Source organism: Myodes glareolus, chromosome 2 (assembly GCF_982192425.1).
Source record: "Myodes glareolus chromosome 2, mMyoGla1.1, whole genome shotgun sequence".
Taxonomy (NCBI): Eukaryota; Metazoa; Chordata; class Mammalia; order Rodentia; family Cricetidae; genus Myodes; species Myodes glareolus.
Genome location: NC_142027.1, coordinates 81,066,944 through 81,139,032, shown reverse-complemented (window position 1 = coordinate 81,139,032; position 72,089 = coordinate 81,066,944). Strand labels below are relative to the sequence as shown.

Below are 72,089 nucleotides of genomic sequence, written 5' to 3'. Positions count from 1 at the left end.
ACAGACAGAGTGAAGAGAGGGGGAAAATGCGTGCAGCCACTTCCCTTTCAGATCAACATGTTAAGAATCTCTTGAGTCTTTTATTGTGTCTGACTTCTCTAAGCCCAAGAAAATCGACTTTCTCTAGCCATGATATATTGTTAATTATTTTATACATATAAATCAGTCTCAAAAATACTAACCCATGCCATTGTGAAAAGCCAACTAAACAGAGATTAATATTGACCTATTGATAATTTTGTATTTGGCTTCTATAATAAAACTATATTGTACAGAGGAGAGGGTGCCTGAATCGGCCGTGGCCCATGACCATACTGATGTATATTTTGCTTATCACCATAGATCCTTCGTCTGGCGAAGGACGGCTATGCAGTCGGAGGCCCACATTGGAGCAACGGATTGAGCCCCCCGAGGTCCGGAGGGGGAGCGGAAGGAGGAGGAACATGAAAGACGAAATCAGTACTGCAAGGGATGCTATCACCCACTGATACAAGGGAACGGATCTGATGAGAATTTACCAGGGCCAGTCGGACTGGGACTGAACGAGGACGTGATCTAGCCAGATTCTCGGAATTTGGCCGGATTCTCTGACTGTGGCTGGCCCGGGGTCTTTCTGAAAAGCCATTGACTATGACACTGGGACCTGTTTCCTCTGCATATGCTGGATTTTGGGGATCCAGTCTGTTTGGACGCTCGCCTTCCTGGACCTGGAGGGAGGGGGAGGGAGCTGGAGCTTCCCACAGGGCAGGAAACCCTGACTGCACTGGGGGACGGAGGGGAAAGAGGGGGGGAGTGGGGGGAGTGGGAGGGTGTTGGGAGGGGGGGCGGAAATGGAAACTTTTATAATTTAATAAAATTTACTAAAAAAAAAACTATATTGTAAAAGTTGTATCATTTTACAGCTAAATAGGCTACAAATTTTCTATAATACCAAATTAACATATGAATATATAAGAAGACATGTAGAATAAAACATAAAATGCTTAGTACCCCTAAATAGACAACAGTTACTAAAATGGGATCACACATTTATGGGGACAGAACTGTATCTTGTAAGAAATCATTCTAGCTTATAGTATGAATAATTAGAATGAGATAAAATTAGATTTGGCCTGACATGGTAGTGTCTGTTTCCAACTGCCAGGGAGAATGAAGCAAGAGATTATTTTGAGCCTAGAAGTTCAAAGCCATCCTCAGCAACCTATTTGGGAGGAAAAATTTATATATACATTGTAGTACTTTCAAAGTTCAAATAAATCAAGAATCTAAAGATAAGGCAATAAGCCATACAAGAAAAGGGCTCCAGCAGTGGTTCTCAACCTGTGGGTCACAACCTTTGACAAATTTCTATCTACAAAAATATTTATATTATGATTCATAACAATAACAAATTACAGTTGTGAAGTAGCAACAAAAATAATTTTATGATTGGGGATCACCACAACATGAGGAGCTGTATTAAAGGGTCGCAGCATTAAGAAGGCTGAGAACCACTGCTCTAAAGACTCAAAATCCACAGGCCATAAAAGAAAAAAGTTAATAAAGTTGACTATCCCAAACTGCATGATAAAAACACCAATAATAATGTTGATAGGCAAACAACAAGCCAGACATGGTGGCGCACTCCTTTAATGCCAGCACTCGGGAAGCAGAAGCAGGTGGATCTTTGTGAGTTTGAGGCCAGCCTGATCTACAGAGGGAGTTCCAGGACAGCCAGGACTGTTACACAGAGAAACCCTGTCTGGGGACGGGAAGTGAGGCAACCAACAAACTGGGCTGGGAGAAAATATTTGGAACATGTGTCCAAGTAAAGGGATATCTTTGATACTTAAATTTGAATTCTAAAACATTTTTAGATCTATTTTCTATATTTGCATCAGCAATGCCCAAATAGTTTTACTTTTGCTTCAGAAATTTGTCAAAAATACTAATTTCTACTTCCTGCAAAGAGAAATACAATGTATCTTATGGCCCCGGAAGTCAGCCCTGAGGCACAGAGATTAATGTGCAAGTGATTTATTGGTGTGGTGATAAAAACATCTTTCACATTCTAAGAGATAATGAAACTATGTCTCACATTTTAAAAGACTGGAACTTTTTCTGGACTTCACAACCAGAGTTAATAATACACCTTGAGATGTGTTAACCTAAGACCGCGGTCCTATTGTGTCCTCTGTGTGTTTATATAACCTGCTTTCTCCAGAACAATGTAAGAACCAACCTTCCTTGCCTTGGGTTTCCCATGTAATCAACCTTTACAACCTAAGCTAATGCATAGCTGTAATCTTAAGTTATATATTTTACCATACCCATGATCCAAGAGTGTCTGTATGTGTGTGGTGATGATCATTTTCTGGAAACATTGGCTGAAAACAGCCTTATGAAATGAAAATCCACCATAAGTGTTGAACAGGACATATGGATATTGCCTGATAAACCTTTACAATACCATTTGTTATCTGGGTTAGTTGGAGTCAGTGACTCAATCCTTTCTAAAACTCTGTTAAAAGATTTCTGTAAAGAATCCTTCATTCCTTCTCTCAGGTGTAACACGAATAATAAAAACTCAGAGACAGATATTGGGGTTCAACCTAAAGATCAGAAAAGCAAAACAGTCAGCCACTGGCTTCTACCTCTACCTCAGACCAAAATGGGCAGTCCTGCCTCCAGGGATCCTCAGAATGAGACTGAACTGAGACCTGCCTCCTCCCATTTTATATTCCTCTCCAGTGCTGGGTTTAAAGGTGTGAACCGCTGCCGCCAGCTTCTGTGGTGAACTAGTGTGGCTCCTGGTATTAAAGCTGTGGGCCACCACCACTTTGTCTGTGTAGCTGACCAGTGTGGCTGTTGTACTCTCTGATCTTCAGGCAAGCTTTATTTATTAAAATACAAATGAAATATCACTGCACCACATGACACTTTCTGTGCTCTTCAATAGAAGAGAGAACAAAGCCCTATCTGAGGAACACACACAGCGAGACACACAGACAAGTATAAATTCAAAGGGCAGCATTTAGCCAGGCACAGATTCGGACTCATACAACAGACAGGAAAGACAGAAGACACACAGAGAGAAGTGACAGATTCCTATCTGGGCTCACTACTAAATTCCCATCAAAGGGAAGTGCTTCTTAATTTACTTTCCTTAAAGCAACACTAAAGAATTCTTGGAAGCTCTGAGTTTATCATTAGTGAGTTCAAACTAATGCAATCAGGAAGGCTGCGTAAAAGGTCTGGTGGTGGCTAGGAATTTGTCTCAGTGGCAGAACGTGTGCTTAACTTGTGCAAGGCCTTCAGTTCGATTCTCAGCATGGCCAAAGAGAGCAAGAGGGCGAGAGAGAGGAAAAGAGAAAAGAAGAAGGAGGAACTAAAGAAAATAAAAGAACACTTCCTGAAAGAAAAGAAATAGAGGAGTCATGGTGAAATGACATAGGAAGGAAGGGAGCATAGCCTGTACGCAAGCTGCCTCTTCCACTCTGTCTCCCCGGAAGTACCCTGGAATTCTGAAGTCAACGTGCTCAGTTCTTGGAGTTGTCTTCGCCAGAGGGTCAGCAGGCTTCTTTATTTTGTGTCCAATCCAGGGAAGCCTGGATTCCCAGCTAACTGACGTCTCATAAAGATTAAAATTGGAGAATCTGACACCCCCTTCCAGCATTCACAGACATTGAACACGTGTCGTACACAGACATCCATGCAAGGGAAACATTCATACATATAAAAGAAAAATAAATAAAATTACAAAAAATTACAGATGAAGAGTGGCATAGGCCTTAATCGATTCAGAATCTTTTAAATTATTGTCTCTACACCCCATGGAGGTTTTGTTTCAAATGAAATGAGAACTAGGTTTGCAGGCATGGCATATAGGTCTGACTCTCAATAGCTGAGACACAGAAGCTTTATTTCTTTCAGGGTACCTGAAGAACAGTGAGCTTGTGTTGACTGCTGTAGAACTGGAATGCTCTGTGCAGCCAAGGCAGTGCTGTGGTGTGGGATTAGCTTCAGGGTGTTTGTGCGACATGATGCTGCACCTTCACTGGTATAAACTCATTGTGACACTGCAGTGGCTTGAAAGAAAATGGCCCCCACAGGCTCACACAAGTGGACTATTAAAAGTTGTGGCCTTGTTGGAGTAATGGTGCAGGGCATGACACAAGGCATAGATTGAGTCCTGAGGTGGAGAACACTACTTGATAAGGTTCTAGTGAAACATGATCAAGAGATTCAGTCTCAGGAGTGTTGGCTTCTGTTTGCACTTTAAGGAGCAGTTGTTTGCATAATGGGGAGTTTTCTGCTTATGCAGTCCCCGGGGAGATATATTCATGTTCCTGACGGAAACGGAAGACAGAGCAACTTCACCTGAGAGGAAAGTCACAGAAGAAAGAGTCTTCCTTATGCCCCAAGGATTGTGATACCAATGGGGTAGATTCTGAGAAATTTCTTGCTCAGCTCTGACTACAAGATGCCACAAGTATATCCATTACCCTATACTGTAGCCCATATTAGTATGAGTTGATGGAAAGAGAATGAGATACCAGAATCTTCCTTTTTGGGAGTATATGATAAGAGCAGAACTCTACTATAAAACTGAGGAATACAAAAAGGGTATAATTGACCAGTTAAATGAGCATTATGAGATAATTTGTAAAGTTTGCATTTTAGAAACATTAAAGAATTCAGCACATAACTTGGTTAAGGTAAAAATAATTTCATTCTGACTAACATATTGTAACCACATGAGCAGCCAGCCAAGACACAGGCTGTAAAAATAGAAGGTCCTGTGTTTTGCATACCCGGAGAAACTTGTAACTTTCTGATTTGAAAGAAGTTGGTCTGTCAGAAGTTAGTCTTCTTATAAGACCAGTTTTTTTGTATTTTGCTTTTAACCCTGGACATTTAATGGGGAAGTGAAGAAGAGATCGGGGGCTTTGATGCTTGCCAAATGACTTATGTAGTCAATATGCTATGTAAATAAAGAGTCTCTCTGTTTGAAAAAGAGAGACTGTTGAACCCTCAGATGTGCGTTCTTCCCCCGCTGATTCCACATCTCCTCTTTGGGACTTGAACCCCACTGAAGCTGAACTTCAGCAGAGTAGGCATGACTTTGTTGGAGAAAGTTTGTCACTAGAGGGAAGGCTTTGAAGTCTCTGATGTTCAAGCCAGGTCTAGTATGGCATTCACTTTCTGCTGCCTGCCAATCCGGATGTAAATCTCTCAGCTCCTCCTCCAGTGTCATGTCTGCCTGCTTGACACCAAGAAACTGTAAGCCAGCACCAAGTAAATGTTTTCCTTTATAAGAGTTACCATGGCTATGGTGCCTTTTAATAGCAATAGAAACCCTAATTAAGAAGAAGTTGGTATCAGGGTCTGAGGTATTATTGTGATAGGCCTGATTGTGCTTTCGTTTGGAAGAATTGGGACTTTGGGACTTTGAATTAGAAAAGCAGTTGAACTCTTTAATGGGTCATCCTAGTAGGACCATGGAAAACCATGGTGATGGTGATTTGAACTGTGGGGGCCTGACTCAAGACATTTCAGAGAAGAATAATTTTAGTATATGGCCTAAAGGCTGGTCTCATTATATTTTGTTCAAGAACGTCGTTCCTTTTTGCCCTTGTTTGAAAAGTCAGCCTGAGGCTGAAGTGAAGAGTTTTGGATTAATTGTGTTGACAGCAAAAAACCTCAAAACAGCATGATATGGACTCTGTTATGTGGTTATTAGTGTTCACTCTTATGCAGATTTACAATGAAAAGGCACAAACTAAGGAAGGAAAAATACAAAATGTACACTTTGAGGAGAAAGGGGTACCAAGAAATGGAATGAAGCTAAGTCCTGTGTTTAAGGAGACAAGCGGAATGAAGAAAAGCCTGATGCTAAGTACAATAAAGAGAGTGGTAACCCAAGCAACTAAACAAGACCCCATACAACTAAGCTTCCAGCTGTGAAAAGGAATTACAGAAACATGAAAAAGAGTTAAAGAAAACCTGAAGGCCAGGCATGGTGGTGCATACATTTGATCCTATCACTTAGAGTTAAAGGCTGGTGGATCTTTAAGTTTGAGGACAGCCTGGTCTACAAAGCAAGTTCTAGGACAGCCAAGCTTAGGCAGTGAAAGAAACCATTGAAAGCAAAAAGCTGGTGAAGATGTAATTGAATGAGGAGGCCATGTTCCAGCCACAGAAAGCAACAGAACTTGGCAGCTTAGCACACATGGTTCTGGCTTTAAAGTCAAGGACAGAAGAAAGGGGCTATGGAATCTTCCTCCACACCGAAGGAAAATCACTGAAGTCAGGCATATGTCGGGGGCATTCCTGAATGGATGCCCAGATAGGCCATTGTGTGGAGCTGTAAAGGTGAACCCTGGATTGCCATAGAGACCCCAAACTCTTGGAGTTGGCAGAGCTGTGCAATACCTGCTAAGAAAGCTGCTAACATAGAGTGGAGCCAACCAAGAGAAAGAAGTGTGCTGCAGTCAACAAAGGTGAAAGGAGTTGGAGAGCTGAAGAGCATTTTGACATCAAATATGGAGATGTAGACTTTGCAGTTTGCCCAGCTGGCTTTTGGTTTTGCTTTGGTGCAGTATTTCCTCACTATGCTCCCTTTTGAAATGGTAATGTATATCCTGTGCCACTGTTTGTTTGAAGTCTGTGATCTGTTTTTTTTATTTTGATTTTATAAAAGATTTATAGAGTTAAGAGATTGCCATGAGTCTCAGAAGAGACTGGACTTGTACAGACTACGGGTCCTTTTAAAGTTGGACTTATTGCATTTCTGCCTTATTATATGTCAACAAACTTATGGGGGCCAGGGAGTGGAATGTGGCTTGAAAAAAAGTGGCCTCTATAGACTTACAGGGAGTGGCACTAATAGGAAGTATGACTTTACTAAAGGAGGTGTAGCCTTTTTGGAGGAAGTGTGTCACTGGGGGTGGACTTTGAGGTCTCAGATGCTTAAGCCAGACAGTGGATCATCAGTCTCTTTTCACTGCCTGCAGAACCAGATGTAGAACACTCAGATACCTCTGCAGCACTGTGTCTGCCTGCCATAATGATAATGGACTAAACTTCTCAGCTGTAAGCCAGTCCCAACTAAATGTTTTCCTTTATAAGAGTTGCTTTGGTCATGGTGTCTCATCACAGCAATAGAAATAGAAACCCTAAGACTCCTATGAATCTGGTAGGTTTTAGACTCTTTCTGAGACTTCTGAACTGTTTAATTCCTGTGTCTTAAAAATATTCCCTTTAGGGAACACTCATCTACTGCTGGTAAGAGTGCAAACTTATACAACCACTTTGGAAATCAGTATGGCAGTTTCTCAGAAAATTGGGTATCCATCTATCTCAAGACCCAGCAATACCACTCTTAGGCATATAACCAAAGGATGTTCAATCATACCACAAGAACACTTTCTCAACTATGTTCATAGCAGCATTATTCATAATAGCCATAACCTGGAAATAATCTAGATGTCCCTCAACCAAAGAATGGATTTAAAAAAATGTGGTGCAATTACACAATGGAGTACTACTCAGTAGTTAAAAATAAAAAACAATGATGTCATGAAATTTGCAGGCAAATGGATGGAGCTAGAAAAAAATAATCCTGAACAATGTAACCCAGACCCAGAAAGAAAACCATGGTATGCACTCACTCATAATTGAATATTAGATGTAAAGCAAAGAATAACCAAGCTATAACCCACAGTCCCAAAGAAGCTGGGTAACAAGGATGACCCTAAGAGGGACACACAGGGATCGCCCTAAAAAGGAACAATAAGTAAGATCTCCAGGGCAAACTGCGGGTGGGGAGAGGGTGGAGAGTGGAGGGAAAAGAGGATGAGAACATGAGGGAACAGAATGGTTGAGGGTGGGGGACAGAGAGAGAGAGAGAGCAATGAAAGAGGTATTTTGATAGAGGGACCCATTATGGAGTTAGGGAGAAACTTGGGGCTAGGGAAACACCCAGAAATCCATAAAGATGACCCCAGATAAGACTCCTGCCTATAGTGGATGGGGTGCCTGAACTGGCCTTCTGTAAAATCAGACTGGTGACTACCCTAATTGTCATCATTGAACCTTTATCCAATAACAGATGGAAGCATATACAGAGGTTCACTGCCAAAAACTGGGCCAAGTTCCTGGAGTCCAGTTGAAGAGAGGGAGGAGGGATTATATGAGGAAAGTGGAGAGGTCAAGATCATGATGGGGAAATGAACAGAGATAGCTGATTCAAGCTAGTGAGAGCTCATGGACCTTGGACTGACAGCTGGGGAACCTGCATGGAACCAAACTAGGTCCTCTAAATGTAAATGACAGTTGTGTGGCTTGGTCTTTTTGTGGAGTACCTGGCAATGGGAACAGGATTTATCGTTGGTGCATGAACTGACTTTTTGCAGCCCATTCCCTATAGTGGCATACCATACTCAGCCTTGATATAGTGGGGAAGGTCTTGGCCTGCCTCAACTTGATATGTCAGGCTTTGTTGACTCCCCATGGGAGGCCTTACCCTCTCTGAGGACTGAATGGGGGATAGAGAGGAGATGGGGGAGGGGGGAAAGAGAAGGGAAGGGGAACTGTGGTTTGTACGTAAAATTAATTTTAAAAAATGAAAAGACAAAAAACACTCCCTTTAGAATTTCCTTGCCACAGTGTGCACGTAGGAGGCAGGGGACAATGCTCTAAGAGTTGGCTCTCTCCTTATACCTTGTTTTGAGGTAGGTTCTCTCTACATTTTTCTGCTGCATTACATAAGCTAACTTCTGACCAATTATCCTGTCTCTGCCTCCTATCTCACCATAAAGATTCTGGGATCACAGATCAAAACCTCTGAATCTTGATTTTTGTTGTTGTTGTTGTTGTTGTTTCTTGAGATTAAACTCAGGTCATCAGACTTGTGGCTTACGTGACAAGGACTTTCACCCACTGAGCCACCTCTCTGGCTTGCAGTTCCCATCTTTCAACTAATGGTGCTAACAGCTGTACCATAACTTTTGTAATTCCCAATATCCAAATTACTCCTCAGAAACAACATTTCCTTGTATCCCTTCTAAGAATCCTTCAACCTAAGAGAGCTGTTCACCAGCTGATGCTCCTCTTAGGAAGACTAGGCATGAATGAGTACTTGAATAAATGGACCCAGATTAGCTTTTTATTCTTAGCATACATACTGCCTGGTTTTGTGGCAACTTGACATAAACTAGAGTCATCAAAGAAGAAGGAGACCCAGCTGTAAGTAATTTCTTCAATTAGTGACCAGTGGGGGTGGATCCCACCCATTGTAGGTGGTGCTATCCCTAGGCTGGTGGCCCTGGGTTCTAAGCAGACTGAGAAAGCCAATAAGGAGCACTCACTCCTCCATGACTTCTACATCATCTCCTGCCTCCAGGATCCAGCATTGCTTGATTTCCTGTCCTGGCTCTCTTCGATAATAAAAAGCAATATTGAAGTGTAAACCAAGTAAATGCTTTCCTCCCCAACTTACTTTTCGGCCATGGTGTTTTGTCACAGCAATAGAAACCCTAAGACACCATATGTGTTAACCAAATTGACTCTGAGAAAAAGACCACATCTCAACCCAAGGGGACAGCTGCCTGGTCATGGAAGAAGAATGTTGTTTCTATGCCAGTCTACTGAAGATAGTATGAAATGCAGCAAAAAGACTAAAAGAACCAGCATCTTCTTTAAAGGAGATGGTATTGGGGAATGGCTCCATAGAAGGATATGTGGGGCTGTATTTCCTGGTCAATATACTTGGGCTCTCTGCTATAATTCTCCTTTCTTAAAACCTTTGCTTGCTTACTCTTCTGGAATGACGGGTATCTTCCAGAATACAGATCATTAAGCTCCAAATGGTTTCATCTCAAGGATATTAACCATTACAATCAATACCTGTACTTGTCTTCCTTTGGTGCTTAAGCATCCTTCAATCTGCAAGTAATGTCTCTGGCCTTCAACTTATACAGTAATTACTTCATACACTCTGAAAATATCAACCAAATACTTATGCTTTACAGTCCTAGTACCCTAAGAGAGATCAGCAATCTAGTCAGGACCCCTCAAGACCCACACTCAGTTCTGAAAAGATAAATAAACAAAGTCCCTTGTTAGTGGTTTGACCTTGCTGATATGTCAGGGAAGACATGCAGAGACAAAAGGAAAAGCAAAAATTCCTCTACTTTAACAATCAGAACCTGACTACAGACTTCTAGCCTGGCCCATGACTTGTGATGTTTTATGTAAATATTTAAAACCTAACTCCTGGTACCACAGTGGCTTGTCCAAAACAGTCAGTCTCAAGGAAGAATGCTAATGTTGTAAAATTTACTATCTAACAAGACAGGGAGATGTCTAATTATCTATTTAGAATTGGATTCCACACAACTGGCATGTGATCCAAAAATCAAATAATATCCTATAACTATTATTTTTTTTAAAAAAACAAAAAACTAACTTTGCCCTTCAGGTGGGCAATTAGCCCACTGCATCCCTGTCTCTTCTGCAGAGTATCTTATTGAATCTTTTTGTTTCTGCACTGGTCTGGTAAATACTTTTTGCTCTTCTGTTTTTGGCTTATCACCTTCACTCCCTGCACAACAGTTTTTAGAAGGAAGTGCAATCTAGGTCACAGGGCCATTTCCCACTCTTTTGACTGGTACCAAACAAGAGCTGAAAAAAAAAAAAAAGCTCCTGCCTTGAGCTGTTGGGAGAACTCACTGTCAGGTTGGGAAAAAAAAAAAACCAAAAAACAAAAAAAAACCTTCTGACTCTGGTTACTGTAATCATGGGTTCCCACATTATCTGCTTTCATTTCTGAACCAGACTAGCTTTTTTACTGATATATGTGTTATTCCTTTGCGGTGCCTTTAAGGACTAACCACGCCCACTCCCACCCACTTCTGACCTCCTGGTCGCCATCTTAGCCTCTCTCTGTCCCCCGTCTCTTGGTGTGTACACATGTGTCTCTGTCTCTCCCTATGTTTTTTTATGTCTCTCTGTTTTTTTCTTTTTTAAATAATAAATATCTCCCTCTTCTCTAAGTAATAAATGTTTAGCTTTATGTATAGCCTTATGTCCATTTACTCTGCCGTCCACCGCATCCAGCCACCTGACTCTGCTGCTTGCCCGGGGACCCTGCAGTGCTCTGGCGGCAGCCTCTGCCTGGCTTGCAGGCCGCTCGGGGCATCCCCCATCATATCTTTTTAAAGAACAATAATATGTATCCAGATTTCTCTTGTTTCTTTGCTCAAGAAGCATAATTCCTGCCAGATTAGCTCTCATTGCCAGGGCTGAAATCTTAAACATCTGGAAGAGGCCTCTTTCTGAGTCATTAGCCTATATGGTTCAGAGTGTCTCTGGGGTCCCCCAACCTGTTTCCTCTTAGGGTGGTAACCTGTGCCTAGCACTGTGATTTTCATTTAGTAACCCATGTTTTCTGGGAGCAGAATCATTCACCTATGTGGGATACCGCTGCTCAAACTCCTGCAATTTATTTAAAATAAATTATTTTTTAAATAATATATTCTGATCATGGTTTCCCTTCCCTCAACTCCTCCCAGATCCTTCTCACCTCCCCACCTACTCAACTTCTTCTTATCTCTCTTTAGGAAACATATAGGCAAAAAAAAAAGATTTTTTTATTTTTTAATACAAGAAGGAAGAAAGGAGGGAAAAGCACAAGAAATACACACAGAGAGATACACATACCATAAATAAATAAATCTACAAAATCAGAAACCATGATATAAAAACAAAAGACTAACAAACAAGGGTTGGAGAGATGGCTCAGAGGTTAAAAGCACTGACTGCCCTTTCAGAGGTCCTTAGTTTAATTCCTAGCAACCACATGGTGGCTCACAACCATCTATAATGAGATCTGGCTCTCTCTTCTGGCTTGTAGGCACATATACAAATAGAACACTGCATACAGGAGTTTCTTATTCTTCTAGCCTAGCCCCTTTCCAAACTCCCTATCCTATTGGTTCTGGATGCAAAGACTTGTACAATGAATACTCTGGGCTTTTGAGGTTGTCCCCTTTTCTAATTGTGAGCTCAGTCATGCTACACACTGTTGGAAACTCCCCAGCTCTCACAATTCCGAGGCAAGTAGTACTCAGCCATCAGCTAAGCCTAGGCTGAGTACCTCTTTACTGTCTGAGACTCTGTGAACCTCACACCAGAAACGGACCAGAAAGATTTATCTCCTACACTGAGTAATATTCCATGGCTTTATGTATGAAAGAGGATAAAAAATTTTATAGCAAAAAGTGGGTGTGGCTAACTTGTGTGTTGTGTCATTCTTCCTTCCTCAGAATTGCCCAAAATAAATAGACGACTTAAAATTGATGGCATCATTGATTCAACCACCTCACCAGACAGTGGGACCCCAGTAACAGAAGGGTCCACTCTGAAAGAAGAGACCTAGCCCCAGAAACACAGCAGTTTTCTAGGACTACCTATTCAGGCAAGAAAGTTATTCCACAGAGATAAGGGGGAGAAATCCATCAAACAGGTCACAGTCCTTCTCTCCATCCATTACTAGAACCCTAGTTGAGGAGCTGTGAACTTTGTTGACCCTCTGGTGGACATGTTTAAAAGTGCAACTTACATTTTGTATGAAAATCTTGAGGCTGAAAGAGTGATTTGAAGTCAACTCCAGCCCTTGTTTTTCACAGAGATGGGCAAAAAAGGAATCCTTGGGCCTGCGAGCCTCTGGTCAGATAAGGACTGTTCTAGCACCTGTGTTTGGAGCATTTACAACATTAGGCAATGAACTAAACGTTTCTTGAGTATGATCTCATCTAACCCTCATTCAAACCATACAACATACATTCTATTACTCAGATTTTCTTTGGTTGTTTTGTTTTCTTGCATATTGTGAGACAAAGTCTCACGTAGCCCAGGCTGCCACCAGCTCACTCTCTGTAATCGAGTTCCGTGCACCTCCACATCCGCCAAGTGCTGGAGATGTAGGTGTCCACCCTCATGATCGCACACTGGCTTCTTAAGCTGTGGGATATGACCCTACATGTAACTGATGATTGTGAGAACTGTGAAAAATTGGCAATAGTAAAAGGTTTCTGGACACAAGCTGACCAAGATTTATGAATATAAAACACATGACAGATCCGAGCTGTTCTGGCACTACTGATCGCGCAGCCTTGCTGCATTCTTGCGTCTAAACACAAAGTGTCTGTCCACTTTGCGACACTTATGTCACATACAGACACGCCACACCGCACCAGAGAATGCTGCCTGGGGCTGCACATTCCCGACTGCGCTGTTTTCACTTTCCGATCGCTGCAAATGTGGTGGCTAAACGATGGGAAACAAATACGTTTAGTGGTTTCTCCCCCATCATCCCCTAGCATGTCAGCTTCAGATTGCGTCCTGCATTGCACTGCATTAGAATGCTGCATTTTTAAAATTGCCGTTTGAGTTGTTGACTTAAATTCCATTTAAAAAAAAAACTCTAGAAGAGACAGGCTCATAATCCCAGCACATGGGAGGCAAAGGCAGACTGATCTCTGTGAGTTCAAGGCCATTATGGTCTATATGTTGAGTTCTAGGTCAGCCATGGTTACAGTGAGACCCTATCTCAAATTAAATAAATAACTCTCTAAATGAATTTTGATTTGGAATTAGAAAAGAATTACCAATTACTTCTGAAATGGCCCTAAACATACTTCTGTCATTTTTGTTTTGCATACTTATGTGTAGAGCATCAAAATTGACAACCACAAAATAATAAAAATGCTGGCCATCTCTAAAGATGTCAAAGATGTTCTGTGCCCAGCTGTACCAAATATTCTGCCAAGGTTTAATTCTTTATGTAAAAATAAGTAAGCACACCCACCTTCTCAGTATGGGAATTTGCTTTTATTTTTAATAGATACTAAACTATGTATCCTAAATAATTGTTTTAAAATAAACTTTGTTTTCCATTGGTAAATGTTTGATCTCTATACATATCTTATATACTTATATGTCCACAGTCATAAAAAGAGTTCCCAGACAAACGGGGTCATAAGTGGAAAAGCTGAAGAAGCCCTCATGTTACCCTGTTTTCAAGATGTGACCACTGAAGTTGGGAACTGTGTGCCACAGCAGTGGCCTTTTGGGGTAGCACTTCCGGAGCACACGCCTCCATCTATGGCTCTCACTGAGGATTGAGACCCACCTTCAGGAAGATACATTTTCTAAAATCACGTTTCTAAAATAGCACTTTTACCAATTAAAATCTACTCTGTATCAGAGCTGCCATGTTGTATCCAAGTTTTTTTTTTTTAATGGATTGGTGCTTAACACCTGAAGGTATTTATTACTGTTGTCCTTCAGTGCCTGGGGTGGTTGGATCAGACTACCATAGGGCCATAATACAGGGACGCTCAAGTCCTTTATACATAATGATGTGGATTTTGCCTTTGAGCTATGTGTATCTCAAATATTTTTTATTTGTCCTAAATTACTTATAATACCTGACAAGTTGCAAATGCTATGGTTGCTACACTATGTTGTTTAGGGAATAATGATAAAAATGTCAACATGCTCATCAGAGATACGGTTTGTTTTCAAATATTTTTCATCAACAATTGACTACATGTGTTGCAATCCACAGGAATCATGCAGTGAGATTTCAGTTGATAGAGCAGAAGGCTGAACCACCAAAATGAATAGTTCTGATGGAGATATATCCTGATTCACAAGGGGCTGGGCCTACCACCTTTTGTATATCAGCTGTTCCTAGCTTTGTTCCTACAGTAGATTTCTTGTGAAGCCATAAACACTCTCCCTTAGTGCAAAATTTAGCAGAGTGTGGATTACTGGGCACAATTCTTTCTGTATTTGGTGTGGGACAATTATCTGTATTCTGTCAACTATATTTTAAATAAAACACTGATTGGTCAGTAGCCAGGCAGGAAGTATAGGCTTCCAGACAGGAAGTAGAAGCATGTCAATGAGAACAGGAGAATTCTGGGAAGAGAACACAGTTGTGACCCTGCCACAGAAGAAGCAAGATGTGACTTGCTGAAAAAGGTACCGAGCCATGTGGCTAACACAGATAAGAATAATGGGCTAATATAAGTTAGAGAGTTAATAAAAAGCCTGAGCTAATGGGCCAATCAGTTTATATCTAATGTAGACCTTCATGTGATTTCTTTGGGACTTAATGATTACAGAAACCGGGCAGGACAGAAAACTCAGACAATATATATTGGTATGCTTGTACCTCCAGTGGGAAATTTAGTCACATAGCCAAAATCCTTTGTTCCCACAGCCATATCTCCATTCTGTTCCCTGAGATACATTAGAAGCCACCTCCCTGCAACTATCTTCCATTTGGCAGGACATGCAGTCAGGAAAGGAGTCTTTCATATAGATCACATTTGGGACCTTCAAAGATAAAGGGGCATCCAAGCTCAGAGTATTGCCTGTTTTGTGTGTGTATATAAACTGGAAACTTTACAGAACAGGGAGAACAGCAGACAAATAAAGAAACTGATGTAGAAAAACACATAGTGGAGAATTTATTTTTGCCCTCAGACCCTTTTAAGTCCAGCACGAGCTGTGAGCCTTCTTCTGAACCCTGAGGGGACACTGAGGCTGGCACTCAGAGGTTCTCCATGTACATGGATGTAGACGCATGGATTGAAGTGAGCCAACCACAGATTGGATTTCAATGTGCTGGACCTAGGCTTCCTGGTTGATTATTGAAGTATGGGGCTTTGGTTCCTATTCCCAGGAGGACTCCGAAGGAATGTAAGCTTGTGGTCCAAGTGCTGCTGTGCCCATTTCTTCTGGCAGTGAGCAGCAAGTCTCTGTCATCTGAGTTTACCCAAGACACCTAGGACAGGTTAACAAGCATTCTGCAAAGCCATCCACAGCCCAACTGAATGTGGGCGCATAGAGCAGGATCAGTCAGGCCAACAATATAGGCATTCAAAGTGGTTGTGTTCACAGAACTTTGGGGTTGTCATGGCAATATCGTGCAACCACCTATGAATCTAGCCAGTATTTACAAACTGAAGGACTTCCTCTTCTCTCAAGTCTCTCAAGTGACAAGTCAACCTTCCCCTGCTCAGCAGCTAGCATTTGTCATTGCTTAGCATTGTATTAAACACTTATTCCGGTATCCCAGACTAAAGAGCAAGGACTTTTTTGTTCACAGATGGAACCTGAAAGGACTCAGATGTGAGTTCAAAGGGGACACTCAGACACACTGTTGGAGTAAAGGGTTTATTATAAAAGGTTAAAGCATGGAGACACATAGCTTTAATCCCAGTAGTCAGGAGGCAGAGGCAGGCGGATCTCTGTGAGTTCAGGCCAGTTTGGTCTGCAGAATAAGTTCCAGGACAGCAAGGGCTACACAGAGAACCCTGTATCCAGTCAGAAAAAGAAGAGGAGGAGGAGGAGGAGGAGAAAGAATTATTAATGCTATAGACAGACAGACTAGACAACAGCATGGCGGGAGCTCTGAGGAAAGTTCAGGATTCAACACCAGAGTCAGACAGCATGGCATAGCTCTGCAGAGAAGAAATCATGGCCCTTGAGGAGAAGTGAGAGTCTCATAGTTTTCTGAGGGTGGGGTGGTTTTGCAGCATAAGACTTTGGCCAGGCTTTCTGATTCCCAGTCATGGAAGGGAATGGGGAACAGAACTTATGGTCACCCCCTTGGATCCTAGAAGCCTGCTAACTAGGGATGCATATGGTATCTCTGGAGGGTGCCTGAGAGAGAGGGAAGGCTGCTTCAGATATGTGCTATATCCTAGCCGCCTCTGGGTTCTGTCACCACATTCTTATGGAAACCTAGTGCTTAAGTTTGTCTCTGGCTCACACTAGGTACTCAATAACTCTGTACTACTTCACTAAGACCCAGTTTGTTCCTACTCCACCGTCTGTTTAGGACTTAGGACAAAGTGTAAGGTATTAAATTTCCTGGGGTTTCCACAACAAATCCATCTTTTCAAGAACGCCACTGTGACAGCTAGTTTTATTGTCAGCACAAGCTAGAGTCATCTGAGAGGAAGGAGCCTCAATTAAGAAAATGTCTGCCTAAGATTGGGCTGTAGGCAAGCCTGTAGGCTGTTTTCTAAATTAATGATTTCGGGTGGGGAGCCATTGTGGGTAGTGGCATACCCTGGGCTGGTGGTCCTAGGTTCTATAAGAAAGCAGACTGCAGGGACTGTTTCTAACTCTGTTACCTGCACTTGGGACACTCTCCTCCTACTGGGTCGCCTCATCTAGTCTAGGAGGTGCCTAGTCTTACTGTACCTTGATATGCCATGGCTGACTGATATACATGGGAGGCTTCCCTTGTCTGAAGAGAAAGGAGGAGTAGATGGGGGCTGGAGGGAGGAACTGGGAAGAGATGAGGAATAACTGTGATCTTGCTGGAAATTAGTTAATTCATTAAAATTAATTGAAAGAAAGAAGGAAGGCAGGAAGGAAGAAAGAAAGAAAGAAAGAAAGAAAGAAAGAAAGGAAGGAAGGAAGGAAGGCTGAGCAAGCCTGAGGAGCAAGCTAGTAAGCAGCACTCCTCCATAGCCTCTGCATCTGCTCTTGACTCCAAGTTCCTGCCCTGTTTGAGCTCCTGCCCTGATTTCCTCCAGCAATGAATGTAAGTGTAAGCCAAACAAACCCTTTCCTACTCTAGCTGATTTTGTCATTGCGTTTCCTCACAGAACTAGAAACCCTAACTAGGACCAATATTCTACAACCAGGATGCACTTTGGTAAGCTGAAAGTGCTTAGCAATTTTACCCACTCAAATGTAACTCCTAAATACTTGGACGACATTAAGTAGTCTGCAGACACGTCTCAGGTGGACGACATTAAGTAGTCTGCAGACACGTCTCAGGCCCTCTTGCATTTGTCCCCAGCCTAATCCCCTTTTCTGTTCCTCACTCGGTCTTGTGTTTCTGGGAAATTACTCAACAGATAACGCCTATTACTACATTTTCATTATGAAAGAATAGAATTTCACCCACAGAACTCGTGTCTAAGGTCAGTCTTATGTTTTTCTCTACAGTCGGATGTGTCCCTCTGTTTTTGAGGGGTGCTGCTCTTGGGGTCAAATCACAGCCCCCCCCCACAACAACTCTTTCTTCTCATCATCTTTGCACAGCCAACACCCTCCAGCCTTGTTGTTCACATGGAAGTTGTGCCCCTCGATGGCAGGCAATGAAGTTAATTGGGTGAATGATGAACAACACTTTCATGAACGTCAGAAGCATGCAGTTTATTTTGATATGTGTAGACTGTGGTGGGTTATGAATAGCACATTAAGGAATGGCAGAAACAGGCCCTTTATTTTGATACCTGGTTTTAAAGTCTGTGGGACAGACAGGTCAAAGTTTTCCTACTGGCAACTTCAGCATCAATGCAACTGGTCAGCTCACCTGGCCCTTTGACTTTATTTTCTTCATTAGTCAAGTGCCACTGTGCAATGAGGTGCTCAGCATATCTATCCCATTCAAACTCTTTATCCAAAGATATGGACTACACTTTAGCTTATCTTTCAGTAGTTCAAGGCCAAACCCCAAGAATGACCCAACCCTCTGTCAATTATTGCCTGGAATACGCGGTTGTCAAAGAATTTATAAACCATGTACTCAAGAACGGGATGGATTACAAATCCAGCCTGGAGTACACAGCAAAATCCTGCACATAACGAAACCTACCGCTAGGTGGAGACATGACCTTGTCTACTCCCTTAAGGGTTACTCAAATGGATATCCTCTAGAAACCACTCCCAGGAAGGCAGACTCACAGAAGATAAAGCAGGTATCTTTACAGCAGCTCTAGGAGCTGAGCTACTATGAGGTTCACCTTAACCTTCCTGCTCCCCTAAGGAGGTCTTTTGTCAGTCTGTATCCCAAACATCTCCAGTTCTGTAAGATGGTCATGTCAGGGTTGGGTTTTTCAGGTTTCTGTTGTTTAACATGGAGAACGCAATGTTCCACAGTCAAGCACATGAAGCCTGGAGTTTCTGTATTATTGGAAGATCCTATGTTGGCATAGTCATTTGTGTTATTAAGTTGTTTTTTCTGTTGTTGTTGTTATTTTGTTTTGTTGGTTTTGCTTCGTTTGTTTGTTTGGTCTGTTTGTTTTGGTTTTGGTTTTTCAGTTTTTCAAGACAAGGTTTCTCCGTGTAGCCCTGACTGTCCTGAAACTCTCTCTCATTAGACTAGGCTAAACTTGAACTCAGAGGTCTGACTGTGTCTGGAATTAAGGGCAAGTACCACCACTGACCAGCCTGGTTATTAAGGTGTTTTTTTTTTTTCATTTTGTTTGTTTGTTTGTCTGGTTAGTTGGTTGGCTTTTTGAGGCAGGGTTTGTCTGTAGCTTTGAAGCCTTTCCTGGAACTAATTCTTGTAGATCATGCTAGCCTCAAACTCACAGAGATCTTCCTGTCTCTGTCTCCCAAATGCTGGAATTAAAGGTGTGTGCCATCATCGTCTGGTTGGTTATTAAGTTTTTAAGAAGTCTTTGAGAAGAAAAAAAGAAAAAAAAAACAGTAATGGAACCAAAAAAAAAGTTTTACCCATTTGGGAAGGCAACAGGAATGAGACTGAAACAGGAACCTGTTATGAAATGGGACAGAGAATTGGGGTCTGGGAAGTCCCCATTAGGGGAGAGAGAGAAGGAGAGAAAGAGAGAGAGAGAGAGAGAGAGAGAGAGAGAGAGAGAGAGAGAGAGAGAGAGAGAGAGAGAGAGCCCAAAGCATTAGTTACAGAATTTTAAAGAAGGCTTGAGCTCTAGTTAACATCTGAAAGAAAAAGTCAGAATATATGCAAAGGAAATAATTGTGCCTTTCTGAGTTAGGCCTCAGAATGACAGTAGACGAGAAAACAGAATCAAAATGGACAGGTGGATACTCAGTGTCCTGTGAGGGTTGGGGGAACCCACCAGCATCCTTGGAGCTTCTTACACTATGAGTGCCCATGCTTAGACAGGAGCATGGATGCTAACTCACACCCAAGAAGCCAGAGGTTTCCCTGGAGTGCTGGAGACAGGAGTGAATGGATGCATGAGCTTTGTTGCCAGTATACTCTATAGAATTTGGGTTTCTCCTCTCCTTCTAGAGAACCATGAAAGTCTGTATATAAGGCATTAGATCATATATAATACACCATTTGCCTTGGTTTCTATAAAAACAAGTCCAGATGTTGGATAGTATTAGGGGTTAATATTTTCCTTGCCCAAATTTTTCCAACACACAGCCAGAGAATATTGTAGTAAAACATTAGGCTCCTTTCTTAAGGTTTTTGGGATCTGAGTTATCTTAACCCTTGAGACTGTTATAGTCAGAAGACTAAGCACATGTTGGTGATGATCCTAAGGACAAAGAGACCAGCAGTAGAGCCTTAGCAGTGGACTAGGGCAGCCCTGACGCAGGGTTCTTTAGAGGATACAACCAATAGGAAGAACTCATTAGCTTTAAAACATTAACCACAGACTCAACACCTAGCTCTGAGGCTCAGCAGTCCCACCAAGGCTCTCTGTCACAGGATGGGGCAGGGCGTGTGGGGTAGGAGTGAGGGCGACAACCAATGGTTACTCAGACCACAAGAATGGACCCCAGCAGCCTCACTCTGAGGATGGAGCAGCAGTCCTTAGTCCATGAGAAAAGCTTGGAAACACGGGTCCTGCTCTCTGCGAAGGCATCAAATCCATTTGGTGCCACGGGGAAGGTCGTGTTAGCAAAGGTGAGAAAATCCTGCCGTCATATCTACTGCTACCAGGAGGGGCTGCCACAACTGGAACTTTTCAGGGTGGGATTCCCTGCACCGTTGATTCTAGTTTATGGCCACCTAGCATTAAAATTGTCCATAAGAATCTTTTAATGACAGCTCTGGGCCTGAGACCAGATGGCTAGAATGCTTTTTTCCTGCCTTTTCTTACTCCAGGTGTTCTTGAGGAAAATAAGCACAGCCCAAAACAAAGGAAAACACTGGTTTGGATCTGCATATTCTGGGTCTGGGTCTTTTCTCTCCCCAGCCAGGGTTTATACAGCTGTCTTATATGTGCAAGCACTCATGCATGCTCTGTCTGTCTGTCTGTCTGTCTGTCTGTCTGTCTGTCTCTCTCTCTCTCTCTCTCTCTCTCTCTCTCTCTCTGTGTGTGTGTGTGTGTGTGTGTGTGTGTGTCTGTCTGTCTGTCTGTCTGTCTGTCTCTGTCTCAGGATTAAATCCCAAAACTTTTTATGAAAGGTCCTGCCACAAGCACCTCTGATGGTTTTGTTTGTTGTTTTTGTTTTTCCCTTCTTGGAATCTCTTTTAAAAAGCCTGTGAGAAGAGGAGGTGGGGGAGGGGGGAGAAAACCCAAAAAACAAGCAAAACCTAAGAGGCAACGTCCAAATGACTTTGGTCCTTTTATTTTAAATTGTCATTCAAGTTCAGAGTGGTCATTTGGTGTGTTTGAGTTTCTTTTATTTAATCCCTAAGGATCTGTTTGCTTGGGATTACATTTTTTTTTCTTGTTATGGAGAGTGTGTGGTGTGTGTGGGGGGGTATCTACCAGAGAAGACTGCCCAGACATGGGTTTAAGCCAAAAGAAAGTTTTTTTAGCTGGCTGGGATCCCAGTGTAGCACTGAGCCTTTCTCAGAATGTGTCTTTAAGCACAGAAACCATATTCTGTGACATATTTCAGTTAACAAGAACAGTTAGCGCAAGGAGAACTACAGAAGCCAAAAGTCAGGTTAGTAGATTTAGAGACTTTCCCAGAACTATTTGGACTTTGATGGACTCAGTCTTTGTTTCATTTTGGCAGGTGTTATGGCATAAATGGTACTCTCATCATGGAGTCAACTGTGCTAAGGTCTGAGCATGTTACAGACATTGCATTTGAAAGGTGACTAGAAAGGAATCTAGAGTTAACCTTAGTTGCAGTTTTTGTTTCCAGACTGGCAGAGGGGAAGTCTTACATATTGCCTGGGAATCAGCAGTCTATATTTTGCTTAGTTCTACATTGACTTTGGTCAGTGAAAAGAACTAAGACTCAAAATCTTACTGGGAATTAGGGTAGCATCGTCTCTCTGCAATTCCAGAGTTACTTTAATCAGTGAGACTAAGCCCCCTGACCAACCAGAGTTAAGAACCACAACCAGTCTTTATCAGTAGATGTCAAGATCAATCCCTCTCCCCCATAAAAAACATATCATTGTCTCTCTCAGATTAGTCATTAAGCATTAAGTATTTGCGATGATTGAGAGAGTACTTAAAAAGAAAAGGCTGCCTGTTCTGGCCACAGTGTGTTAGAGGCACAGGGTAACTAACACCATTTCCCTTCAGGACCCAATAACTACATAAAACTTTTTAAACTGAAAAAACCCACCATGCTGGTTTAGTAATGCCTCCTTTGGATATATTGCTCGAAGGATTGCCTTATTATCTGGGGCATTATCTCTGTACTCACAAGTAAAGAGTTGTCTACAGAAATGAACTACTGAGAAGGAAAAAGGTAACCAGAGTGCAGGTGGTTATCTAATGGATTGCCAAATTTGCTCTCTGGTGCAGATGAAAATCTAAATATCTGGGAAAGACAGAGGGCCAAGTCCTGAAGAAAAACAAAGAAGCAACTTTAACACTTCAGGATCGAAGAGGCCTAACTCTAAATCCATTAAATGGATTCTGATGTGGGTGTTTGTTTGTTTGTTTGTGTTTTATATTGTTTTGTTTTTTGAGAAAGGGTTTCTTTTATTTTGTTTTGTTTTTCAAGATAGGGTTTCACTGTGTAGCCTGGCTGTCCTAGAACTCACTCTGTAGACCAAGCTGACCCCAAACTCATAGAGATCCACCTGCCTCCCGAGTGCTGGAATTAAAGGTGTTTTCCACCACCACCAGACCTTTTGTGGGTGTTTTTATAGAGCTCTGGTCCTCTCCTTTATCTATTGGTGCTGTTTAGGTATCCACACACAACCATGTGCTTTCATATCTTCTTGAGACAACAAAAAAACAAAACAAAACAAAAAAAAGACACCACCTAAGGAAGACTGCTTTTACTTTCCTTGTTTATCCATGTCTATCAAGAGCAGTTAGGATAGAATAGACCAGAAAAAAGTAAATCATAAGGTATAATTAATTAGGAGTCTTGAGAAAGGAAAGAACCTGTTGCTTCAGTCTGACCAGAATCCTTTATGCTCAGGAATGAGAGTTTGACCTCTAAGTAGGTAGGATAGCAAGCACTCAGTCTGCCTTTTTGTCCTTTTAGGCTTGTCATTATGACAATTCATTTTTCAATCTGAATCCATTGAGATAAGACCTCAGACTTTAAACTCTTGTTGCCAGTTTGGATTGTTCCTGTGGAGGAGAGCAATGTAAGCTAAGAGTCACCTGGAACGTGTTCATTGCTGCTCTATTCATAGTAGCCAGAAACTGGAAGCAACCTAGATGTCCCTCAACAGCAGAGTGTATAAAGTGTAGTACATTTACTCAATGGAATATTACTTGTATCTTAAAAAAAATAACATTATAAAATGTGCAGGCAAATGAATGGAACTAAAAAAAAAAATCATCATGAGTGAGGTAACCCAGACCCAGAAAGATAAGTATGGTATCTATTTATTTGCTTATATCTGTATATTAACTACTTAATAAATGATAACTGAGCTACAATCTATAGACCCAAAGGTGTTAGATATAAAGGAAGGGACTGGGGAGATGAGAATACATGTATCTCCCTAGGAAGGGAAAATAGAAACAATTTTACCAGAGCAGGGTAGGCAGGACAAGAATAGGAGGATCAGGGGAGAAGGAGGAGGGAAGGTGGGGTTGAAAGATAGAATGGGAGGAAAGACAGCTAGAACTGAAGAGCATTTAAGGAGCATTTGAGCAGTTGGTATGGAACACTAGTGCAGTGGAAAATGAAGGTGATCCCAATGAAGTCTCCAAATAATGAAAGAGACAGAACCCCTACTGATCTTCCACCATAGGGAACTTCAGTGCCAGGATTGAGTTTCATCCAATCGAGTTGCTGGCCAAAGGGGTCCCATGAAAATCTCTTTACAAGCCAAGCTGTTTCCAAGACAATAGATTGCTCTCCACAGACTGACAGCAAAACCCTATTGCTTGAGACAATACCCATACAATTCACTGAACATGGAAAGCTTGATCCGGTGCCTACATAGAACCTTCATTCCCTATATTCTAGTGTCTGTGACACAGAAAGGCACTCTGTAGGCTAGCAAAAGAGAAAAGTAAACACCAACCCAACAACAAAATCTCTGATCTACAATCTGTCCTGCATGCAAAATATGCTAGGGCAATAGTGGCACAAACCTTTGGGAGCAACCAACCAATGTCCAATTTGAGTTATGGACCACTCCATGAGATGGAACCCATACTGGACACTGCTTGGGTGACTAATAACCAGAGTCTAGACAGCCCAGAGATCTAGGGTAAAACCAAATACTACTGGTCTAAACATAACAATAAAATGGCTCCTAATGATATTCTTCTCTAATCAAAAATGGGTGCCTTATTCAGCCATCTCAGAGAGGCTTCCTCCTGAAGTAGATGGAAGCAAATAGACCCACAGTCAGGCATTACTTAGAAAGAAAGAGACCTTGGAACACACAGCTCTAAATGAGATATCCCTATTAAATTCTTCCCCCCACAGCACAGGGAACTCCTCAGAAGAGGAGACAGAAAGAGTGGGGAAGGACTCCAAGAGAACAACGCCCTTTGAAACAACTGAGCTAAGCTCATATGAACTCAGACTGAAGCAGCATGCACAGGGCTGCACAGGGCTGCACCAGGTCCTCTGCAGATTATATATATTATAGTTTTCAGTTTAGTATTTTAGTATTTAGCTTGGAACTCCTAAATGTGTAAAGGTGTGGGTCTCCGATTTTTGTGCCTTCTCTTGAGGATCTGTCATTTTTCTGTTGGTTTATCTTGTCCAACTTTGATATGACAGTTTTTGTTTTAACTCATTATATCTTACCTAGTTATATTTTGTTGTTATCTCCAAGAAGCCTGTTCTCTTCTAATAAGAGATAAGGTATAGGGAGGGTAAACTGTATTTAAATAAATAAATATAATTTATATAAAATGTAATAGTAAAGACTTACATGTAATCTGAAGTAAAAAGGATGAAGGTTCCTTGCAGCCTTAGTTTCTGTGCAATGTCCACGAAGTCCTCAAAGGTGATGATGAACAGTGGGATCAGCCATGAGTTTCTTGTAAGTGTATCAGAAATTAGAAGCCACTAGAACAGCTCATGTCAGGACTTTCCTGTTCAAGTACACGTGGGAGTCTAGTTCTTTTAAAATGAGCAGGTTCAGTATTGTTCAAAAGATGTTTCAAACCTTTTGGAGACAAAATAGACATGAGGAGAGGCAGTTTGGGTAAGGGGCACTATATTGCTGGAGCCAGTCCTTTCTGGGGAGAGGTCCTGAGGATTAGGATTAGATAATGTGCTGCCATGTTTCATGTCAGTTTGACACAAGCTAAAGTCATCTGAGAGGAGGGAGCATCAGTTGAGAACTGCCTCACTAAAATTGGGCTGCCGTTAAGTCTGTATGGCATTTTCTTGATTCATGATTGGTGTGGGAGAGGCCAGCCTATTGTGGGTTGTGACACCTTTAGGCTGCTGGTCCTGGGTTCTATAAGAAAGCTGGCTGAGCATGCCATGATTAACAACTAGTGAGCAGCATCCCTCCATGGCATCTGTATCAGCTCCTGCCTACATGTTCCTGCCCTGCTTCAGTTCCTGCCCTCACTGCTTTTGATGATGAGCTGTTATGTGGAACTGTCAGTGAAATAAACTCTTTCCTTCCCAAGTTGCTTTTGATCATGGTCTTTCATCACAGCAATAGTAAGCCTAACAAGAGGCAGAGAGATCCCCAATCTCTAAGGTGGGAGTGGGCACCAATCAGAGCGAGAAGAGGGCAGGAGCATATTCATTTGTGAAAAGAGCTGAGTCCTTAGGGAGGAAATGATACTGTTATCAAGAGAAGGAGGAATCAGAGAGGAGTGGGGGAACAATCCGGGGGGACCAGAGACCCCCCCCCCATACTTAAGATGAAAGGCGCTTAGATAAAAGGGCTTATAGGGAGAGCCCTAAGCTTTAGATGTGCAAGGTATTGGAGTTTGAGCCAGTCTTGTTTTAATCTAGAACTAGTTTGATGAGCATTTCCTTGAGAGTTCAGTTAGTCATTTCTACTTTCTCTGACAATAGAAGTGATATAGGATATGGAATCTTCAGTAATCTGGAGAGAGGTCACAACTTGTTGGTCATGGATGTAAATTTGAAGCCATTTGTTGTCTGATTGAAGAGAAGAGAAGAGACTGAATCAGGGGATAAGTTCAGAGACTAAGATATGGGCCACAGTAGGGCCACCTTTGTTAGTAGCTGGGAAAGCCTTGCCTATACTGACAATGTGCCTACCATTAATAAAGGGTATTTATACCTTTTTTCTTTTACAGGAGGCACGCAGGTAAAGTCCAGTTGCCAGTCCATGGCAGGCATCTGGTGTGTGGGAAATGGTAGCATCTGAGGATTGAACTGGAGTATGTTCTTCCACAGGTATCACAGGAGTTAGGTAAGTCCTTTTGGAACTGTTTGTATGAAGGTTGGAGGGGGAGTGTGGTTGGAGAAGCTGGAGTCGAACTTGGTGAGAGGGCTGGAACAGAGAATGTAAGTGGGTGAGAATGTATTTAGTCAGAGGAACATGAGGTGCCTGGGGTGGATTGGGAATGGGGGGCCTGATAAGCATGAGAGAGGAAGTTTTGCGGTCAGAACTGGAATCAATAAGGTACACATGAGTGAGGACAACTTCCTCCATGAACTTATCAGCATAATTGTCCTGTGGCTAACAACAACAGAAGCTGTCTTAGGAAGTAAAGCAGCATTTAAGAGATTTTGGATCTGAGACAAATTAAAGATTGGAGTTTCTCTTTGTGTGAGAAATTCCGTCTCCATACTAGGATGTTGGAGTGGATAATATTATAGTTTTTTTAAATCTATGTAGATATTGACTTGTTTGTCTGCAGCCAAGGTCAGGTCTAAAGTTGGGGGTGTGAGTTCTGCCTCCTACAAGGCAGTGTGATGGAGGAAGTGTGCAGCAAGAGTGTAGGAGTGTTGAAAGTGAAGTTGGCCTTAGATGATGGGATAGGCAGCCACAAAATGGGGTGTCTTGAGTGAGCTGTGGAGATGAAGACGGAGCAGAGTGGGGGGTCTTAGAGGAGGTGGTGGGTAATAAAGTGGCAGAGTTGAAGATTGGGGAGGGTTGGAAGGGTTAGGAATATATGGTGGCCAATGGGATGTCTAATGGACAATGTGAAAAGAACAGTGAAGGGACTATGGAGGAATATTTTGTTGGCCTCGAGGATGAGAATGGTGGCAGCAGCTATGGTCTATAGACAAAGAAACTACCCTTTAACAACCAAGTCCAGTTGTTTGGATTCAGTTGGGGTGTAGGTGGCTCCTGCTCACTGACAGGACAGCAGGGGTATGGCCCTGGGTAATGTGAAAGAAGGGAAAGAATGACCAGGAAGGTCTGGGAATGTGAGGGTAGAGGCTCTAGATAGAGACTGTCTTAAATTGTCAGTGGCATTAATAACAGAGGAGGGGGAGGAGAGAAGCTCCTAGATAGAGGGGCGTGGGTAATGAAAGAGAAGTTGGGGATCCAGAATTAGAAAATTTAAAGAGGCCTTGAAAGGCCATAAATTCCCTCTTGGTGTTAGGTGTGGGGTAGTTAAGGAGTTCTTTCCTGTATTCACAGAAGTGGGCTGGACCAAGGATGATGAATGAGGGAGAGATCTCAGCAGGCTACAGGCAGGACTGAAATCTTGGGCAAAGGAGACTTGGGCACAGGGGACCCCAGAGCATTTGTCATTTCACCTGATGAAGTTATCTAAGTCTCTAAGGATTTAGAATCCAGAATTCCAGCCAGGTATGGCCATTACCTAATTGATATTGGAGCCAGATATAGGAGAGCTGCATGAGTCCGAGGTCAATAAGATCCAAAGCTTTGGAGTTTGATTTTAGGCATGCCAAAAGGGTATACTTTCACACTGACAACTTGGAACCCATCTCAGAAGGCAAGTGAAGCTACAGTCATTCCACAGTCATTACCTAAGTTCAGACAGCAGCTGGAAGAATGAGTCTGATTTGTAAGGAGGACACTCCTGCTTGTTGGAGTCAGGGGGAAAAGCTGAGGAACACCTGGAGTTTCAGAGAAACTAGATCCCAACACCTCCAGACATTGGCTGAGCCTTATTTTCCCAGTGGGTTTGTGGTAGATGCAGTCTGAGAGACAGACAGCAAAGGGTGTATGTTCTGGATGCTGGTAGATACTGAAAGAGAGGTGAGGAGAGGGAATGAGAGAGGAAGAGGAAAAGGGAAAAGAAGAGGGGAGAAGGGATAGAGGGGGAGCAGATTAGGAAAAGGGCATAAACTGAGCTTATGTGGCACACCAATCAAACCCCAGAATGAGACTTTCACATCTTAGGTAGACAAAGGCCACAAAAGCCCAGAGGTTTCAAACTGTTGACTGTTCAGTCCCTAATAAGCTGGTGACCAGGCAAACTTGACTGGATGAGTCTTAGACACAGAAGGACAGAAAGAATTGTCCAGAGGGAAAGGTTAGGGTGCAGGACCCCAAAACACCTCCTGGGTAGTTAGATTGGGACTGTCCAAAGCAACAAGAAAATAAAAAAAGAAGAGAGTGACTTCTTCAGAAACCGACTGCTTTACTAGGTCATGAGGGGTGGAGACTGTGCAGAGACGTGAGGTTTTACAGGGCAAAGGGGGGACTTTTGGGAGGAAGATTTCATCTGCGGATCTGCTCCTGCGGTCTCAATGTTGTAACTATCCACAGAGATTGGTTTGGTGACCCTCTTGTAGGCAGCTTCCAGGAGCCTAACTGCCTGCAGATGCTACCAGAGTGTTCCCCGCTGACTTGGGCCTTTTAGGACATTAGTGCTTTAGGTGCTGCCATCTTCACTATGTGCTCATCACTATTAACAAGAGTTCCTGGAAAGAAAGTGGTTGATTGAAATTGCAGTGGTGTGGAGGGGTTGGAACGGAGCAGATTCAGGGCTGATTGACTTATCTTGGGCTAGCTTAGTCCCTGGAACAGCCATCCTTTGTCCACCTCTGTGTCGTAACTAATGTCCTGTGACTCATAGATTACAAACCTTCTGAAATATATTAATTATCAGACTACTAGCTTCCACTAACACAAAATCTAAGACCATCAGCAGAGCATCCAAGGCCTATAGTGGTTGTAAAGGCCTCTCTGATGTACCCACTGATGAATTTTAAACTTGCCTTGATTTTTGAATTTCTTTGTTCTGTAAAATTAGGGAACTTCTTTCACTTTGGGACATAGAATTGGGGGTATCTTGGGCTAGAAAGGAGAAAAGGGCTAGGGTGATATCTCCAATGACATTTTATGAGTCGTCAGCTTAGTACTTTAAGGTCACATGAGTTTTTCAGAGCGGGCTTTCTTGGCAGAACGAAGGAGTGAACTAAGGGCTGCCAGGCTTGTGGAATTTCCTCTTTTACTGCTTTCCTTCCTCATCAGGACAGGTAGAAATAGCAAAGCTGTGCTTGTGCAGATGGTTTTATTTCCCTGACAGCAGAGTTTGATATGAATTCAAGGACAGAGTATGTGTGCTTGTTTCTCAAAGCCACTGAGACCAGCATAAGAAGAGAACAAGGTGGGGGTTTGGTGACTTTAGTTCATGCCTGTTTCTGACCAGCCTTGGTCACTATGGCCTTTAACTTCATCTATAGTCTCTCTCTACTCCATCAGAGTTGGGGCTGACTCTCTGAGTCCATTGGGATGAAAGAGACAACCAGGTAGCTCAAAGGCCCCACAACAAATTGCCTGCTTGCTGGTCTTGCTTAAACTTAAGCTTCAGGTCTCAATATTGGGTCCTTTCCTTGCTTTCTTGCTTGGAAACCTATTCCTTATTCCCTATTCTTCTTGCAAGCATGCTCACAAACTCCAGAAACTTTGTGTTTCTCCCACCCTCATCCTCAGCTTCTAACCTCCACCTCCTCTTTGCCAAGGATGCTCGTCCACTCAGGGATCTGCCTCAACATGTAACTTGCTATATCTGAATGTCCCATGGCATGGGTCTGGAGTTCTGGGGTACCCAGTTCTAAGTTAGTTCCCAGCTCTCCCCATAGTGGTAATATGGGTTAAAATAGTTAATTTAGTGATGATTTTGGTGAGTTTTGTTGATGTTTGGGGTTTTTGTTTTATTTTGGTTAGGATTTTGCCGTTTGTGGTAATTTAAATGTGAAATGCTTCTCTCTTCATAGGCTTGGGTATTTGAATACTTGGTCTCAAGCTGGTGGCACTGTCTAGAGAAATGGTGCAACTTAGTTGGAGAAAGTACATCAATGGGTAGGTGTAATAAGAGGCTGCTGGTTCCTTCCCAGCTTCCTATAACCAAAACAATCACACAGAAACTATATTATTTGCAATACTGTTTGGCCAGTAGCTTAAGTATATTTCTGGCTTATTCTCGTATCTGAAATTAACTCATTTCTATTATTTTTATTTTACCATGTGGTTTGTGGCCTACCAGCAAGGTTCCAGCTGGCAGCTCGTCTTTTCCCTCTGGCGGTTAAATGGCATCTCTTGACACCACCTTCTTTCTCCCACCATTCAATTTAGTTTTTCCCACCTAACTCTACTCTGCCCTATCACGGGCCAAGGAAGTTTCTTTTCATTAACCAATAAAGGCAACACATATACAGAGGACTTCCCACACCATATCCCCTTTTATGTTTAAAATAAAAGGAAGGTTTTAACTTTAACATAGTAAAATTACACATAACATAACAAAACGGGTATCAAGCAAGAATTACAGTTACAATATTCATATCTACTTTTTCTTTTATCATAACTAAGGAAAACTATAATTGTAAATATCTATTCTTCAACTCCATTAAAGACTCCAGAATGATATAATATTACCTAAGTAAACAGGAAGTGCATTGTAAGCAACTTCCAAAACTCTAGAATTGACAGAGACATCTCGCTGCCTGGACAGTCACCCGAAGTTTTTCTGTATCATTCGGGCATCCAATCTTCAGCCCACAGACCCATAGTATCCAGCAGTCTTTTATATGAAGCAGGAAATTTAAAGATCTGTTTTGCCTTGTAATGGCAAAGCCCATTAGTTGCTTTCTTCTGTGCCCTGCAGAACATCTGGTAGGCTCTTTCATTTTCAAACCGAGCAGGATGGTCTCACCTTTAGGCAAGTTTAGCAATCATTTCTCTGTGGGTCCAGTTTACACAGCATAGCATCAATCGGTTCAGGCAAAAAGCAGCTTCTTGCCCAAGTGGCTAACCAATGCCATAAGGAGCCTCTTAGGTGCCCATCATCCTCTTGAACTAGATTGGTGCGGGGCGGGGGGGCGGGCATTTGTCATTCACTCATCAGACCTAAGTCTCAGCAAATACAGAAGATGCAATGAACACTTGATGTTGAACAGGAGTGAACTGAGTAAACGGTTTCAGTAGAGTGTTGTGAACGTGCTTAGTGCTCACGAGTGACAATGTGGTCTAAATGTGTGAACATGCAGAGTGGATACACAAAGGTGTTGTCCTGTCTTACATCCTACAGGCCGGAGCAGAATGGCCATGCTTGATGGGAAGACAGAGCAGTGCACACACCGATGTGCATTGCTGTTTATCTTCTAAACCCTAGATAGAAGTAGAAATAGCTGGAATTCCCAAGGTTTTGAAATCTAGTTTGAACAGTAGTTTCTTCCAGACATAACCTTGTAATGAAAATGAAATTCACAATCAACTCTAATTCTACTAGCTTCTCAAACGGGGGAGGTACACAAGCACAGTATGACCCTCTGACACGAAGTACAACTCTACCAAGAGAATCGAGAACTTATACAACGAAAATAAGGTGTCTTGGACGATGTAGTCCCTGTGCTCTTTACTACAGCTTGTGAAACAAGACCTCACGGCCCCTTTCTCCGCCTCAGGAATGAAAATACATTTCCACTGAGTTTATTTGAAATTCCTTCACTTTCCGTGAAGGGCTGACTCTGTGTTTTAAGTGGAAACTGAACCAAGTTGATCTGAAACCTACATGAAGGATTTACAGGAACCCTGAAAACTAAGATCTGGGAAAGTCAGGACCCAGGAACATAGACTCAAATTCTTGAATTCCATCCAGAAGAACCACTTCTAGAAGAGCATTCTTAGGAGTGACCAGTAGTATGAAGGTGTTCACAAGCGTTGGGGAGAGAGAACACAAAAACAAAACAGTAGTTGTACACTGAGAAGCCAGGGCATCAAACCATTGAGAAGGCAAAACTTCAAACCTGTTTTTATTTCAAACTTTAATTCTATTTTATTTTTTAATGTGTGAGTGGTGTGTTCACAAGTGTGAAGGCCCAAAGTAGATGTCAAAGGATTTCCTCAGTAATGCTCCGCTTTTCACTGCTGGGACCTCTTCCAGGCAACCACGCTTCATTGTTGTTTACTGACACAGGGTCTCTGGACGAACTGGAGTCACCAACTCTGACTGACCGAACTGTTCAGCTTGCCCTACAGAACCCGTCTCTGCTTTCCAAACACTGGGACTGCAGGCAGCTCACGCCTGCTCAGCTTTCGTGTGGGCTCTCGAGCTCCTAACACTGGTCTTCGGCTTACACAGCAAGTCCTTAGCCACTGAGCCACCCCCAGCCACTACGTGGCAGTGCCAGTCCTTAGCCACTGAGCCACCCCCAGCCACTACGTGGCAGTGCCAGTTCTAGTCCAAAATGGCGCATCCTGTAATCAAGAAGAAGGGTCACGATGTGGGGCAAAACAGGACCTGTCTTTCACCTTTTTCAAAACAACTGGGCCATCCCAGACTAGTCTCACAGACATGGCCAGGGGAAGATCATAGAAGATGCTCTTGAGAAGTGGCCCAAAAGGCTCCAAGACCAGTGGTCTTATACGTACAAGGAATAAAAGGAAGACAGCACAGAAAAGCACCTTTATTCCCTGGTCTTCGGCAAAGTTGCCAGAAAGAGACACCAGCCAAGCTGGGGGTTAACTTTCTATTTTCCTATCTGAGTTAAGTGTGGTGAAAGAGACACTGATGTGGGAAGTCCTGTGTTAATTCCGGCTTAGCTGCTTGCTCTCTGAGTGACCTGATGAAGGTGGGCCTGTCTGAAATGCCTTTTCTTCACCTCTAAGACAGGCGTAATACTATCTGGCAGCAGGTCATTCCCAAAGCTAAGCGAATTATCCTGGATAAGTGCCTGGCACAGGCCAGGGTAAGTAGGTATGTATGGAATGTTAAACATTACCCTTCATCTTGAGGTAGGTCACACAAGCATTCCCGGCTGGTCTCATAAGCTGCCCCATGATAAGCCTTAAAGTCAAGGCAAGCTTAAGGCTCGCAAGGGACCTGAGTAAGCTGGGGTGCAGAATCAGTGCTCAGAGACTCCAGGGGCACCTTCCTGAGTCCCTTTCCAGTCACACGGACACTGCTCCAGGCACAACCCGCCGGATGTGAGTATATGACTTTCTGATGGTGACACTGCCGTGGTGGGACACTCCTCGCGGCAGGACACATTCCTCTGTCAGCTTCTGAGCCTCGGGGTCCCAGCAGAGCACAGTAGCAATGACCTCATTCTTCTCATCCCTCCCACCGGTGATGTACAGCCTGTTGTTGCAGGGCGCAATGCCACAGCTGGCTCGCTCGTGACTGAACTGTGTCACCAGACACCAGCTATCTTCCAGAGGGCTGTAGCAATACAACGCTCTCATGGCGCCACCTGCAAAGAAAGAACACGCATGCTGGGCATCTTTCTGAGCCTTTCCTCCTTAACCACAGGGGTTCTACTTTTGATTAGACCAGATCTACCATCTTACCAGAGAAACAGTAGACTGGTGGCTTCCTTCTCAGAAAGCCAGGATGGATCCCCCAGTTTACTGAGGTGCAAACTTCATCTCCTTTCAATTTTTACTGGGTGGGAATCTGATTCTAAAAGCTATCTGGCTGAGTACAGCTGCCAAACACGCCTTAAGACTGGCTCCCTGTGAACCCCAGCTGGTGCCTCAGGTATCTCAGCGTGGCTACGTTATCATCTGCAACCGTATACACTAAAATCAGTTTTACAAATAACAAAAGGACCATGTACATAGGCAATTCATAAAAGCCATCAGCCTAGCAATAGTTAGGGACAGCCTCTGTTTGGAGAGTAAGCAGGAGCAAGGACATCGAGGTTGCCCATCTTGATACTGGACCTTTGAGACCTTGGAGAACTGACCACAAACAAAATCTCAAGAGACCCGAAGCAAGGGAGAGCTACGTTTTCCGTAATGGTCACCTCCCAGTGCCTTCCCTGATCAGCCCTGAGCTAACCACCAAAGCTACTTGTGTTCTGGCATCTCTTTAATCAGCAGTTTTCTATCGTGGCTGCACATTAAAATCAGTTGGAATTTTGAAGACTCTAGCTGTACTATTCCAGACACCCTTCTCCCCTTCTCATTTCACATGCCTGACAGAAGGCCTGGCTACTGTAATTCTGTAAAGCACTCTCTGGTAATCCTAAGAAACGGTCAGGGCTGAAATCCACCAGTCTTTAACAATTCCATGCCAACTGTGGTCTGGCTGGCCAGGCTTCCTCTCAACTAAGTACATTTTTTTCCCAAGTACCTAAAACCAAGCAGAAGAGGAGCATGTTCATGATCATAAACTAAACCATACAAACGTTTCCTTTTCATTGAGCATTTGCTATGCTGCGTGTTTCAATTTCTGTATATTTGCTATGTTTGCTACACAGCTTTACTCCTGCACTGACCTCCGGCCTCCTCCACTGGACTATAGCATCCATGCTTTGTGTGGCTGTTTCTATCTCCCAGACTTCAAGGGAAATTCCAACAAGGCCTGGGTCAAAACCATCTTCTCTTCCTTCTCAGCCTTATTCACATCACCCAGACATTCTCAAAACGATAATATCTGTTCCCCCAGATGGCCACAGGAACCATGGGCTACAGATGTAAGAAATCCTCACCGACAACATAGATGTGATCCTGGAAGCTCACTGCATTGATGCATTTAGCCTCTACCGGCATGGCCGACTTCAAAATCCATTTATTGGTCGAAGGATCATAACACTGAGTCTTATCTGTGGCCAGCTTCCCATTGGGTCCTCCTCCAATGACATACAGCTTCTTCTTGTGGCTAGCAGCTGCAAAGGAACTGACGTGAACAAGGAGGGGTGCAGCCTGCAGGGGCAGAGGGCACAGGAGTCAGTGCGCTGCTCAGATTGCTGGAGAAGCTCAGAGCACATACTCGGCCATGCTTCAACTGAAATGGCAAAGCCCATGGGCTCCCAAGAAAACGCAGAGGGAAACAAAACCCACCGTCTCTACAGATTCTAGGAAGCCCCGAGCAAGCTGTGTCTTGGCTGATCCTGCTTGTTTAGCCCCGAGTCCAGCTCTCAGGGAAGGAGGGACACAGGCAAGACTAAACGTCCCTGTACAGGAAGCCAGCATGTTCGTATTCATTCAGTGGTCAATTGCTAGGTGCCAAGGTCGGTTTAAGGGTGTACACATATGCAGATGCTCCTATGCAGGAGCAACACTGTAGATTTGGGGATTGCCAGGGACACTAAAGGAGACTTTTGGGAGCCTCCTGTCAATTTGCATAACCCTTCAGTTTGAAGGACTAAGTGATGGGACTTGACGATTAGAGAAGATCTTGGACCCAAGCCCCATGGTTCATAGGCCTTAGCTGGATGTCATAGCAATGTGATGATAACTGTTCCTTTTGCTTTTAAACTTTCTGAAGCTGGAACACGCTCAGACAATAAGAAAGAAAATCTGCACTTGAGAATGATCTGGAAACGCTGGAGATAAGGTTGGTTTTCTTATCCTGGGGCAGTTTGAACCAGAGGTGGCTTTGTTAGAGACTTGCACAAAGGCCTGTAAATGGCTGATCAGTAATGAGAAAATAAATACAACCTGCCTTCTACTCATAACCAAGTGACCCAGGGTTTACAAATGGTGGAGGAAATGGATCCTCCCTTTTCTGGCACGGAGGGGAACAGGACAGAAGGCATCTAAGGTGAGACAAACTCTGGACCAGGCCATGCAATCAATGGAGTTAACCATCTCAGGGTAGGCTCAGCATCCCCTCCATAGCTGGGGCTCTGGCTAGCACAGGACAATGCCCACACAGAGCCAGGTCACCTGGAAGAATGTTACTACTATAACTGGATCAATAATGTTGACTCTTGACTCCGAGGAAGAGAAGTTCAAGAAGACGTCTATGGGAACAAAGTGATCAATCAACCAGCCACTACCATAGTCAAGGTTAAAGTGATCAATCACCAGCACCACCATAGGCAACATCAAAGTGATCACTCTCCAGCACCACCATTGGCAGGATTTTTGTTTTGTTCTTGTTGTTTAAGCTTTGAAATTCCTCCCAGAAACGATCTCCCATACCTCTGACCAGCAGTTGTGGAAGGGATCATAAGTCTCCACATTGTTGATCCTCTGTAAGCCATCAAAACCCCCAATTACGTAGACTTTGCCACCCAATACGACCATCTTATGCCTCCAGCGGCCTATGTTTAAATATTCAATCTGAATCCATTTGTTGATTGAAGAATTATATTTCCAAACATCATGCTGTGTTTCTTTGCCACCTACAAGAGACACAAAGTACTTTTAAAACACAAGCAGACGTCTCCAAATACAGTTTTCCCCCAACATTCTCCTCAAAGCGCTAAGTGTTCAGCCAAGTCCCAGCGAAGGAGAGATGGGGAAATCCTGAAGGTCTCATAGGAAGGACAAAACAAACCCAAAAGAATGAGAAGCCACAAAGGCCGGGCTGTGTCTCTAAAGCTCAGGAATGGGGGGCACGTGGAAGGATCCAGAGAAGGCTTCAGGGAGGTCAGTCTGAGTGGGTGGGAGAGTCTAATCCAGTCTAATCCAGTGTTTGTGCTTCCCAAGAAGCGGGGAGCAAGGCTGAGCAAGGGCCTTGACAGTCAGAAAGTTAGAAGGAAGTTTATGTTCTAAGTGTATTTATTTATTCATTTATTTAAACAAACAAACAAAAAATAGAAGAAGCAACAGTGTGGAAGAAATTACCAAGAGATCTTACAACATTATTTGTGCTTACATCTTCAATCTATATAAAAGAGTAAGTAGTATAAAGAATGGAATTGACCTCTAGGCAAGCTTTTGCCTCCTCTCAAGGGTTAATCCAGTGGGGCAGGCCTGGAATATGGTTTGGGGCTCCTGCCAGGAAGGCAGGTCCACCTTAAGACAATGCATCTCTTCCTTTCCAGAGTTCCCACCCTGGTGCCCTCCCTAAGCTCCCTGGCTTGGACTATTTCTAGTTCTTTTCTAGGCTTTTCTATCAGAAAAGTTCTGGCCAGAACTTTAACATGCTTTAAACTCCCTAAGCAAGGTTTTGGGATTCTGTACTCTTTCTAAAGACACCACCCACCCCCTCATCCCCACGCTCACTCCCCCCACCCCACCCCCCACACCAGACTGCCGGGAGCTGCCTGTACCCAGCTGACTAACCTCCATGCTGCCTTATCTAAAGCAGCATGACTTTTGTTTTTCTCCCCTCCTGTGTCCTCCTCCTTTCCAGGCAGCTGTAAGAGTTACAGCTTCCTCTCCCAGGTTTTTCTTTTAAACTCTAATTAACTGCCCTTGAGCTTCATTTGAGTCTGTTCTTAAATCTTTTATTAATAAGAAGACCAAGAACCCCGAAGAGAGAACAGACTTCCTGAGTACTATCTGGTGGGTCTTCTGGGGCTCCCTACAATTTCTAGCAGCACTCTTTTCCCTCCTTTACTTCTTTAGCTGGCAGAGTCAAGGAACCCATCCCTGCACCCCTAGATGGCAATGTGCCTTGTCCTATTTTTAATTAATTTTTATTATGAAAATATGGAATGCTTACAATTGATCATTTGAGAGTGAAATGGCTAATGTTTTCTTTACAACCACTCTCTTAGAACACAATATTTACGATGTTTGTGTCAAAGGCACATGCTTGTGAATATTTATAGATGCTTCCAATAGTCCTCCAAGATTGTCCCACCCCCTCTGCAATGAAGAACAAGGGCATGGTGATGTGACCAGTATGGCAGGAATGAAGACATTCTGAACAGATACCTGTGTCCCTCACTCTATCCTACTACTGAAATAAAACCATGGACCCCAGGAAATGAGAATTTCTCCAGGAATCCCATGTTGGAAGACGAAAAAGGCTGAGAGCAAAGTGTTGGCCAGGGGGAGAACTTGTCTGCCATGAAGAGATTTCCCAGAGTTCTAGCAATTTTTCAGACAATCTTGTAGGTAAGACCGAAGCCCGGCCAAAGAAGGGTTATTAATAGATAGGACCACACTTTAACGGTCCTTAGGACTGCCTGCTTGGTCATGCAGACCCTGGCCCTCTGTTCACATGGTAATCTCACCAGGTACAGTGATACCATATCTTTAACCCCAGCACTCCAGAGGCAGAGATGGGCAATCTCCAAGAAGTTGAAGCCAACCTGGCCTACACAGAGAGATCTAAGACTGCCAAGGCTACTCAGTGAGACCCTGTCTCAATAAAGCAAAGCAAAGCAAATCAAAAGCCTGTGACTTCATTTGGGGAACCCAATTATGAACTTGAGTGGGATTGCCTGATCATCTTTGTCCTTCTTTCCAATGTGGCCTCACTGAATAAATCTCCTCTTTCTGCATTTTACTATTAATTTGGCTGTATTGATTGACTTTTAGTACTAATGACTGTTTAAATTGGTGTCTTGGGCATAAGTGTGGTCAAGCTTGGCTCCTTGGCGTAGAAACTGCGCCTGAGTTTGGTGGGTGTGTCACCGTCTGGTACCAAGGCTGTGGAGGGGCTGCGTTTCCTTTCCTAGCGCTGTGCCCACATGCCTTGAGCCTTTGTCTTTGCTTTGTCCTTTTCGGGGGGTCTCTACTCAATACATTGTGATGTTGATTCCATTTGGTTAGTATTAAAGATTAGAAAACACCATGGAAACTTTCAACGAGATCTTTATTAAGAGAGAACAAATGCTGTGTTTTCCTTAGTGACTTAACATCTGGCTGGTTTGGAAAGCATATTGCAAAGATGAGAAGAGCTACCTAACAGCTGCCCAACCTCCCTCAGGTGTCTGTGTCCTCAGTTCTTTCAACAGTGTGTAGACTGCTACAGGATATTTAGAAGATTCTCCAGAAAAGGTTTCTGTGGTGCGGGTGAGGAAGTGAGTGCCAGGCAAGTGTTCCACCACCGCTGGAAGCACTTTTGGGAAAAGGAAATGAAGATAGAAAGTCAAATATGGAAATGTATTAAATATGAAAATAATAACAAAATGAAACTAGTGTGAGTATAAGGTTAGATAAACTGAGTGATTAAAATTGAATACAAAAACAAACTCAAATATATAGAAATAATTAAATGTTTTTAGCATTGGCCATTTGGAGACAAGTTAGACAACTATGTCACTTTACATGTGAAACAGGTTTCAAATGTGACTTGGAGAAGGATGTAGGAGACTAACTCAGTGATTTGGAGAATGTGATGTGAAAGTAGAATCACACAGGAAGGAAAATGGTAGTGAGAATGTAAATGAAAGTTAAAAGACAACCACAATCTAAAGGGAAAGTAATTACACCGCAGAGCAAAGGATATTTAGTAAGAAAAAGACAAATACACAACAATAGAAAACAGGCAAAGGGTATGAGGAGACATACTTTAAAATAAATTCAATTAGCCAATAATTATATGAAAATTTACTCAATATCACTAAAGATACAAGACTTTAAGTGTATATATTTTAGTCTATTACATCAGAAATAATTGATGATAACAATCGTTTTGAAGAATGTAGAAAACGGGCACAGGTTAAGCTACAAAATGTGTAATCTTTGTGGAGAAATGTAAAGCAACTGACAAATTCTCAGTTCACTAATCTTAAGACCGCTTCTAGGAGTCTTTCCACAAATTCAAAGCTATTGTGTATGCAAATGTCTGCTACAGTATTTTTCTTAAGTAGATTATAAACAGTAAATACATGTGCAGTGACAGAGATCAGTTTTGATTACCAAATCTGTTCCTCCTTCTTGGACACATAACTAAACTATATTGCCGACCCTACCTCTATTCTGGGAAAGAAGGGCACGCTGTTGGCTCTTGCCAGTGGACTATTTGTGGCCTTGCAAGCTAAAGCTTTGTGGAGGAGCTGTGTCTTCTCATTCAGGCCCTGTGTGGGGGACGGCAGACTCCTAAGTCAGAAGGAACCCGAGTCCCTGAAGGCCTAAGTTAAGCGATGGCCTCCTGACCCCACCACTCCCACACACTCTTCTTCATTCATTAAGTGGGACTTGGGACTTGTTGAAATAGCTAATATTAGTTATCCTAACAGAATATAAAAATAAAGTTATTTATAAAAATATTAAAACATGGGAATTATCATAGAACCAAACAACTGCCATATTTTACTTTTCATTTTCTGTATTTCTATAATAAAAAGAAATGTATAGCCTGATCAATATTATGAACAGACATGGAGATCAGCTAACGTTACCCTTTGGAGGACACTAAATACAAAGAAGCGGGAAGGGAATGTTTGCATTCTTCTTTTAATATGAATGAGAAGGATTAGGACCGGGGCTTAGTCCCTGGATTGTGATCCTGTCCAACACCAGGATATAACTTATTTCCTCTCTGAGCCCTGTTTTCTCCTACTTCATAATTTACCCTCTCTTGCTGTGTCTGGTAATTGCGTGTTCTTAACTAAGCGGTAAAGATGGCAGAGACTGTGTCATTCAAAAATATCTATTGAGCATTTACATTGCTAGGTGCGCGAGAGATATTTAACTCTCACAGAACTTCAAGTCTAAGGAGAAGGCAAGCACAAATAACTGCTAATGATTAAGCAACAACTTAGCAATGAAAATGTATATGTATTCCCATTACTTCAGTAGAAGCGTTTCACAGAATGCCTAAGAAGTTTGGGAAGGTCGGGTTTGTGGGAGGATACGACATTTCATTATGCTAGTCCAACACTCAGCTCAGTGCCCTGTGCCTGCAACAGACTGAACAAACCATTTTGCTGTCTGTGCTGCTCATATTTCAGCATGTATGGAGTGATAATGTTTTCTCCATGATAAGACCACCCAAGCTCCTGGTTCTATATCCTGACCCACAGAGCTAGAACACTGTGAACTCACAGACATTCTCGCACAGCGGTTGGTTGGTTGGTTGGTTTTTACTTAGGGAAGCGTAAAATGCTATTGGGGGAACCGCTTTGATCCCAGCCTCCAGCTTACCTGAGATGTAGACCTCATTTTTTAATGTCACGCAGGCGAACTCTACCCACTTCTTATTCTCGCTCTCTAGTTCATTCTCTGTCAGCGGGAGCTTGGCCACCTCGAGGCGACTGCGCCTCAGGGGATCCAGGCAGGTTACCTCGGCCACAAATCGTTCGTCTTTTGTGCAACCACCAATAATCATGAACACCTCAGATTGGAACTCGTGCATCCTGGGCTTGGTGCGCTCTGAAATAATCTAGAAATCAATGAGAGGATGTGTGGACAGAGGGAAGAGAACATGACGATGCACAGCCTGGGCTAGGGAACCACAGTTTCTACCTCCACCACTGTTAGTCTCGTGACGTCGCCTTGACCATGCTTTCGTCATCCGTATGATGACTATCTGATTGTAACTCCCCAGTAGGTTTGTTGTATTAAATGGCATAATACGTGGACTGTGATGACCCAGGGCCTGCTGTGTAACAGGTACTGAATGAATTGTTACCTGTCATTTTTGTTGCTATTTTAAGACAAAAATCTGTTTGCCATCAAATGCACTTTCCGCCTCTTCTCTCCTACCTGTTCTGAAACGTGAGCTCCTGGAATGAATGTCAAAGTTAACATTTATTCAATACCTATTGATACAATGCAAAAAAGAAAGAACAGGTTGGGGGGATCCACGGGGAAGGAGCGGACACACATCACCCTTCAGAAGGTCTTTATTGGGGGGGGGGGCTGCAAGGGATGGCAGGCCTTCAGGTCTTTATTTAAGAAAAACCATTATGACCACAGACAGCCACAATAAGACCTTGAAAATGTTTGTGTAGGCAGGGTGAGGGGTGGGGGTGGGGTGGTGGGAAAGATGACAGAGACAGAGAGCCTTTGCTTCAAATCCCAAGAGGAAAGAGTACTTCTGACTCATGGGTTTTCAGGAGATAGGCAAGCTTCACACAGGTACTTCAAAATTCAGTCTGTCCTGTTGTACCTGCCAAGGGGCATGGAGCAGGCTGTAGGAAGGACCAGAAGCTCATCTTGCTGGCATAAGGGGAAGAGGCTCCAGGCTGTAGATGCATGCTTTCCTTCCTTATCAACTGTTTGCTCCAGAAAGAGAGCTGGGGCGGGGGGAGGGGGCTCGTTTGGGAGAAAGAAACAGAAAGAGGGTCTGTTTTCTAATACTTATTATACACCAAGCCCTGGGCCAAACACATTATATAACATTGCAGTCTATGATAATGGTCACTGATACTCTTGATATTCCCTAATAGAAGGAAGAGGGGCCTTTATGCGAAAGTCCAGCCATTACTTGTCTCCTGCTCTCCTCCAGCTGCAAGTGATCTTGGGAAATGCTACAGTAAGTAAGAAGTTCATTGGTAAATGAAAATGGGACTCCAGGGTGCAGTTTGTGTAACGTCATCATTCATAATGAGGTGAGGCTTTTCAGTAATGAAACTGTCTGGGGGTCACCCAGCTCACCAAGCTAACTTCAGTGAAATCGTTATTTTGGTTTGTCATTAGTGTCATCTAGAGTAAACCTTGTAGTTTGTTTGTGTCTCCCCAACAAAAGTTTTGTTTTTGTTGTTGTTTGGTTTTTTGAGACAGGGATTCCCTGTAGCTCTGGAGCCCGGCCTGGAACTAGCTCTTGTAGACAAGGCTGGCCTTGAACTCACAGAGATCCGCCTGCCTCTGCCTCCCAAGTGCTGGGATTAAAGGTGTGCGCCACCACTGACCAAGTTAACAACATTAGTTTTGTTTGTTATTGGTTTTGTGTGTGTGTGTGTGTGTGTGTGTATGTGTGTGCCAAAGAGCTAGATCCAATAAATTTTGCATCCCCACTTTGTGAGCTTGTACTGTAGCCATAACATTTGTGGCGGGCCTGTTAGTTGTGAGTTCAAAGGAAGAGTGGGAAGACATGGGACAGGATAAACCCTCATTAATGTGCTCAGCCTGAGAGCATAAGCAGTAGAAAGTCCATGGAATAAAGATGGGAGCAGTGGGCCAGAGCTTGGGGACATTTGAAGGTACGAAGCTGGTTGGTAGGATTCAAGCAAAGAGTTGACACCAAAGACAAACAAACAAACAAAAAGATTTTTAAAAAAGTGCTTTCTCTGCATCTTTCTTCCCAACATCAGCCTGGTTTCTGTTCCCAGACATCCCCTCCCCACTGCTGAGGCACAACCTCCAAAACAAGCTGGTCATCTTTGTCATTTTGGTATGGTAGGCAATGCTTCAAGGACAGTCTTATAATTTACTATAAGGACATCCCTTTTTTTCTAATGGATTCTCAGCACCAAGAACAATCAGTACCTGGGTCTTACAGGTTTCTGTGGATGGATGGATGGATGGATGGATGGACGGACGGACAGACAGACAAGACAGGAGGCCAAGGTCCCTGGTATGGACTACCTTTTACAATACAAATCAGTGGTACCCAGTCTCCATGATGGCCTCAAGTAATGTCTTCCTCCCAGAATTCAGAGCCCATACTGTTCCAGAATCAGTCTCTCTAACCAAAAGATTACAGCAGAAGTGGTGTTCCATCAGACTACTAAAGGCAATAAAGCTTCCATATTTATTGCTTTCTTAGTATCTCTAATTTGCTCTGGTGGAATGCCATCTGCTATGTAGATGCCCTCATGGCAAGAAGTCACAGCTTCAAGCCAATAGGCAGTCAGGAACTGATGCATGCCAGCAACACTGTGAGTGCGTAGCATGTGGATGCTCGGATCTTATTTGAACTTTGAGGTTGCTGAAGTCTAAGCCAATAGATAATAGTCCGATCGACACCTAGTAAGAAACTTTACATCAGAGCCACCCAACTAAGCCAAGCCATTTTATGTTCTTCTTTTTCCTTTTTGCAGTCTATAATTGAGCACAGGGCATCATGCATGCTAGGCAAGAACTCTACCATGGATCTGCAACCCTGCCTGCTGCTTTAAACTGTGAAGTTGTAGGGTAATTCATTATGTAGTGACTCCCAAAGGGGTAACAAGGATAGGAGAAAGAAAGGTCTCAAATCAATGTCCAAAACTTATTCTTTAAGAAACTAGGTGGGGGGAAGTAAATTCAGAATGTAAACAGAAAAAAAAAAGAATTCTATCAGGGTCAAAATAGAAAGAAAATTAAATAGAAAACATAAAACAACGGAGAAAATAAAATTAAACCAGGAGTAGGTTTATTGAAAAAAATCAACAAAATTTATGATATCTCTAGCAAGACCAATGGGGACACAAAGAGCCACTATCTGGAATTCAAGATGCTATGTTACTACGGATTCTATATAGCTAGTATAGATCCACATCACTACATAGTCTATAGATAGCACTGATGATGGGTGGAGTTATGAACAGCTTTATGCCAACAAATCCACAACCTGTATGGATGGAGAAATTCTCCACAACTCCATTTGAGAAGTAACAGACCAGCACTGTGTCTGTTAGCGTGATATGATTTGAAGTGAGAATCTCCTCTCGCAAGGAAAACCCCAGGTTGGCCAAACCCTATAATTTCAAACACCCAGGATATCTGTGACGAATAAATGAGCAGCAAGCAGTTCTAAGAACAGTCAAGGAGTATAGTGATCCACACAGATGAAAGGACATCCTCCAGAGGAGTTGCAGACAGATACGATTCCTGAACAACTTTGGGCTGAGATTCCTACCATAGCCTGCAGATGAGGTTTGGCACATTTTGCACAGTGATAGGTACACATGAGGTTTCACGCCTATCAATCAACAGCAACCTCTCCCTATACCATAGCTTTTTGGTGAGCTTGCCCCTCCACTAAACCTGGCCTTGTCTTTACAAGATTATGAGTGAAAAACATCTTGAGAAATTGCAAAGGAGAACAGGTAGCAGCAAATGCCTTCTGGTGCCCATTGAGTCATCCATAAACATTGCCATTCACAACATGCCAGAGATTTCTCTTAAGATCTAGAAATGAAAAGTCCAGTAAGACTCGGTTCCTACTATAACAAGTTGCAAGTTTCGAGTATTACAAGATGATGAATTCAATGACTACCATGTGACATTTGTGTCATGACCAAAGACTGAACCAATGGACAGAAGAACACAAAGGGTTCTTTGAAGAAGGTAACCTTGGATTTTGAGTAGACGCAGAAGTTAGGTAGAGGAAGAAGAAGGAAGCATTAGACAACATTTGCCTTGTCCTGAAGGCTGGAAAACCATAGCCTTTGGGGAAACTGGACACAATAAATAAAAACCACAGCAGACCGTAAGCATCAACAACTAAAGAAACAGAGACCATGAATTTGAGCATAAGGGGGATACACGAGAAGAGTGAGAGGGAGGAAGTGGAAGGGTAAAGTGATGCAATTATATTTTCATTCAAAAATGGATTTTAATTAAATTTGTTTTTAATTTGTAAATACAAACACACACAGTAGAGTGGGTAGTAAATGATGCCAGAGACCTAAGCAGGAGGCATTTTAGTAAACAGAGCTTGGGGGACATTAGAAGAAAGAGTGGATGGCTTCCTGAAGGTGAAGGAGAGCCAATGAAAAGGTCAGGCCAGGAGCAAAGTTCACACCTGCATCCTCCAGTCATCCTAGGAGTGGGGCTGAGTTGGTGGGAGACCGGACTGGGAGCACAGTAATGAGGTCTAAGGAATTTCTATAAATTCAGGGAAGAAATGAGGGGAGTCTGGATCAAGGCAGCATCAGAACAGAACAACAGATACAAACGCTCACAAGAGTAGGAAAATGTAAGGCAGTAGAACCCCTTCAGAATGGTGACTAGAGGGGACCACACCCGACTGGGCAGAGGACGGATGTGACAGGCACGGTGCCAAAATGTTTCCACTTCTCACTAAATCCTTCCCACCGCTGTGTGAAAACGTGCTATCATCCCCGTTATACAGATCGGGAATCCCAGCTTCTGGAAAGACTGGACTCCTCTACTTGCTGTCCTGAGGTGTGAGCAAGGGTCACTTGCATTTCTGAGAGCCCTGGCTCACTCCTTACATTGCCAGTGAAATGCAGCACCTCTCACATCCAACCTACCTCGTTGCCGGAAAGGTGGTACATCCTGGCTTCCTGAAGCAGGGGGAAGACCTCGGGACACTGTCTTATGAGAGGATCTGCTTCAACCATCTCCACGAAGTACCACGGGTCCAGAAGTGGTAAGCGCACATTCTCAAGAACACAGGGGAGTAGGCAGAGTCTTTCTGATTGTTTGTGCCGGACCCAGCTCATCACTGTCTCAAACACCTGAGCCTCCTCCGTCACACAAAGATCGTCACTCTTCAAGATGTGATACAAGGTATCCACCGGAAGTTCAAGGAACTCCTCGGAGTTCAGAATCTGAACGAAGTTTTGAATGATGTAACTTTGAACTTGCATCTTTAAACTGTCCAAGGAGTGTGTGTCTGCCAGCCTCAGTATTCCGATACAATTTTCTGGGTTCAAGGCTTCTGTGAGGAAGCTGGCACAGGCATCCACCAGCTGCAGAAACTAACAGAAGGGTGGAGAGTCAGGCCAGGAAGTGCTTAGTCCACAAGAACATTGATCAGTGAGTTGTGTGTGCTAGCAAAAACTCAGCAGCAGCCTAAATTTCGAACAGTACATTCACATAGCCAAGAACTCTGTAAATAATTTAAAAACATCTTACAAGATTCCATTAAGTCTTTTGGAAAATATAACGTATTGGGTTTTCAGTTCCGTGCATTAAATCTGATCAGACATCTAGATTTATTTTTGTTTATTTTGTAGGACTGGGGTGGAACACACAGCATTGCATGTGTTAAGTGCGTGCTCTGGCATCAAGATATTTTTCCTAAATTTAAGCCTCTAGATTTAATCATCAATTTTCAGAAAAGCTATAGAAGTAAATATATGATTATATATATACATATATATTTACATACATACACATTCATCCACATCAAGATGGTAGGAAACTCCATGGAACAACTGATCTAATTTCTCCTGTAAATAAGCTACAAATGTAAAAAAAAATGGAGAGAAGGAAGGAAGGGAAAATGTAAAAACAGGAGCTCTGCTTGCATCGGTGAGTCTATGGGCAGCACAAATTGGATTTAGTGGATTAAAGGGGGTGATGAAGTTGGGAGGAGGGATGAAGAGTCAGAGTGGGTCCTGAAGGGGTTAAAGAACTGAGGTGTAAATATGACCAAGAACCATTATATGCTTGTATAAATTATCAAAGACTAAAAATATAAAGATGAGAGATATAGAAGTTATTTCAACTTACTACAAAGTATGGACCATACTGGAATGTCTGATATAAGCAGCAAATTAAGTCAGAGAGATGTTTACAAGCACTAATATTTGAAGACATGAAAAAGTATTATTAATTTCAGGGGCAATTATGGTCTTACAGTTATTTTTAATAAGAGTCTTTATCTTTTGAACTAGGGTGATGGCTCAGCAGATAAAAATGCTTTTTAATCAAGCCTGGTGACCCAAGTTCTGATCCCCAAGAGAATCTGACAGATAAAATACTGCAGTTTAAGGTGTCACACTCACTAATCAAGCTATGGGACGTTTTCTCTTTATTAATGTGTTGTTTACCCCTCTCCCAGTGAATTGCTATCACTTTTGTAACTGAAAAAGAATAGTTTGTAAAAAAAAAAAAAAAAGTATTGGTTGGCTCCCATATCCCACTTTAACTCTACGTCATCTTCCGCGAGAATATGAAGTTAATGTTTGGGCAGCATTTTATAAATTACAAACCACCGTCATTGGCACTGTGTTCAATGCTGATATTTCACAGATCACACCTCACAGGTGTCTAGTTCACTACTATTCTCTGGGGCTCTGCTCTGCACGAGTCTGGCCTTGACCTCTCTTCGTCCACTGGAGAGAACCTAGTGTGCTTGAACTGCTCATCTAAGTGAAGGAAGAAGGAGATCACAGGGAAGGGCCAGATGAGGAAGCCCCTCTGAGGGCAGGTACTGAGAAGAGATACGGGGACCTGGCAGGGGGAAGTGTGGTGTGCCAAGGACAGGTTCTGGTGAGAAGGAGTCATGAAGATAAAAGGGGAGAATGGGGCAGGAGTGGTCTTGGGACTGGTTTTGAACTGGCAGACTGAGTTGAAGAGACTTCAATCTTTACACTGGAGTACCCCTCCAAAACACACATCCCCATTTTCAATGTCATTTTCTATCACAAAACATGATTTTTCCCTATCAAAGCATAGCTTCCAACTTATCATCTAGAAAATGTTTCTTTGTGAGCCAACACAAATCTGGAGAAAGAGGGAGTTGGTGTTGCCTCCTCCTGCTCTGTCTGTAGAACCCAGTGTGCCTACAGCTCAGCTCCTTGCTTGAGGAACTGTGAAAATGACTGAGCTGAGAATCCTAAACAAAACTGTTTGTTTGATTTTTGTATGTTTTCTTTAATTTTTGATTTATATTTTACTAGCCCAAAGAAGCTTCAAACTCTTTATCCTCCTGCCTCATCCTTTCAAAGACCGAGATTACAGGCTTCTGCCACCACGCTCAACTCTGGGAAACTCTGAACTACTCACTGTTAAGGTAACATAATGAAGTATCTGCTTCACCCTGGGCACTTTAGTTCTGGGTAAATAATGATATAAATAAAAAGTGGAATAGGAAGAATAGAAAAACCCCTCCTCTTCATGAAGCTTCTTTCTTAAAAGCCAGTTCTCCCCAGTGGCTTCTCTAATTCCCTGATGTGGAATCCATTCTCATTCCCTTCCTCAGCCTCATGTGGAGGTGCCTGTAACAGAGCTAGCAGCTCAAAGGTTTTAGGTCATGATTTTGTTTTTATTTCCAGCAATGTCTACTATGAAAGTCTGACAGCAGATGAGTTGGAAAGGCCAGACAGAAGAAAAAAACCTTTATTAGACATCTGGAACACACTAAGACCCGTGAGTTTCTTCATCTGTCATTGCACTTTAACAAACTATTTTTAAACAAAACTCTTTTATTTAATGAGTAAAAAGAGGATATTCAAACTACACTTGCAAATGGACATTGACAAGCTACATTTACAAACTTAAACACTTAATATTTCACCTGCACCCCGACAAAGACCGTGCACACATGCCTCAGCCCTCTTCTCCCTCCCCTCCTCCCTCCCTGTCCCTCTACAGAGAGGAGGAAATAGAGAAATCAGAGTAAAAGACATTGCCTGAAGTCACATAGCAGGTGGCGAGATGAACCTTTAGATGCCTGCTTGCTAAGCACAGTGGCAGGCTTGCACTGTTGAGCTAACAAAAGCCAGGAGAATCTCAAGAGACTTTACGACCACAAGGGAAAGTAGGTCTCTCTGACGGCCTGAGTTCTCCCAAAATATGTGTCAACAAGCATTTCAGAGTGATCCAACCAGTAGCTAGGAATCTGCTGGCCTGTGAGGGAGTCGTGAAAACAAGAAATTATTTTTTATGTATTTGCCTTTGTATAAATTTTCAGCATGTTGTTCCTCGAATCTGGATTTTAGAACCGAGAGATGACAATTAATAGTAACAGGTATAACCAGTTTCCTGTTTAGATGGATAAGTGAGTTAAAAGTTACAGTCAACACCTGACTCTGACAGGAACTCCTAAAATACCACCAAAGAGACACGACCACACAGGAACTCCTAAAATACCATCAAAGAGACATGGCCACAGTTCCCATAAGAAATGTCTGCCTTAGAGAAGCCATTTGAAGGTCTTTTGAGGAGTATCTATTCGGATTCTTTATTCATTTTAAAAACTTTCAGTACATTTGTGTGTGTGTGTGTGTGTGTGTGTGTGTGTGTGTACGTACTACATGTGTGCATACACACACACACACACACACACACACACACACAGTACACCATTTGCATATTATGTCAAACATCAAAATGTCAATATGGTTGTTCTCACAATTAATATCCTACTCTGAGAGTAACATATAGTTAACATCAGGCCGTCTGGGATGCTGGACTATGAGAACTATTTCTGAACACTTAACCCTACCACACCTTAGTCTCATGTGAACATTGCAAATACTTCAACTAAAAGAATATAGCTTATAAAAAAAAAACAAGCAAAGAAATAGCACCAGGTACACACTGTCCAGTGACGTAACATATGAAAAGCCAAGATACCATAATTCCTCCCAAAATGACTAATTCCACAGTATGACACCTAGTGAGGGTGAATTAAATAAAATCCTAGGCAGAGAACTCAAATGAGTGATTATAAGTACGTTCAAAGAAGAAAAGAAGCTCCTGGGTTAGAACATAAACAGAGGAAGGAAATAAGGAAAGTCACGTGCCGCTACGCACACTCCCTGGCCCAGGAAGTAGGAGAGTGTGCTCTGCTGACAGCTGGAGCAGACACAGTGCGCCTTACACTCACCAGCGTGTAAGTAAAGTTACAGGCTGCAGGCTGCCCCACTCTGGTATATGCTTCTCCAACACACTTTTACCTCTCCGAACCCCAGCTCTGAGATCAGATGACATACAAAGCAGCTGCCCCAGTGTGACTCCCCCAGCACACACCAGAACTGAGTCTGGGCAGTTAGAACTAGGAAGTTGTCTCGTCAGGATGACCCAAGTTTGGTTTCCAGCATCCTCATCTGTCAGCTCACAACTGCTAGTAACAGCTCTAGCTGCAGGGAATCTGACACCCTCTTCTGGTCTCTGTTGGCATGGGTACACACATCTCTCTCTCTCTCTCTCTCTCTCTCTCTCTCTCTCTCTCTCTCTCTCTCTCTCTCTCACACACACACACACACACACAAATATGAAAAAATGTGAAAAATAAAAATACTAAAAACTACATTTAGAAAGAAAAGTAGATCCCTTTTATTGTGTGAGACCTGCTTTGAGACAGTGAGGGAATCAGGAGACTTGACAACGACTCCAAACTTTGTCACTCAAAAAAATAAGCTTCTGGGCTGGAGAGATGGCTTAGAGGTTAAGAGCACTGACTGCTCTTCCAAAGGTCCTGAGTTCAATTCCCAGCAACCACATGGTGGCTCACAACCATCTATAATGAGATCTGGTGCCCTCTTCTGGCATGCATGCATATATGGAAGGAATGTTGTATACATAATAAATAAATAAACCTTTAAAAAAAATAAGCTTCTACTTTGGTGCCAGACACTAAATCTGTAACAGTAAATGTCATAGCTATTACTATTTCCAGTTTTCCCATCTTTAGACAAGTCAACAACCCTCCCTACATTCCAATAAAGGGTATTAGCATGAAAATAACAAGGACTGCTGCAGCCTAAACTGCAGCCTGTTACTCAGAATTCATCAGGGCTGCTTTGTAGTGGATTTTCTAGTTTCTTTCCATGATTCTGTCTTTTGTCAGACCTTATAAATCCCTCCCTAACTCTGGCCTCAAAAGAGCTAATCCCACTACCAACAAGCTTGGACCCCGAACCCCTCAGAAGGTAAGCATCCTGGGTTCTGTTCCCTTCAATACCACGCTAATTATGATCCAAGCAGAGACCACCTCCATAGGAAACAAGCCATGTACAAGATTTGATACTTATCCCTAGTATCCTATCCTGGGATATGGGATAAGGGATACTTATCCTGGAAGTGATATGGTCTATCCCTGGACTGTTTCTTACACATCTAGGCAATGAGAAAACATTAATACAATGGAATCAAGATCAATAGTATGATCCTCAACCTAGGATAATTTGGATGGGACCCCTGTTTTAATTATGGAAGCAATTGATATTATTCATAGTCTAATTATTTTATGAAGCTAGTATAATTACTACAGTCATATGAAGCAAATATTACTGAACAGAAACAATATATTACTTTGAAGTATTTCTGAAGTCCTCCCTCCTCTGTGACACTTCTTACCTCTCAACGCTCTGCTTTCACAGCAACCACAAAGTGCCTGTCACACAAAGTCTCGACTCCCCCATATCTAGACAGCATCTCCTGAAAGCTGCATGGTGTGACGGCAAGCAGTAGTGTCTCCCGTCAGAAATTCAGTTCCACATCACAGCACTTTCAGTCATCCTCTGTGTTACCTTAATTTCGTGCCTAACTTATGATAAAGTCAAATGTTGTGTGTAGGAAGCCCTGGCCACACCACTGCTCTAACTAGGCTGCAACACCTGGCAGACACTGTGCTGCAGTCAGATACCAAGGCACCACACTTCCCCAGTGTTATATGGTAAAGCAGGCAACACCTCATCGCATCGCCTGTCACCGAGTGCCCAACTGAGCATCTTTTGACTTTCAGGTAAGCTTGCTTGCTCGCTTGCTCCCTCCCTTCCTCTCTCTCTCCATGTGTGTGTGCCTGTCTCTCTCTGTTTATCTCTGTGTCTCTGTCTTTCTCTGTATGTCTGTCTTAGTGAGTGTGTCCATCTCTCTGTCTGTTTCTGTGTTTATTTCTCCTGTCTCTCTTTCTCTGCGTGTATCTCTCTCTCTCTCTCTCTCTCGTTTCTCTCTCCCTCTGTGTGTGTGTGTGTGTGTGTGTGTGTGTGTGTGTGTGTGTGTGTGTGTGTCTAAATTCCAGATACAGATCTGGAAGCCAGCCTAAGCAGGTCTCTAGAGCTCCTTGCTTTCACTCACTTCAAAGAAAAGCACAGAACTTGTTAGTTCACACACCTGGAAAAGATTGGCGGCCTCCAGAACCCGCTGAACATTGTGCTTGGTGATCAGAGCCTTGCTTGTGTATGTGTAGTTCAGGAGAGTGTGCATGGTCTCTGCATCCACCCCTTTAATAACGATCCTCTTCTCATACTTCTCCTTTAAGTCGTTGCAGAACATGGCCCTGGAAGAGAGACCTGTGATGTGAATCCTTCCAGGACTCTGGGATCCAGACCTGAACAGATCCCCTTTTAGAGTCATCTGCCTCCTGCGACAGTGAAGTCCCAAATCGGAACCTAAACTGATTGCCAACACAGAAACAGAATCATTTGATGTGCTGACTTCTTGAGATTTTCCCCCTTGGTTCTTTGACTCTCCTTATAGATGCTAATTCAGGGCCTAGCATGAAGAACTCTCGAAGGAAGTCAATGTATTTAATGTATTTCATCATTAGTCTCCCTGGGATCAACTGTACTCCGAACTGAGCTGTCATTTCTAGATGTGACTTTCAAACTCTCTCTTAAAATCACACGCAGTGGATAGCATCCTACTCCGGTTTAGCCCATATCCCTGTTCCCCAGAAAATCAACAGACTTAGAGAGACCAGAGTTCAGTGCAAGGAAAGGACAAACAAACAAGACTGTGTCCATAGAGAAAGCAGTTCCAGCCTAATCCTGCAGAGATGGAACAGTGCACTCCACAGCTGTCCCACCAGAGATAAAGACACTGCTTGGACACTGTGGGACCACAGACAGCCTTCGCTCCAGGAACAGGTAATTCTCAAGCATCCTGGTTTTCCAGGAGCCCAGGAGAAAGCTGAAAAGTGCTGCTCGATGGGTGGGCGGGAGAAGGCTAGTGTTCAGGCAAAGCTTGAACTCACTCACTTCATGGCATAAATGAGAAAATATAAATCAATGCAAATGTTTAATGGTTATTGGTAAATCCCTACCTTACTGATGTATTGGAAGAATAAGTAAGATACTATGCATCAGTAAAAGCTCAAACAAGCAAGATATTTCAGAATAAAAAAAGGGGGATTTTAGCTGAGGAGAGATATGGGAGTAGGTGGATGAATTAGTTACTTTTCTTATTACTGTAACTAAACACCTCACAAGGAGTAACTTACAGGAAGACGAATCCTCCAGCTCCAGGACTGAGGGCACAGGCTACAGTGGGAGATAAGGCACAGCAGCAACGGCAGCTGTGCAGCAGGAGAGTAAGCGGCTTCCTTGCATTTTCAGATCAGAAGGCAGAAATAGGGCAGGAAGTAGGGCTGGGCTGTAAGCATCAAGGCCTGCTCCCCGAGACCCACTTCCTCCAACTAGGTCCCACATCCTCCCTAAACAGCACCACAGCTAGGAACTGAGTCTTCAAACACATGAGCATGCCAGGGATGCTTTACTTCTAAACTCTTAGGGGAGGTCATACACCATTTCAGTCTTAGCTTGTCAGCATGTGTCCTGGTCTCTATCAGGTTCCTGGTGTCAGAGTTTCTGCATGCTGTCTGCCTCCGCCACAGCAAAGGCAGAGTCTGGGTTCCATTAACATCGCTCTAAGTACACTAACTCCATAACTGTTTATGGAAGAGGAAAAAAAAAGGAAGTATAAGGAAAGCGTCTTTCTCTCCAGGGCTCTGTGCACATCTAGCTCCCACAGCCCCAGCATTTCCTTGCTCTTCTCTGACATGCCGTCACTGCCCTGGGCCATGGCCACCATGTTGAACTCAAAAGCTAAGCCTACAAATTTTTCACAGGTCAAACTCCCAAGCAGTTATTGCTGCTCCCAGAGACCCATAGACACACATGATGGGCAAATTTTGGTCTCCAGAGACGGTCAGCCACAGAATAAACAGTAGAAGTTAGGACTTAAGCCCCCAACCTTGAGTCTAACAGGATACAATAGTCAAGAAAATCAGTAAGATACAAAGTCAAATGTTGGGGGCATTGACTCGGTATCACTCTGAGTACACTAGACCAGGCTATGTTCTCTGATAGCACAGTTGGGGGTTGGTTGTTAGCAATTTACCTCTTAGCAAGGGTAGTAGGGGTGGGGGGAAGGGATGCATAAGAATAAAATATAATGACACAGATATATGAAAATGGCAGCTAGGCATGGTGGCACATGCCTATCATCCCAGCATGCAGGAGGTGAAGGCAGAAGATGAAAATTCAAAGTTAGCCCAGGATAAAAGAGGCTATCTCAAAAAAACAGTCAAAATGGTGGGATGGAAATGCTGTGATGAAACTCGCCCTTTGAGAACAATAATTATTAAGCATTACAACAGTTGTGATGGTATATGCCAATAGGATATGCCAAAGAACCAGAGGTAAGAGGAGCAAGGTGTTCAAGTCCAGCTTAGGATACATATAGTTCTGGTTTTTTAGGCTAGGTGTGGCAGCACACGTCTTTAGTCCCAGCACTTGAGATTCAGAGGTAGGCTGATCTCTGAGTTTGATGTCTGACGCTTGCCTGTCTCAAAGAAAGAAAGAAAGAAAGGAAAAGAGAAAGAGAAGAATAAAGAGGCCTGGTGAGAGGTAAAGATTCCTGTCACCAAACATGATGGCATGAGTTCAGTCCCCAGGACCCATGTTGTGGAAAAAGAAACAACTCCCAAGCATTTTCCTATGATAAGTGTGCCACACACACATTCCTCCCTGCCTCTCTCAAAAATAAAAATAATAAAATAAAAAAACTTATTCCAAAGCACGAAAGATATTGCATAATAAAGTATTTTCTAGAAAGGTATGGACAAGCTCATATGAGATCCTCGTTTTAAAACAAAACAAAACAAAAAAAATCGTTTTAGAGCAGTAAGCCGGTGGCCCAATACAGTGAGCCAGAGCAGAGCCAGGATCATTCAGCATGCCTCTCACCACAGTCATGAGCATAGTCACAGGCCCAAGGCTCACCTAGATGAAGCCAGGCCCCAAATGAAAACACTCTGCCTGGGCTACACAGCTCTCCAGTGTCCATGGGGCTTACCCCTCACTGAGGTCCCTCCTCAAATGTCATTTCTTCAGAGAAGTTCTCTTTCATGCTGTACCCAATCTAAGACCACCAATCCACATTTATTTGCTTTACTTTCCCTTGTAGAACTCTCACAGCCCGACACTGCACGGAAGACCCCTTTGTTCACTGGTTTGATGATCATCTTCGCAGCTACTGGACTGACTGACTGACTGCCATGGTTACAGAGTCCCCACTGCCTAGACCAGTTCTCCGGATCCAGTGGGATTCAATCTCTAAGTCAATGACTGAGTGAGCCAGTGAATAAACTGTCTTTCTGAGATCCTTGGAGTGGCTTTCTTTTGGTCATCTACCACTCCAAAAATTGTCAAACATCTTCTAGCGAATGAGGAGGAGTTGATCCCTGCCTCCCACCAAAAATTCCTATTATACACCCAAGGCCTGGAATTGGAAAGAGCTAAACCTCTACATGCATTCCACTTACTATTCCTGAACAGCCTGAACATCCCTACCAGAATTTTCCCTCCATCCCAACCAACCTGTGGTTTACCCTCTCTACAATCTCCATGTTTCAGAGCTCCCGTAGCTCAACACAACCAGCCCTATAAACAAGTACTCCCCTCACCTCTACTGCCATACGCATCTTAACCCCTGCTTACCAATACTTAGTTCCCTACTCATCCCCCCTTCCACATCTTCTTCAGACCAAAAATTAACTTCTCTGCTTCACTAAGATACTCTGTGTGGTGGCGCTAACTTATCACAAAGTGAGCAAAATTCAACTCAGGACAGCAACTGTGTGCAGATGGCACATGTCTGTAATTCCAGAACTCAGAAAATGGAAGCAGGAGGGATTTGGTCAGAATAAACCTGAGATCAAGAACCTGTTTCAAAGTGCGTGCGTGTGTGTGTGTGTGTGTGTGTCTGTGTGTGTCTGTGTGTGTTCACATATATGCAACCAGGTTAATACATTCTTTTCTATGAGCAGTGCTGTTAAGAAAGGATTATTCCTGGAAACAACCTAAATGCCCCTCGACCGAAGAATGGATAAGGAAAATGTAGTACATTTATGCAATGGAGTACTACACAGCAGAAAAAAAGATATCTTGAAATTTGCAGGTAAATGGATGGATCTAGAAAACATCATATTGAGTGAGGTAACCCAGACCCAGAAAGACAAATATCATACATACTGACCCATACGTGGTTTTTAGACATAAAGCAAAGAAATCCAGCCTACAATTCACAATCCCAGAAAACCTAGACAACAATGAGGACCCTAAGAGAGACAAACATGGATCTAATATACATGGGAAGTAGAAAAAGACAAGATTTTCTGAGTAAATTGGGAGTATGGGAACCATGGGATAGTGTTGAAGGGGAGGGGAGAAGAAGAAAAGTGAGCAGAGAAAAATATGGCTCAAAAAATCAATTTTGAAAAAGAGGATGGAGATTGAGACAGAGATCCACATTGGAGCACTGGACTGAGCTCCCTAGGTCCAAATGAGGAACAGAAGGAGGGAGAACATGAGCAAGGAAGTCAGGACGCAAGGGGTTCGCCCACCCACTGAGACTGCGGGACTGATCTAATGGGAGCTCACCAAGGCCAGCTGGACTGGGACTGATGGAGCATGTGATCAAACCAGACTCTCTGAACATGGCTGACAATGAGGGCTGACTGAGAAGCCAAGGACAATGGCATTGGGTTTTGATTCTACTACATGGACTGACTTTGTGGGAGCCTAGTCTGTTTGGATGCTCACCTTCCTAGACCTGGATGGAGGAGGGAGGACTTCCCACAGGGCAGGGAACCCTGACTGCAATTTGGACTGGAGAGGTAGTGGGACGGGGAGGGGAGGAAATGGGAGGAAAATGGGAGGAGGTGGAAATTTTTAATAAAAAATAAAAAATTTGCTGAAAACAAAAACAAAAAAGAGAGAGAGAGAGCGAAAGGATTATTGTTCCAGTGTAGTCAAAGGAGTTTCTATCACAAAGGATCAGGGAGTCACTAGATCCAACCTTGATGAAAAACAGCATGAATTTGCTGGCTATGGCAGCCAGAGACTCTGAGCCGCAAGCACCAAAACCTTCCAGCTTCCATTTCCCAAACCAGTTCTTATTTTTCATCTCATTTTCACAATAATTCATTTATTTTGATGTGTGAGGGTGTCTTGCCTGCATGCATCATGTGCAGTAGGTGCATGAAGAGCCTGTGGATGTCAGAAGAGAGTATTAGATACCTCTAAGTAACTGGACTTAGAGATGGTTGTGAGTGGCTATGTGGTGCTGGAAATTAAACACAAGTCCTTGGAAAGAGCAGTCAGTGGTCTTACTTGCTGAGCCATCTCTCCAGCTCTTTCCCTAAGCCAGTTCTAACCAAAGAAAGCACGCAGACAGCTCAGTCTAGTTTCTGATCTCTAGTTAGTCTCTAAAGCCTACTATGTCAGCTCTTACCATAACTGGATCCTGTTTACATCCTTGGCCTTGAGTCCCACAGCCTCACAGGGTGAGTCACAGTGTAAGCTACAAGGCCAGGCACATCTGAATACTGTGTGTGCCTGTCAAGAGCACAGAATCCCGAATTTTACCAACCCTAAGTCAAATGAATAAAATCTTTGGTAATGGGGCTAGCTAGGTGCATTTCATTAGACCCTATGATGGCTTTCATAATTCCTTGGCAAAATAAAATTTAAAATCCACTGTCCTAATCTGAACGTGATAGCATATGTCTATTATCCCAGCATGAGAGACTATCCCAGCATGTTCTGGAGGAACATGCATAAACGGCCAGCCTAGGCTACTGTTCTGGTTACTTTTCTATTGCTGTGTTAACACACCGTGACAAGGCAATTTATAGACAAACAGTTTATTGGGAACTTATAGTTTCAGAAGTGAGTCCCGTGACCATCATGGCAGGGAGCATGGCAGCAGCTGGGCAGATATGGTCCTGGGTAGTAATTGGGGGGCTTACATCCAGATCCACAAGCATAAAGCTGAGAGAGAAAGCTAACTAGGAATGGCATGCGCTTTCGAAACCTCAAAGCCACCCCCAGTGACACAAGTTCTCTAACAAGGCCACAATTCCTAATTCTTCCCAAACACTTTCACCAAGTGGTATCAAGAATTCAAATATTTGAGCCTCTGGGGATATTCTCATTCAAACCACAATGGGTACAAAATAAGAACCTGTAAATAAATAAATAAATAAATAGTCCCCTAACACAGGCCCCTTTGGCTCCTACCTTACAGAAAATTGCAATACAGATCAAAATTAAGAAAACAACGAACCAGGGTTAGGACAGGTATGCACCTGGATATTCCTTTATGGCTCTGAAGGTTCCCTTCCATCTTTTGAGATCCAGTGCTCCCAGGATCCCATCAGGCCTGGGGATCCTTCACAAAGGAAAGGGACAAGTAACAACCTCTCCCAGCATGGAAAGCTCTCAGTGCCAGACCTTACCCACCCTCTATGTCTCTAGCTAATATAATCAGAGAAGGTGCTGCAGCCTCCACTCAGGTAGCACAGTTCATTGGAGCTCAGAGTTTCCATAAACAGCCTCATTAATAATAATAAATAACACACGATTCTGTTCTTGTCTGTTGTGATCATGCAAATCTCTCACACCTGGGAGAGTGCCTTCTACTGTGGCTTATTCCCCAAGGGCTTGTGTGTTCTAAGCTTGGTCCGCAAGTGTAGCAGTGTAGAAGAGCTGGGACCTTTCAAACACTGAGCACCTAGCACAGGCATGGGGCTGTTAGGGCACTGCCATCAGAAGAACCAATGTGGTTCTTATGGGACCCTGTGTAATTGTTCAAAAAGGGTTATTTGGGACAGGAAGACAGGCCCCACCCCCATGCTCTCTGGCTTCTTGTCTCACTGTGGGACCTTGCTCTCCTACACATTCCCACCATAATATTACCTATTAAGTGATTCTGACTCCATCAAGGTCAGAGCCAGGTCAATCATCTTCTTGAACCTCCAGAACTACATAACCCTTTCTTCTTAAAGTTCCCAGCCTCAGGTATAAGTTATATAACAAAAAAGAAAAAGAAAAGAAAAGAAAAGAAACTAACATGTACCTTCAGGGGAGCATTTGGAAGTATATAGACATCTTTCTTTCTACTTCAGATACATACCTCATAAATAGAGCCCACACTTCTCTCTTGAGCTTGAAGTTGAGTGTTTAACACCTCCAGCCATTGAACACGCATTTGAACTAAAGTGGTAGAGGAGCTTAAAACTGAGGGTTTCTTCCACTGACTTTGAATAGCATCAAGTCTTTACAGAACTTCTGTTTGCCAACTTTCTGGCTCATGTTTACCACGCCTCAGCCACTACATACGGCTTTGGGGAAGCAGACATTGACTTGCTTACTGTGCATTCAGAACTCTCAAAACTAGGGACTTGGCAAGCGATGGAATTCTAATCATCCAAATTTATGGCAGAAAGTCTTATTCTGACCTAGGAAATCGGACCCAATAGAACATAACAATAAATACTTGTGTCCAGGACCCAGTGATGATCCAGCCACACATGTGATGGCCATTCTTGTTTTCTTGCTCAGTATCATTCTTACCCTATTTAGTAGGAGCTCTCTGGCTTCCCACAACGAGCTACCCCTCCCTGTACACTATCTTGAAGGTTTGTGTGGAGCTAGCCTCACTTCTTAGGCCAGTGGCAAACATGATCCAAGTTATATGGTACACCCCCAAGTCCTAGTTAATTAGTTATGGCTGAGCACAGGTCCGAGCAGAGCCAGTTTCAGAACTTTCTGTGGAGATACTACTACGAGAAGTTTGCTTCCCGTTGAAATTGTTGAAATAAAAGTTCGAAGATACTTGTAACCTCCTTGTCTCTATCCAACAGATTAGGGAAGAGGAGAGGGAAGGGGGGAGAGGGAGAGGAGAGACACAGAGAGAGACACACAAAGAGAGATTAACTTGAGCACAGATATTCATCTGTACCTGAGAGCAATGCATCTAGGCTTTTAAAGCAAAAATACATGAGTACACTTCATTCTTTTAGAAATGCCACAACAAGCATTTTTAATAATAGCCAGATGCAGAGGTGGATGGACAGAGGGATGAAAAGATACCCACCCACATGGACAGTCTGGGCCAAGATCTAGCTACTTCATCCTACCTCCCACACACACTCCCACACTCTGACTACCATGAGCATAAATGATTGTGATGACCTTACACAGATATGTGTGATGAGAACTGTATTGTCTAATGATGCTTGGAATCAGACCTTCTGCACTCTCTTGCCAGAGCTCCCATATTACACACATGATGGTTATCACTTGACTCGATTTGCCTTTGGGTTTGTACCTCATACTTCCCACTGGAAATGAAGCCTGACTGCCCCAGCCTAGTGGTTCCCAATCTGTGGATCAAGACATCTCATAGGGGTCAACTAAACCACAGGAAACCACAGATATTTACATGATGATTCATAACAATAAAAAATTACAGTTAGTAACAAAAATAATTTTATGGTTGGAGTTATCACATGAGAAACTGTGTTCAAGGGTCGCAGCATTAGGAAGGTTGAGAACCACTGCCCTAACCAAATGCCATTTGCCTCCTAGACCAGCTCCTTGAGGTCTACTTAGAGTATCACTCCCTATTATATCAGAAACAGGGTGTACATTGGTACTTACTGCCCACAGCCACAGTCTGAGCCTAGGCATCCCATGCCATTTTCCTTCTCTTCTGAACATGTGCCATCCCAATTCACCCAGGACCCTGTGGCACCTCGCCATGATGGATAGGTCATTATCAAGAAGTTTCAGATCAGCCTCTGACCTGACTGAGCATTCCCTGGTTCTAACTACTTAGAATCCTGCACATGTACTTTGGTCCCCATCTTTATCCCAAGATACTGACATGTGGAGGGTCTTCCAGAAGTAGATTATCCCTACTGTGGAGCAAGATGCTGGTCCTATGCATGTCCCAGAGTGCTCCCTCTGCCAACTTCCAGACTGACCTGGACCACAGACCTGACATTTGGCTGTCCGTGATACAAAAGGCAGAGGGTAAAGGAGAAAGCTGAGTACTACTTCCAGAGAGCAAGAGCAAAACCAAAGAAGGAGGAAGGGGAAGATGGGGAAGAAAAATTTATACACAAGCATCTAGTGCACAGGTGCCAAGGCTAGGGCACCAAACCAGCACCTAGGGTACTTGTCAACCTTAGCCCCTGAATGCGGACTTCATCAGTACCCAGAAAAAGAATTCTCTACTTCCAGTCCTCTCTCGTAGATAACTCTTTAAAACTCAAAGGGCAGCACCTTCAAAGCCTACACTGGTCTAGATGGCACAGGGCACAGTGTAATAATAGCTGTGGTACTTCCTGCAAGGTGGTTGCAATGCAGCTTTCAGTGCTACTGAAGAGGAGGAGACTCTCACAGAAGCCTCTGATACCTTGTCTGCATGCCTGGGAGCAGGCAAGTTTTTCAGAGCAATTGGGCCAAACTTCGTTTGTTTTCAAACTATTTACATAATTTGAGCCCATAGTCCCATGCCTGTGTGAATGAGAACTCCTGGGTGGGGGGGGGGAGGAATGTGACTACAAAGGCCAGCTGATTGACTTGAGCACCAGTGACTGTGTTGGGGAGGAGGGAGTTTGGATGTGTTGAGTCCCAAATTATGTTAAGCCATCATTAGTTCCCTTAAAGTCATTTATTGCCTTCTTCTGCATGCGACCTAACTCTTAGGTAATCTCTGGAATGCACCAACCAAACACTAACTTTCACCAACAAAAAGGCTAAGAATGCTCTCAGATAATATCTGGGGCCTGTCGCTGGAGTTTCTCACTTTGCTAAAAAACCCACTGATCCAGCATACCCACCAGTGTGTTTGCCAAGCATGTTGATCCCTTGCTTTCTTTGTTCTGTTTCTGTAGACGCTTCATGCAATTGCTACCTCATTGGAACATGGTATTCAGGGAGAACCAGAACCTGTGCTCCTGGCCCAGAATGGACAATACCTTTTGTTCCCTTGAGATGAAAGCTACTCATTTTGTTCCAATTTCAAAACATCTAACTTTATCCAAAAACCTGTGAGAATAATTATGACAATGTTCATAATTAAGTAGTAAGTGAATTACAATATATCCACTGTTTGAAAGAAATAACTATGCCTAGCAAGTAAGGGAAAATGCTTACACTATGCAATTGAATTGGACATAAAGAATAAGCGATAGTATGTGGTACAAGCACAATGACTTCTTAGCATCTATACCTAGAAGAAAGAAGTGACAGCACATTTAAATGTCAATAAAAGACTTCTAGTATTTTTTCTGTAAATTTAGAGCTCAATATGTATTTATCAGTCTTTAATATTTCTTCTTTTTCCTAGATTTGCCTTCACAAATCTGACCTACTTATGTAAAAGAAAATGAGCATTAAAAACAACAGTAGGATGACTTACAGTGGTAGGTATAGGAAAATATAAAGCCGGCCTCTGCACAGGAAGGATTCTGGGTAACGGATAACTGAAACAATTAAAGAGTCACACGTGGAAAGAGGAGATGACGGAGGAGAAGGAGGACACCAAAGCGAACGCAGCAGTTGCTTAACCACAATGGTTGTCCTGGCGTCAGTATGTCTCTCCTGACACTGAAACACCATCGAGAGTTAAAGACAACAGAGAAAGAAAGAAGTTGTTTATGGGAGGCAGTTTCTAGATCTGCTAAGTCGTTATTTAAATCACACAACTGGGTTGAGAGGTCAGTCAACCACAGCCAAGGAGGGGGACAGCGGCATCCCCCCCCCCGTTTCTGTGAACAAAGCTTCAGCAACACCCATGAATTTATGTGTCCAGCAACTGGCACAGAGATCACATAACCCCAAAGCTTAAAACATGCACTTTAGGTTCCCTTACAGAAGAACTGTGCTGACCCTTGATCTAGAATAAGAAGTTGCAATTTTGAATAATCCACAGTTTATAATTCTTTCATAGTTAACACATGTATCAAATAGATTTCGGTCATTTTCACGCATAACCCTTCCTCTATCTCAACCCTCTCCTTCTCATGCTGAAATCTCGTTATTCCCAAGCCCCCTCCTAGTTTTAAGTTTCCTTCCTGTGTGTGACCCACTGAGTTAACTAGAGCTCCTTTCACAAGTGTGTATATGGGGAGCAGGCATTTACTGGAATATGGGCAATTTATTAGTGGCATCTCCTCCAGCAACCATTGACTGCAACCAATAACTCCAGGGAAGGCTGGGCCTCAAGGCCCCTCCCACATCCCATATCTATGATGCACTGTTGAGCCCACTCTTGGGCAGACAACAGGAGCTACAGTGAGTTCATGAGTGCCAGGGTCACAGTGTCTGAAGCCTTCCTTGTGCTGCGCATCCGCCCTTCCTCCGGCTCTCAGAATCTTGCCACCCCCTTTTTTGTGATATGGACTGGAAGATCCTGGGCCCCGGAGGGCACCTACAACTATTGTTTTGCTAAATGTCAAACAACGGCCTTCTAAATTCTCGTGTTCACATCCATAGATGAATGGTGCTCTCAGAGGGGCTTATTGTGCTGCTGGTGGTTAATGTAGAAATCATACCCGACTGAAACAGCAGGAACAGCCCATGCTTTCTTTCTATTTAATTTTATCACGATTTATTGATTCTTATTTTCTGTGTAAGACTATTTTCTGCAAGTGTGTATATCATGTGTGTGCCTGGTGCCTGAGAAGGTCAGAAGAGGGGATCAGATCCCCTGGAAACGGAGCTATAGGTGATTACGAGAACTAAACCCACATCCTCTGTAACAGCAACAAGTCCCATCTCCCCAGCCCTAATTAATCCATGTTTTTAACTAAGTGGGGGGGGGGTTGTAGGATTAGTGCTGAGTTACTTTGAAATTATTTTGCTTCTGACCTTGTCTCTAAATGAGATGGGTGGGCAGGTGAAGGACTGGCAAGGGCACCTATCTTCTCCGTCCCTTCCCAATCTGTAAACTCAAGAGCTGTCTGCAGGCGAGCATTACGTCATCTTAGTTACCTCCCAGTCCTCCCCGTTCTGTGCTGTAACTCTCCTCCTAGGCAGTGGTAGCTGCCAGGGGATGTCTGTGGTCCGGCTGCTATCAGAGAGGAGTCGAGGTTACTTGAGATTGCCTCCTACCGCCTCTGCCTTCATCCTTCATCCCAGCCTACATCGCTCTCACTGTGACCTCTCTTCTTAAGACATCATCTTGCCATGTGGCTCAGAACAGCCTCCTATTCTGGATCCTCCTGCTTCTACCTCCCAAACACCCATTTTACAATGCCCAACTACACTGTAACTTTTCCACTGGAACTTCTAGAGGGTCTCTCTGATGCGGCTGTCCCTCCTTACAGCCCAATACGGTATTTTCACAGATATCAAATCGTGCCATTTTTGTATTCCCTAATACTCCTCCATGGCCTCCTCCTGCTGGTAAGATACATTCCGCTCCTTAGCCATTCATAACAAAACCTTTCATGGTCTGACCCTGGTAGTTTCCCAGCCATACAGAACTGCATGCACACCTACTCCACTCCTCCCAACGATTTGCATGTGTGTCTGTGTGTTGCCTCTCCAGATGGTTCTTCCCGCCAGCTCCAGGTCCACTGCAGGTCCGTCAACCTATTATGCCATCCTGAGTCTTAGGATGCAGCTACATATTGGCACTGCCCTTTCCTCATCTTCCTTATGTGTACACACTGCTGTGTGTGTGTGTGTCTCTCTCTCTCTCTCTCTCTCTCTCTCTCTCTCTCTCTCTCTCTCTCTCTGTGTGTGTGTGTGTGTGTGTGTGTGTGTCCTTGTCTACTCATCCCGCTTTCCAGGATAGTCACAGGGATCTGACCCTCTCCAGATGCCTCCCAAACCAAAATGTCCCAGATAATCAGACTTACTCTATACGATTAAGGATCCCACGAATCTGGTAAGCTTTTATTTGACCCAGGCATGGATCATTGTGTCTTTCATTTTTATAGATCCCTCATGCAAACTGTTAGTTTTCAGTTTTATCATGTTTTAAAGTCATAGTAGAATATCACTCATGTAATTAGTATGGTCTTTTCACTGAAACTGATATTATGTTAACTAACGCATGAGCTTCCAGACAGCCATAGCAAATAAAAAGGTACAGTAAATTGGCCAGTAAAAGGACGTAAAGCAGAATTTACTATCAATCTTTAATGCACATTTATTTTTTTTCCTTTTGTTGAATGTGTCCCTTTTCTGAGACATTGTCTCCCCTACCCAAGATTCACTCAGACAACACTGTTAATGTGGTCTGTGGAGGCTCTTGCTTTTAGATCTCTCTCTCTCTCTCTCTCTCTCTCTCTCTCTCTCTCTCTCTCTCTCTTTCACACACACACACACACACACACACACACACACAACACACACACGCTCGCATGCATGCACACACAAATACACATACACACCTACCTTTTTGGCTAACCAAAACTCATAACTGAGTGGATCTAGGCCAATAAGCATCTTTCCCAGGGTTCTTTACACTAAAAATAGAGAAAATCTCTTAAGCTCCCTTTAGAGTCAAAGCTGCAAAAAATGAGTCTCAAATCTACCAAACAGCAAATGCCAACAATGTGGCAGAAGTGGAGAGCCAGTGAAGGTGCAGCCAGTGAGAGGGAGAGGGAGTGGGAGGGAATAGGAGGGAGGGAGATGGAGTGGGAGTGAGTGAGAGGGAGTGGGATGGAGTGAGAGGGAGTGGAAGGGAGTGAGAGGGAGTGGAAGGGAGTGAGAGGGAGTAGGAGGGAGTAGGAGGGAGGGAGAGGGAGTGGGATGGAGTGAGAGGGAGTGGGAGGGAGTGGGAGGGAGGGAGAAAGAGTGGGAGGGAGTGCATCCGACTGCACTGTAGGCCTGGCTTTCTCCTTGATCTCTGCTGAGCCCCAGTCTTTCTATGATATAGATATACACTCGAGCCAATTTCATTTGAATTTCCATCCCTTGGAACTAAAATCAAACAAAACAAAGCAACACCCGCCAACCCACCCACTAAAACAAACAAACAAGCAAAACCCAAGAAACTGACTACTGTGAACATGGTGGATGGAGCTTCAGGCCCATCCATGAAAAGATCAGATGTCACACACAGTCAGCTCTTCTCAGGGACTAGCTGTCCAGAGACATGCTGCCCAGGCCTCACACAGTGCTTTTACAAAGGACTGCTTGCACACCCATGGGAAATATTTCTCTGTTGTGCTTTAATTGAAAAACTGCATGGAAAATACTCAAAACTGAAAGACTAGACTTCTTGTTCTTTAAAATAATTTTTGCCACATTTATTTGGTACATATATGTATGTTTATGGACACATGTGCATGTCATGGCCATGTGGGAGGTGAGAGGACAACTTGAAGGAGTTCCCTCTTTCTACAGTGTGAACTCGGGTCCTCAGGCTTGGAGATAAGCATCTATGCTGAGACATCATGCCAGCACTCTGGTTCTTGATTTAGTGATTCATAATTCCATATGCCCTAGACACTAGGTATGGGTATGGGTCCATTTTATTTAAGAAAATACCAAAGAAACTTAATACTCTTTTGCATGGACTATAATACTACCACCCACTCTGTCCCAACACCATACCCCACCCCACCCACACCTCCTAGTCTAAACTAATACTGTAAGAATCACTATATGGGCATAGCATACCTATGTCCACATAGTTATATGAGGGACGTATTGATACTATACTATTCTGAACCATTTTGGATTTGGGGTGTATGTGTGTGTTTAAGAATACAAACCCATGGATACATGCATAGAGGCCAGAGGTGGACATGGCTGTCTTTCTCTGTTGCTCTCCATCATATGTTTTGAGTCAGAGTCTCTCACTGAATGTGGAGCTCACAGAGTGGCTAGGCTATCTCTACTTCCCAGGACTGGGATTACAGGTTTGCACTGCTATGCTTAGACTTTTAACATGAATGCTAGGGATCTGAACATGAGTCCGCTTGCACAATAAACATGTGATGTGATGAACTATCTCCCAAGTCTGCAGTTTGGATTTTAAGTGCTCCTTCCAATTTTTCCTATGATGACTAAACTTTGTCTTCCTCCCCTTTTCTAAAGCATACACTGCCTCCCAATCTTGTGAGAACTTCTACTTAACCGGTGAGTCAGCTGTAGGAGGACTATCCAGGTTTTACTGACTCTGAATATATATATATATATATATATATATATATATATATATATATATGTATATGTTACCTCCTAAATAATCAACTACTGCAAATGGCACCAAGAACACAGGAATGAATAAGGAAGTCACTGCCTTCACATAGCTCACTCTGTTTCCCTGACTGGCCTGGAACTCTGTTTCCCTACGCAGACCAGGCTGGCCTCACAGAGATCTGCCAGCTTCTGCCTCTCAAGTGTTGGGATTAAAGGTGTGTGCTACCATAGGCAGGTCAGTCTGTTTTCATAGGGCATGGGAAAGGAAGAAATAGTGCGAATGGTTGCCATTTTGCCTGCTGGGACCTTAAGTTGCACACCCAATACCTTGAAACAAGAGTCACAGTGTAACAGCTGTTTTTCATCTAATTCAGGACCACAGAAGTCATTTGGGGGTACTGGACCCTCCATCAGCATGGCAAATTCCCCCTTCTGAGTGGGGCATCTGGCAGAAACCTTCACTCCACTAGGTTCAGAGACTTGATGTTCCTTCCAAGCTCCTGTCCCAGCCAACAATCAGAGCTGAGACCTTTGGCTTGGGGAGACAAAGAAGCAAGGACACATGAAAGCCTATTTGTGTAGAAGAAACAGAAGCACCAGTGAGCTCCAGTTTTCAGAAATGGGCACAGAACAATGAGGGAGTTGACGCTCCACACTGTCCACAGTACAGCTGGGCTTCTGATCCAGGCTCAGTGGCTGAGATCTAGACTACAGCCTGACCTCCCTTGCACCTGTTTCTTTTCTAAGTCTGCTTCTCTACACTTCTTGGGATGGGGTTTTCCAAGCCCATACCACCACAAACATAAATTTCTCTTTTCAAATAAGCCAGAGACCATTTCTGATCACAAAAGTAGGAAATCTGACTTATTGCCACACATGATGTGTTTTTAGGCAAACAGATTAATAAATAAATTGTTGTATTATTTACATTCCATGATAGCTCACTAGTAAATGTAGACCTCAAAAACTATAGATAAGGGTGCTAAGCCTTGGAAGTCAAGTAATTCTGCTCAGATTTTATAAAGCCAAGGAGCTAACTTTTAAGGTTTACCATCCTTTGTTCATGTCTCAGTCTTAACAAAATGTATTTTTCTCCAACTTCCTCATTCCTCCCCAGACTTTAAAATAGATCCACAAAGGGAAATTCACTGTCTGAGTGACTAATATTGTCCCTGTTTGGCTGACACATTCTTACCCTATCATTCTTTTGGCACATAATTAAATTCTTGCAACTAGTTGTGTGTGTGTGTGTGTGTGTGTGTGTGTGTGTGTGTGTGTGTGTGTGTGATAAACAGGACCAGCAGGTTGCTGTGGGTGAAACAGCTCTGATATATTGACAAGGCAAGGGGCTGCATGTGAGGGGAGTGATGCCTACACTGTACCACAGAGACGACTGATTTCCATCTGCTGTGGTGTGATGATGATGACAGATAATTCACGCCTTACAAAATCTTAGAAACAAAGCAAAGAGTCAGTGAGTCACTGTCAGACCCAGTGTGGGTTCTTGGTCATAGGACACAAATTGGCTAATTTTTTTTTAAATTAAAGGCATGCTAGACTTCATTCCCTCATCTGTAAGATGAGCCCAATACCCCACCTCATTTGGTTGTTGTGCACATTAAATGGGCTAGGTACATGTGACACTGGGCCCATCCCACACAACTGTTCAACAAACATAGAGTCCTATCTCCAGACGTGTATCCATTATAGGAAGAAAACTATGTTGGAAATACCTAGATGTCAATCTAAAAAAAGAATAAGATCAGGCAATTTGGCTAGAAAGTCTCTGTCCACAGGCAGACGCTCACACTCACGTGTGCTTCAGCATCTCACCACCACCACTTGCCCTGAGGACCAGAAGAGTGTTTTCTACATCAGCAAGGGTAGAAGATCTGAGCTGAGGCACCTCTGCTTATGAGGAGAAACCCAAGGACCAAAACAAAGTGATGTCTCAAGGGCAGAGAGCCAGTAGTCCTGTCTCATGAGCAGGCAAACACAGTTTTAACATTCACAACCAATGACAGCAGTTTTTCAGTGACTCAACAGAGAAAGAATAAACTGAAAATAAGTACCCAGAGCACTGGAGCAAACTGGCTTTCCTTCACTCCTAAGGGAAAGCTAGAGGCCAGTAGCCAATACAGTGGCAGGCTAAGCAGTGCGCCGTGTCAACCTGTTTTCATAACTGTGCTTGCATTTTACCTAGGGATGCTGCCCATAGAATGATGCCCATAGAAAGATGCTCCAAACTTGGCAGCAGCTTGTACTGCATTTAAAACAAATCTTTCAGAATGTGTGGCATCCTTTCTCCAGCAACAGCCAGGTACATAAAGTGCGCCTTGCATTTCCTCATCTGAAAAGGGGGCATCTGTTACTTTCATAATGCTGCTGCAGAGTGAAACTGGCGACCATTGTTTGTAGTGCAGAGCAGGCATGCCTTCCCTCAAATCAGCAGAGCCCCCTTTGCCTTGTCAATGCATGGGAGCTATTCCAAATAAAATACTGTTTTATATATATATATATACATACATATATATATGTGTGTGTGTGTGTGTATATATATATATATATATATATATATATATATACTTCCTATGATATTTTCTTAAAATCCTCAGTCAGAACTGAAAGGTAGGAAAATCTCACTAAGGATAAACAAAGTGATTCTTCCACCCTCCAGTTTCCAAAGTACCTCCCTCATCTACACCACCCTGGTTCCCTATCATGTCACACTCATGTGGACAATGCTGATCCGGCTCTATTCATAGGGGGTTTCCACAAAGCTACTTTGAGCTAATGTATCTGCCAGGCACCGTGGAAGACCTTTCACTAGAAGGACCCTTACAACAACGACAAGAGAAACAGTCACTGTCCCCATCTTCCCATTCACACACTGAAACTCAAGGGTACCAAGGAAACTTGCCTAAAACCTCACAGCCAGAAAGGGTCCAAGTGAAATGGAAGCAGGTCTTGTGGCCCCAGGTCTCCCACTATGACAGCCAGGAGCCTTGCGCACCCAGAGACTTACTGTATTACTTAGCCTCCCTACCTCTCCTTGCACAACAGAAGCCCTGAAGTTTAGCAAGTCATCTGAGAGCTTCACGAGTGAGGCCACATCCTTTTTCTCTACCTCCACTGATGAACAAAGACAACACCATGTTCCTAACACATTAGTCAAAATAAGGGAATAGATTGGGGGGAAAAAATCCCCGTGACTTAAGTAATTTCACATCCTTAAAATCAAGGACATACTTATATATGTAAAGTTTACCGTCATAAATAAGCCCTGCTCCTAAAGAGTCCCAGTTTCTCTTATAACATGGCCTAAATCCAAAATCTAAAGTTTGATAGTTTCTTTCTTATATTTTAGTTAGGCACACAAGTCTTAGTATATGTACATGCATATTTACATTTTATATAATATATAATGTAATATACGATATCATATGTAACATATATATTATAATAATAAATAACCATAAATGTAACAGCAGATTAGGTTCAGCTCTCACATCTACAGGTACTTTCCTGAAGCATGCAGGCAGTTTGACTTTGATTCAAGGCAGGCTGACCTGAAATAGTTGCTGGCTGCTGCAAGCACCACACGATGGCAAGAAAATTCCTGAATGTCCACACACAAGATGACATCTGTCAGAGCGTTTTCCTCTCGGAGGGTCTCCAGGCCGGTCTGAAGAATTAAGGAAAGTCTCGAGTCATCAAATTTTACCTTCTCCCCATTTAATATTTCCACCAAGTCCCCCCTTTTCGGGGAGGACTTGTCCGTGGTGAGTGCCGAGGGGCCTTCCAAGCTCCTCTCTACCACTTCGTCGTCACTCATGGTGCAGGCGCCTCTTTGTCCTGCCATCGACGTCCAGACTGAAGGAGCTGCCAAGTTTCGGGGAGGTCACACTGCAGAAGCTGAGCGGATTTCCTGCGCGGGCCCCTCCACTTATCACCAGCTGTCACACATACATAACAGGAAGTCTCACACTTTCTCATCCTGTTACTACAAACGCCAGCAGCAACTCCTCCTCTTCTTCGTTCTGTGGATGGTCACGGGGCTAGGAATCTCTTCCAGTGGATGGGTGGGACAGGAGAGAAAGGCAGCTTCTCAGAATCTCCTGGGAGTACAGTTTAGTCATCTCTTG

General features: G+C 43.2%; 1 protein-coding gene across 5 annotated transcripts; it reads right to left on the bottom strand.

The window, feature by feature from the left end:
* Positions 1-32,285: 32,285 nt before the first annotated feature.
* On the bottom strand, positions 32,286-71,883 carry Klhl6 (kelch like family member 6). 5 transcript variants are annotated; one of them, XM_048445159.3, is made up of 7 exons: positions 71,514-71,883; positions 52,820-52,985; positions 46,282-46,731; positions 41,282-41,519; positions 36,434-36,636; positions 34,996-35,209; positions 32,286-33,753 (listed from the first exon to the last, which is right to left on the bottom strand). In XM_048445159.3, the coding sequence occupies exons 1-7, from the start codon at positions 71,804-71,806 to the stop codon at positions 33,452-33,454; spliced, it is 1,866 nt and encodes a 621-aa protein (XP_048301116.3). In that variant the 5' UTR covers positions 71,807-71,883; the 3' UTR covers positions 32,286-33,451. The 5 variants fall into 5 exon arrangements, with proteins under 5 accessions (XP_048301116.3, XP_085541433.2, XP_085541435.2 ...); XM_085685307.2 differs by lacking the exon at positions 71,514-71,883 and adding an exon at positions 59,079-59,102; XM_085685309.2 differs by lacking the exon at positions 71,514-71,883 and adding an exon at positions 59,057-59,079.
* Between the last annotated feature and the right edge of the window lie 206 nt (positions 71,884-72,089).

Excerpts from the sequence above, each read along its gene's own strand:
- Klhl6 (XM_048445159.3), bottom strand. The coding sequence starts at position 71,806 with ATGGCAGGACAAAGAGGCGCCTGCACCATGAGTGACGACGAAGTGGTA. Across the intron at positions 36,637-41,281 it reads AAATGAGGTCTACATCTCAG|GTGGCAAAGAAACACAGCAT; the intron begins GTAAGCTGGAGG and ends TGTCTCTTGTAG. Across the intron at positions 35,210-36,433 it reads TCCACAACTGCTGGTCAGAG|GCTGCACCCCTCCTTGTTCA; the intron begins GTATGGGAGATC and ends CTGCCCCTGCAG.